This window comes from Hordeum vulgare, chromosome 3H, assembly GCF_904849725.1.
Source record: "Hordeum vulgare subsp. vulgare chromosome 3H, MorexV3_pseudomolecules_assembly, whole genome shotgun sequence".
Classification (NCBI taxonomy): domain Eukaryota; kingdom Viridiplantae; phylum Streptophyta; class Magnoliopsida; order Poales; family Poaceae; genus Hordeum; species Hordeum vulgare.
The window spans coordinates 463,564,906-463,636,994 of NC_058520.1; the positions used below are offsets into that span (position 1 = coordinate 463,564,906).

Here is a 72,089-nt window from a genome sequence, read left to right on the forward strand (position 1 = left end):
GCTATCACAAAGTATATTCTTTTCATGATCCACATGCATGCAAAGTTGATGCTCTTCAAAAATAGTGGGATTATCATCAACTAAAGTCATGACTTCTCCAAACCCACTTTCAATATTATTGCAAATATCATTGCAACAAGTAGTGGACATAGAAAAGCTAGCACCCCCAAGCTTAGGGTTTTGCATATTTTTAGCATGATTGTCATTAATAGAATTTATAATGAAATCATTGCAATCATGCTTTTCATTCAAGTAGCCCTCGTGAATCACTTCATGAATTTCTTCATCACGATTTTCAGATTCACGCATCTCAAGCAAAACTCCATAGAGAAAGTCAAGTGCACTCAACTCACTAGCAATTGGTTCCACATAAGTGGATCTCTTAAAGAGATTAGCAAGTGGGTGAGGATCCATGTCAATAGATTTTCAGCAAGCGAAGATGCAAGCATATTGAAGGCACATAGCACTCAAGCAAAGGAAAGGCAAGCGAGAAAAAGGGCGAAAGAAAAAGGCAAACAAAAAAGGCAAAGTTGTGAAGTGGGGGAGAGGAAAACCAGAGGCAACTGGCAAACAAAGTTCTTGGAGCCTTGCGTTGGTGTTCCCTTGGATGAGTTCTTGACTTGATCCTCCCCGGCAACAGCGCCAGAAATCCTTCTGCTGCTGGCTACGCCCATAGGGATTTCCTTGGCAAGTATGCAAAGGATTCCCCCGCGGCCTTGGAGCCTTGCGTTGGTGTTCCCTTGAAGAGGAAAGGGTGATGTAGCACAGCGGCGGTAAGTATTTCCCTCAGTTTGAGAACCAAGGTATCAATCCAGTAGGAGGATCGTGTCAAGTCACAAATACCTGCACAAACACAAAGAGCTTGCACCCAACGCTGTGAAGGGGTTGTCAATCCCTTATAGATTGTTTGCAAAGTGAGAACTGAAAGAAAAAAGTAAACAAAGCAAAGTAAAAGTTAAAGCTGAGATGATAATTGTGAGTAGACCCGGGGGTCGTAGTGTTCACTAGTGGCTTCTCTCATGAAAGCAAGTAGACAGTGGGTGAATGAATTACTGTCGAGCAATTGATAGAACCACGCAAAGTCATGACGTTATCTATGGCAATGATCATACATATAGGCATCACGTCCAAAACAAGTAGACCGATACTTTCTGCATCTACTACTATTACTTCACACGTCGACCGCTATCCAGCATGCATCTAGTGTATTGAGTTCATAAGAACAGAGTAACGCCTTAAGCAAGATGACCTGATGTAGATGGACAATCTCAAATTTATGATGAAAGCCCATCTTGTTACCCTTGATGGCAACAACATGATGCGTGCCTTGCTGCCCCTTCTGTCACTCGGAAAGGTCACCGCACGGTATGAACCCAAAACCAACCACTTCTCCCATTGCAAAAATCATAGATCTAGTTGGCAAAACAAAACCCAAGACTTGGAGAGACTTACAAGGATATCAAATCATGCATATAAGAAATCAGCAAAGACTGAAATATAATTCATAGATAATCTGATCACAGATTCACAATTCATCGGATCTCGACAAACACACCGCCAAAGAGGATTACATCGGATAGATGTCCATGAAGATCATGGAGAACTTTGTATTGAAGATCCAAGAGAGAGAAGAAGCCATCTAGCTACTAACTACGGACCCGTAGGTCTGAAGTAGACTACTCATGAGTCATTGAAGAGGCAATGATGTTGATGTAGAAGCCCTCCAGCTCCAAAGTCCCCTTCGGCAAGGCACCGGGAAGGGTCTCCAGATGATATCTTGCCGAAACGGAAGCTTGTGGCGGCGGAAAAGTGGTTTCGTGGACGCCCTTATTTTTTCTGGGATTTTAGGAAATATATAGGCCAAAGAGTTAGGGCAGGGGGGCTCCAGGGGGCCACAAGCCTGGTAGCCACGGGCCCCCCTGGCCGCGGCTACAGGGCTTGTGGGCTCCCTGTGGGCCTCCTGCCTTGGCCCTCGAGTCCCCCGATCTTCTTCTGTTCCGAAAATATTCATTTCAGGGATTTTATTCCGTTTGGGCTCCGTTCCAAAATCAGATCTGAAAAGAGTCAAGAACACATAAAAACAGGAACAGGCACTTGGCATTGAATTAATAAGTTAGTCCCCAAAAAGATATAAAAGGTATATAAAACATCCAAAGTTGACAAGATAACAGCATGAAACCATAAAAAATTATAGATACGTTTGAGATGTATCATTATGTCAAAAAGCTTCAGCCTGAAAAGCTGGAACCCAAAGCGGAAAGGTGCATCTTCATAGGTTACCCAAAGGAGACAGTTGGGTACACCTTCTATCTCAAATCCGAGGGCAAAGTGTTTGTTGCTAAAAATGGAGCTTTTTCTTGAGAAGGAGTTTCTCTCGAAAGAACTGAGTGGGAGGAAGATAGAACTTGATGAGGTTGTCAAACCTCTAACCCCTCTAGATGGTGGCGCAGGGCAAGGGGAAACTCCTGTCGTTGCGACGCCGGTTGAGGAGGAAGTTAATGATGATGATCATGAAACTACGGATCAAGTTCCTACCGGACCTCGCATGTCGACAAGATCACATACTACTCCTGAGTGGTACGGTAATCCTGTCTTATCAGGCATGCTGTTAGACAACAATGAACCTGCGAATTATGAAGAAGCAATGGTGGGCCCGGATTCCAACAAATGGCTGGAGGCCATGAAGTCCGAGATAGGATCTATGTATGGAAACAAAGTGTGGATTTTGGAAGTATTACCTGAAGGCCGAAAGGCTATTCAGAACAAATGGATCTTTAAGAAGAAGACAGATGGAGACGGTAATGTGACCGTTTATAAAGCTCGACTTGTGGCAAAGGGTTTTTTCACAAGTTCAAGGAGTTGACTACGATGAGACGTTCTCACCGGTAGCGATGCTTAAGTCCGTCCGAATCATGTTAGCAATAGCTGCATTTTTCGATTATGAAATCTGGCAGATGGATGTCAAAACAGCGTTCCTTAACGATTTTCTTAAGGAAGAGTTGTATATGATGCAACCCGAAGGTTTTGTCGATCCAAAGAATGCTAACAAAGTGTGCAAGCTCCAGCGATCCATTTATGGACTGGTGCAAGCATCTCGGAGTAGGAATAAGCGCTTTGATGAGGTGATCAAAGCATTTGGGTTTATACAAGTGGTTGGAGAATCTTGTATTTACAAGAAAGTGAGTGGGAGATCTATGGCGTTTCTAATATTATATGTGGATGACATATTGCTGATTGGAAACAACATGGAGTTTTTGGAGAGCATAAAGGAATACTTGAATAAAAGTTTCTCTATGAAGGACCTAGGAGAAGCTGCTTACATTCTAGGCATTAAGATCTACATGGATAGATCGAGACGCCTGATAGGACTTTCACAAAGCACATACCTTGATAAAGTTTTGAAAAGGTTCAAAATGGAACAGTCCAAGAAAGGGTTCTTGCCAGTGTTACAAGGTATAAAATTGAGTAAGACTCAGTGCGCAGCAACTGCGGAAGATAGAGAACAAATGAGTTATGTCCCTTATTCTTCAGCCATAGGTTCTATCATGTATGCAATGCTGTGCACTGGACCAGCCGTCAGCTTGGCCATAAGTATGGCAGGCGGGTTTCAGAGTAATCCAGGAGTGGATCACTGGACGGCGGTCAAGAATATTCTGTAGTACCTGAAAAGGACTAAGGAAATGTTTCTCGTTTATGGAGGTGACGAAGAGCTCGTCGTAAAGGGTTACGTCGACGCAAGCTTTGTCACCGATCCGGATGACTCTAAGTCGCAAACCAGATACGTATTTATTCTTAATGGGGGCGCGGTAAGCTGGTGCAGTTCCAATCAAAGCGTTGTAGGAGATTCTACATGTGAAGCGGAGTACATGGCTGCCTTGGAGGCAGCAAAGGAGGGTGTCTCGATGAAACAATTAATGACGGATCTTGGAGTTGTGCCGAGCGCACTAAATCCAATAACTCTGTTCTGTGACAACACTGGTGCCATTGCCTTAACAAAGGAACCAAGGTTTCACAAGAAGACCAGATACATCAAACGCCGCTTCAACCTCATCTGCGACTACATCGAAGGAGAGGACGTGAATATTTGCAAAGTGCACATGTATCTGAATGTAGCAGACCCGCTGACTAAACCTCTTCCACGGGCAAAACATGATCAACACCAGAACTGCATGGGTGTTAGATTTATTACAATGTAAATCGCATGGCGATGTTAGGACTAGATTATTGACTCTAGTGCAAGTGGGAGACTGTTGGAAAATGCCCTAGAGGCAATGATAAATAGTTATTATTATATTTCCTGTTACAAAGATAATCGTTTATTATCCATGCTATAATTGTATTGAATGAAAACATAGATACATGTGTGGATACATAGACAAAAGAATGTCCCTAGCAAGCCTCTAGTTGGCTAGCCAGTTTGTCAAGGATAGTCAAGTTTTTCTGACTATGTGCAAGTGTTGTTGCTTGATAACTGGATCACATCATTAGGAGAATCATGTGATGAACTAGACCCAAACTATGAACATAGCATACTGATCGTGTCGTTTTATTGCTATTGTTTTCTGCGTGTCAAGTATTTATTCCTATGACCATGAGATCATATAACTCACTGGCACCGGAGGAATACCTTGTGTGCATCAAACGTCGCAACATAACTGGGTGACTATAAAGGTGATCTATGGATCAAGACTGGGATTTGTCACTCCGTGTGACGGAGAGGTATCTCGGGGCCCACTCGGTAATACAACATCACACACAAGCCTTGCAAGCAATGTGACTTAGTGTAAGTCACGTGATCTTGTATTACAGAACGAGTAAAGAGATGATACGTCTGCAACGTATCTATATTTTTTGATTGTTCCATGCTATTATATTATCAACTTGGGATGTCTTACATGCATTTATATACCATTTTATATCATTTTTGGGACTAACCTATTAACTCAGTGCCTAGTGCCAGTTTCTGTTTTTATGTGTTTTTGACCTTTTTCAGAAAAGAATATTAAACGAAGTCCAAAAGGAATAAAACCCATGGGATGATTTTTTTCCATAACAGAAGATATGCAGAGGACTTGAGAACCAATGCAGGAGGTCTCGTGGGAGGTCACGAGCCCCCTAGGCGCGCCCTAGGGGTGGCTCCTAGCCGGCTCGTGGGCTCCCCGTGGCTCCTCTTGTTGGAAATATGACCTAGAGACAATAATAAATTAGTTATTATTATATTTCCTTGTTCATGATAATTTTTTATTATCCATGCTAGAATTGTATTGATTGGAAACTCAAATACATGTGTGGATACATAGACAACACACTATCCCTAGTGAGCCTCTAGTTGACTAGTTCGTTGATCAAAGATGGTCAAGGTTTCCTGACCATAGGCAAGTGTTGTCACTTCATAACGGGATCACATCATTAGGAGAATCATGTGATGGACAAGACCCAAACAATGAACGTAGCATATTGATCGTGTCGTTTTATTGCTATTGTTTTCTGCGTGTCAAGTATTTGTTCCTATGACCATGAGATCATATAACTCACTGGCACCGGAGGAATACCTTGTGTGCATCAAACGTCACAACATAACTGGGTGACTATAAAGGTGTTCTACATGTATCTCCGAAGGTGCCCGTTGAGTTAGTATGGATCAAGACTGGGATTTGTCACTCCGTGTAACGGAGAGGTATCTCGGGGCCCACTCGGTAATACAACATCACACACAAGCCTTGCAAGCAATGTGACTAAGTGTAAGTCACGGGATTTTGTATTACAGAACGAGTAAAGAGACTTGCCGGTAACGAGATTGAAATAGGTATGCGGATGCCGACGATCGAATCTCGGGCAAGTAACATACCGAAGGACAAAGGGAATGACATACGAGATTATATGAATCCTTGACACTAAGGTTCAACCGATAAGATCTTCGGAGAACATGTAGGATCCAATATGGGCATCCAGGTCCCGCTATTGGATATTGACCGAGGAGTACCTCAGGCCATGTCTACATAGTTCTTGAATCCGCATGGTCTGCACACTTACGGTTCGATGACGTTTCGGCATAGTTGAGTTATAGGTGTTGGTAACCGAAAGTTGTTCGGAGTCCCAGATGAGATCCAGGACATCACGAGGAGCTCCGTAATGGTCCGGAGGTATAGATTGATATATAGGAAGTCCTGTTCTGGTCACCGAAAAAGTTTCGGGCTCGTTGGAAGTGTACCAGGAGTGCCGGGAGGGGTGCGGGGGACCATCGGGAGGGGTGTCACGCCCCAAGGGGTCTCATGGGCTATGGGAAGAGATAAACCAGCCCCTAGTGGGCTGTAATAAGTTCCCACCAAGGCCCATAAGGTTTGAGAAGGAAAAAACACAAGGTGGAAAGAGTTTCCAAGTGGGATGGTGGAATCCTAATCCAAGTAGGATTGGAGTAGGACTCCTCCACCTCCAATTTTGGCCAAACCTTGAGGGTTTGAGGCTGCCTCCTCCCCTCCCTCCCTCCTATATATACTATAGGTATTGAGGGTTTTTGAGACATAACTTTGCCATGTGCTGCTCGACCCTATACCATGCAGTTTTTCCTCTAGGTCGTATTTCTGCGGAGCTTAGGCGAAGCCCTGCCGGAGTAGATCATCACCATCACCGGCGCACCGTCACGCTGCCGGAGAACTATTCTACCTCTCCAACCCCTCTTGCTGGATCAAGAAGGTGGAGATCGTCATCGAGTTGTACGTGTGCTGAACGCGGAGGTGCCGTCCGTTCGGCACTAGATCGGAACGGATCATGAGACGGATCGCAAGACGGTTCGTGCAACGGATCGCGAGACGGTTCATGGGACGGATCACAGGACAGATCGTGGGATGGACCGCGGGACGGTTCGTGGGGCGGTTCGAGGGACGTGAAGACGTTCCACTACATCAACCGCATTTCTTAACGCTTCTTGTTGTGCGATCTACAAGGGTACGTGGATCCAAATCTCCTCTCGTAGATGGACATCACCATGATAGGTCTTCGTGTGCGTAGGAAATTTTTTGTTTCCCATGCGACGTTCCCCAATAGTGGTATCATGAGCCAGGTTCATGCGTAGATGTAATCTCGAGTAGAACACAAAGGGTTTTGTGGACGGTGATGTTCGATTTGCTGCCCTCCTTAGTCTTTTGTCGATTCGGCGGTATTGTTGGATTGAAGCGGCCCGGACCGACATTATTCGTACGCTTACGAAAGACTGGTTTCATCGCTTGACATGCAACCTCGTTGCATAAAGATGACTGGCGGGTGTCGGTTTCTTCAACTTTAGTTGAATTGGTTTTGACCGAGGCGGTCCTTGGAGAGGTTAAATAGCAATTTGCACATCTCCGTTGTTGTTTTTGCGTAAGTAAGATGCGATCTACTAGATACCCATAGCAGCCACGTAAAACATGCAACAACAAATTAGAGGACGTCTAACTTGTTTTTGCAAGGTATGCTTGTGATGTGATATGGCCGACGATCTGATGTGATATATTGGATGTATGAGATGATCATGTTGTAATAATTAATATCGACTTGCACATCAATGGTACGGCAACCGACAGGAGCCATAGGATTGTCTTTAAACTAACGTTTGTGTTTGCAGATGTGTTTACTATATTGCTAGGGCGTAGCTTTAGTAGTAATAGCATAAGTAGCACGACAACCCCGATGGCGACACGTTGATGGAGATCAGGATGATGGAGATCATGGTGTGGCCCGATGAAAAGAAGATCGTGCCGGTGCTTTGGTGATGGAGATCATGAAGCACATGATGATGGCCATATCATGTCACTTATGAATTGCATGTGATGTTAATCCTTTTATGCACCTTATTTTTCTTAGAACGACGGTATCATTATGAGGTGATCTCTCACTAAAATTTCAAGACAAAATTGTGTTCTCCCCGACTATGTACCGTTGCTACAATTCGTCGTTTCGAGACACCACGTGATGATCGGGTGTGATAGACTCAACGTTCACATACAACAGGTGCAAAACAGTTGCACATGCGGAACACTCGGGTTAAACTTGACGAGCCTAGCATGTGAAGACATGGCCTCGGAACACAAGAGACCAAAAGGTCGAGCATGAATCGTATAGTTGATATGATTAGCATAGGGATGCTTACCACTGAAACTATTCTCGACTCACGTGATGATCGGACTTGAGATAGTGGATAGGATCATGTACCACTCAAATGACTAGAGAGATGTATTTTTTGAGTGGGAGTTCTTAAGTAATATGATTAATTGAACTAATTATCATGAACATAGTCTAATGGTCTTTGCAAATTACGATGTAGCTTGCGCTATAGCTCTACTATTTTTTATATGTTCCTAGAGAAAATTTAGTTGAAAGTTGATAGTAGCAACTTTGCGGACTGAGTCCGTAAAACTGAGGATTGTCCTCATTGCTGCGCAGAAGGCTTATGTCCTTAATGCACCACTCGGTGTGCTGCACCTAGGGCGTCGTCTATGGATGTTGCGAACATCTGACATACACGTCTTTGATGACTACATGATAGTCCAGTGCGCAATACTTAATGGCTTAGAAGCAAGGCGTCGAAGACGTTTTAAAAACGTCGCAAAACATAAGAGATGTTCAAAGAGATGAAATTGAGATTTCATGCTCGTGCCCTTGTTGAGAGGTATAAGAGCTCCGACAAGATTCTTTGCCTACAAAGTAAAGGAGAAAAGCTCGAATCGTTGAGCATGTTCTCAGATTGTCTGAGTACAACAATCGCTTGAATCAAGTGGGAGTTAATCTTCTAGATGAGATAGTGATGGTTCTCCAAAGTCACTGCCACTAAGTTGCTAGAGCTTCGTGATGAACTATAAACAAATCAAGGATAGATATGATGATCCTTGAGTGATTCACAATGATTGACACTGCGAAAGTAGAAATCAAGAAGGACCATTGATGGTTAGTAAAACCACTAGTTTCAAGAAGGGCAAGGGATAGAAGGGATACTTCATGGAACGGCAAAATAGTTGCTGCTCTAATGAAGAAACCCAAGATTGAACCCAAACTCGAGACTAAGTGCTTCTGTTATGAGGGGAACGGTCACTGAGGCGGAGATACCCTAGGTACTTGGTAGATAAGAAGGCTGGCAAAGTCGACAGAAGTATATTTGATATACATGATATTGATGTGTACTTTACTAGTACTCCTACTAGCACGAGGGTATTGGATACCGGTTTGGTTGCTAAGTGATTAGTAACTCGAAATGAAAGCTACGGTATAAACGGAGACTAGCTAAAGGCGAGGTGACGATACGTGTTGGAAGTGTTTCCAAGGTTGATGTGATGAAACATCACACTCTCCCTCTATCATCGGGATTGGTGGTAAAACCTAAATAATTTTCATTTGGTGTCTGCGTTGAGGATGAACATGAACATGATTGGATCGTGTTTATTGCAATACGATTATTCATTTAAAGAGAATAATAGTTATTCTATTTGCTTGAATAATTACCCCCAATGGTTTATTGAAATCTCGATCGTAGTGTTACACGTGTTCATAATATTTGTGCCAAAAGATACAACATAGTAATGATAGTACCGCTTAGTTGTGGCACTCCCACTTGAGTCATGTTGGTATAAAATGTATGAAGAAGCTCCATGCTGATGGATCTTTTTACTCACTCATTTTTGAAACGTTTGAGACATGTAGTTGGATTGTTTGGACTCACTTGATTTTGAATCACTTAAGACATGCAAATCACGCCACATGAAACCAAACAGTAACTTGTAGGGAGTAATGCATTTTTTATGTGTTCAAGTCCAATGAGTACTAAGGTACGCATTGGATATTGTTATGTTCTTACTTCACTGACGATTTGAGTAGATAGAGGAGTATTTACTTGATGAATCACAAGTTTGAAATGTTGAAAAGTTCAAAGTTGTTTCAGAGTGAAGATCGTCGTGACAAGAGGATAAACTATCTGCGATATGATCATAGAGATGAATATGTGAGTTGCAAGTTTTTGGTACACAGTTAAGACAATGTGGAAATTGTTTCACAATTTATGCCACCTAGAACACCATAGTGTGATGGTGTGTCTGAACGTCATAGTCACGCCCTATTTGAGATGGTGCATACGATGATGTCTCTTATCGAATTACCACTATCGTTTATGGGTTATGCATTAGAGACAACCACATTCACTTTAAATAGGGCACCGCGTATTTCCTTTGAGATGACACAGTATAGACTATGGTTTGGAGAAACCTAAGTTGTCGTTTCTTGAAAGTTTGGGGCTGCGACGCTTATGTGAAAAGGTTTCAGTCTGATAAGCTCGAACCCAAAGCGGAGAAATGCTTCTTCATAGGATATCCAAAACAGTTGGATACATCTCCTATCTCAGATCTGGAAGAAAAATGTTTGTTTCTAGAAACGGATCCTTTCTCTAGGAAAGGTTTCTCTCGAAAGAATTGAGTGGGAGGGTGGTGGAACTTGATGAGGTTATTGAACCATCACTTCAACTAGTGTGTAGCAGGGCGCAGTAAGTTGTTCCTGTGTTGCCTACACCAATTGAAGTAGAAAACTGATGATGGTGATCATTGAGCTTCGGATCAAGTTACTACAAACCTCGTAGGTCGACAAGGTCGCATACTGCTACAGAGTGGTGCGGTGACCCTGTCTTGGAGGTCATGCTGTTGAACAACATTGAGCCTGCGAGCTATGGAGAAGCGATGGTGGGCCCGGATTCCGACATATGGCTGGAGGCCATGAAATACGAGAGAGGATCTATGTATGAAAACAAAGTGTAGACTTTGGAAGAACTACTTGATGGTCGTGGGAGTATTAAGTAAAGATGGATCTTTAAAAGGAAGACAAACGATGATGGTGATAAGTCACCATTAAGAAAAGCTCGACTTGTCGCAAAGATGTTTCCGACAAGATCAAAGAGTTGACTATGATGAGACTATCTCACTCGTAGAGATGCTAAAAGTCTGTTGGAATTATGTTAGTAGTTGCTGCATTATTTATGAAATATTCCACACAGGATGTCAAAACATTGTTTCCTCGACGGTTTCCTTGAGGAAAGGTTGTATGTGATACAACCAGAAGGTTTTTTCGATCCTAAGGATACTAACAAGTATGCAAGCTCCAACGATCCTTCAATGGACTGGTGCAAGCACCTCGGAGTTGGAATATACGCTTTGATGAGGTGATCAAAGCTTTTGGGTTTGTACAAGGTTTATGAGAAACTTGTATTTCCAAAGTAGTGAGTGGGAGCACTATAGTATTTCCAATAAAGTATATGTGGTTGACATATTGTTGATCAGAAGTAATGTAGAATTTCTGTAAAGCATAAAGGTTGTTTGAAAGGGTTTTTTCAAAGGAAGACCTCGATAGAGCTACTTGAAAATTGAGCATCAAGATCTATGGAGATAGATCAGAATGCTAAACTGAACTTTCAAATGAAAAGGCATGCCTTGACAAGTTTTTGAAGGAGTTCAAAATAGATCAACAAAAAAAGAGTTCTTGGCTGTGTTGTAAGTGTTGGGGAACGTCGCATGGGAAACAAAAAATTTCCTACGCGCACGAAGACCTATCATGGTGATGTCCATCTAAGAGAGGGGATGAGTGATCTACGTACCCTTGTAGACCGTACAGAAGAAGCGTTAGTGAACGCGGTTGATGTAGTGGAACGTCCTCACGTCCCTCGATCCGCCCCGCGAACAATCCCGCGATCAGTCCCACGATCTAGAACCGAACGGACGGCACCTCCGCGTTCAGCACAAGTACAACTCGACGATGATCTCGGCCTTCTTGATCCAGCAAGAGAGACGGAGAGGTAGCAGAGTTCTCCGGCAGCGTGACGGCGCTCCGGAGGTTGGTGATGATCTCGTCTCAGCAGGGCTCCGCCCGAGCTCCACAGAAACGCGATCTAGAGGAAAAACCGTGGAGGTATGTGGTCGGGCTGCCGTGGAAAAGTCATCCCAAATCAGCCCTAAAACCTCCGTATATATAGGTAGGAGAGAGGGGACCTTGCCTTGGGGCTCAAGGAGCCCCAAGGGGGTCGGCCGAGCCAAGGGGGGAAGGTCTCCCCCCCCCCAAACCGAGTTGGACTTGGTTTGGTGGGTGGGAGTCCTTCCTTCCCTTCCCACCTCCTCTTTTTTTTTCTCTTTGATTTTTCTTCCAATGCGCATAGGGCCCCTTTTGGGCTGTCCCACCAGACCACTAAGGGCTGGTGTGCCACCCTCAAAGCCTATGGGCTTCCCCGGGGTGCGTTGCCCCCCCCCCCCCCCGGTGAACTCCCGGAACCCATTCGTCATTCCCGGTACATTCCCGGTAACTCCGAAAACCTTCCGGTAATCAAATGAGGTCATACTATATATCAATCTTCGTTTCCGGACCATTCCGGAAACCCACGTGACGTCCGTGATCTCATCCCGGACTCCGAACAGCATTCGGTAACCAACCATATAACTCAAATACGCATAAAACAACGTCGAACCTTAAGTGTGCAGACCCTGCGGGTTCGAGAACTATGTAGACATGACCTGAGACACTCCTCGGTCAATATCCAATAGCGGGACCTGGATGCCCATATTGGATCCTACATATTCTACGAAGAACTTATCGTTTGAACCTCAGTGCAAAGGATTCATATAATCCTGTATGTCATTCCCTTTGTTCTTCGGTATGTTACTTGCCCGAGATTCGATCGTCAGTATCCCCATACCTATTTCAATCTCATTTACCGGCAAGTCTCTTTACTCGTTCCGTAATACAAGATCCCTGAACTTACACTAAGTCACATTGCTTGCAAGGCTTGTGTGTGATGTTGTATTACCGAGTGGGCCCCGAGATACCTCTCCGTCACACGGAGTGACAAATCCCAGTCTTGATCCATACTAACTCAACTAACACCTTCGGAGATACCTGTAGAGCATCTTTATAGTCACCCAGTTACGTTGCGACGTTTGATACACACAAAGTATTCCTCCGGTGTCAGTGAGTTATATGATCTCATGGTCATAGGAACAAATACTTGACATGCAGAAAACAGTAGCAACAAAATGACACGATCAACATGCTACGTCTATTAGTTTGGGTCTAGTCCATTACGTGATTCTCCTAATGACGTGATCCAGTTATCAAGCAACAACACCTTGTTCATAATCAGAAGACACTGACTATCTTTGATCATCTGGCTAGCCAACTAGAGGCTTGCTAGGGATAGTGTTTTGTCTATGTATCCACACATGTAAATGAGTCTTCATTCAATACAATTATAGCATGGATAATAAACGATTATCTTGATACAGGAATTATAATAATAACTATATTTATTATTGCCACTAGGGCATAATTCCAACAGTAAGTTGTGAATATGAGTAAGACTCAAAAGCCCAACCACGGCAGAAGAAAGAGAAAGGACGAAGGTCATCCCCTATGCCTTAGCCATAGACTCTACAGTATGTCGTGTTGTGTACCGCGCTTGATGTGTGCCTTGCCACAAGTCTGTTAAGAGGTATAGAGAGTGATCCAGGATTGAATCACTGAGCAGCGGTCAAAGTTATCCTTAGTAACTAATAGACTAAGAAATTTTTCTCGATTATGGAGGTGTTTAAAGAGTTCGTCGTAAAGGGTTGCGTCGAGGCAAGCTTTGACACTAATCCAAATAACTATGAGTAGTGAAACGGATTCGTATAGTAGAGTAGATATTTGGAGTATTTTCGAATAGCACATAGTAGCAACATCTATAAGATGACATAAAGATTTGAAAAGCACACACGGATCTGAAAGTTTCAGAACCATTGACTAAAACCTCTCTCACGAGCAAGACATGATCAGACACCAGAACTATATGGGTGTTGGATTCGTTAAAATCACATGGTGATGTGAACTAGATTATTGACTCTAGTGCAAGTGGGAGACTGTTGGAAATATGCCCTAGAGGCAATAATAAATTAGTTATTATTTTATTTCCTTGTTCATGATAATCGTTTATTATCCATGCTAGAATTGTATTGATTGGAAACTCAAATACATGTGTGGATACATAGACAACACACTGTCCCTAGTGAGCCTCTAGTTGACTAGTTCGTTGATCAAAGATGGTCAAGGTTTCCTGACCATAGGCAAGTGTTGTCACTTGATAATGGGATCACATGATTAGGAGAATCATGTGATGGACAAGACCCAAACTATGAACGTAGCATATTGATCGTGTTGTTTTATTGCTAATGTTTTCTACGTGTCAAGTATTTGTTCCTATGACCATGAGATCATATAACTCACTGGCACCGGAGGAATACCTTATGTGCATCAAACATCACAACATAACTGGTTGACTATAAAGGTGTTCTACAGGTATCTCCGAAGGTGCCCGTTGAGTTAGTATGGATCAAGACTGGGATTTGTCACTCCGTGTGACGGAGAGGTATTTCGGGGCCCACTCGGTAATACAACATCACACACAAGCCTTGCAAGCAATGTGACTAAGTGTAAGTCACAGGATCTTGTATTACGAAACGAGTAAAGAGACTTGCCGGTAACAAGATTGAAATAGGTATGCGGATGCCGACGATCGAATCTCGGGCAAGTAACATACCGAAGGACAAAGGGAATGACATACGGGATTATAGGAATCCTTGACACTGAGGTTCAACCGATAAGATCTTCGGAGAATATGTAGGATCCAATATGGGCATCCAGGTCCCGCTATTGGATATTGACCGAGGAGTACCTCGAGGCATGTCTACATAGTTCTCGAACCCGCATGGTCTACACATTTAAGGTTCGATGATGTTTCCGCATAGTTGAGTTATAGGGGTTGGTAACCGAAAGTTGTTCGGGGTCCCAGATGAGATCCAGGACATCACGAGGAGCTTCGGAATGGTCCGGAGGTAAAGATTGATATATAGGAAGTCCTGTTGGTCACCGGAAAAGTTTCGGGCTCATCGGCAGTGTACCGGGAGTGCCGGGAGGGGTACCGGGGACCATCGGGAGGGTGTCACACCCCAAGGGGTCTCATGGGCTATGGGAAGAGATAAACCAGCCCCTAGAGGGCTGGAATAAGTTCCCACCAAGGCCCATAAGGTTTGGGAAGGAGAAACACAAGGTGGAAAGAGTTTCCAAGTGGGAAGGTGGAATCCTACTCCAAGTAGGATTGGAGTAGGACTCCTCCACCTCCAATTTCGGCCAAACCTTGAGGGTTTGAGGCTGCCTCCTCCCCTCCCTCCCTCCTATATATACTAGAGGTATTGAGGGTTTTTGAGACACAACTTTAACACGTGCTGCTCGACCCAATACCACGCAGTTTTTCCTCTAGATCGTATTTTTGCGGAGTTTAGGTGAAGCCCTGCCGGAGTAGATCATCACCACCACCGGCGCGCCATCACGCTGCCAGAGAACTCTTGTACCTCTCCGCCCCCTCTTGCTGGATCAAGAAGGTGGAGATCGTCATCGAGCTGTACATGTGCTGAACGCGCAGGTGCCGTCTTTTCGGCACTAGATCGGAACGGATCATGAGACGGATCGCAAGACAGTTCGTGCAACGGATCGCGAGACGGATCGCGGGATGGATCACAGGATGGATCGTGGGATGGACCGCGGGACGGTTCATGGGACGGTTCGTGGGGGCGGTTCGAGGGACGTGAAGACGTTCCACTACATCAACCGCGTTTCTTAACTCTTCCTGATGTGCGATCTACAAAGGTACGTAGATCCAAATCTCCTATCGTAGATGTACATCACCATGATATGTGTTCGTGCGCGTAGGAATTTTTTTGTTTCCCATGCGACGTTGCTGCGGCAACAAAAGTCCTTCCCTGGCGCTTATGAATTCTTCTTGTTACTTCTGTGGTTTGCGTCGGTTTTTCCCTTGAAGAGGAAAGGGTGATGCAACACAGGAGCAGTAAGTATTTCCCTCAGTTTGAGAACCAAGGTATCGATCCGGAAGGAGGGCCTCATCAAGTCCAAACTACCCACGCAAACACAAACAAGCTTGCACCCAACGCTTCAAAGGGGTTGTCAATCCCTTCAAGATTGTTTGCAAAGTGAGATCTGAAGGAGGAAAGTGCAACGAAGTAAAAAGTGTAAGGCTGAAAATATGGTGTGGAGTAGACGCTGGGGGCCATAGTGTTCACTAGAGGCTTCTCTCAAAATAGAAAATATCACGATGGGTGAAAAATTACTTTCGAGCAATTGATAGAACCGCGCAAAGTCATGACGATATCTAAGGCAATGATCATACATATAGGCATCATGTCCGAGACAAGTAGACCGATACTTTCTACATCTACAACTATTACTCCAGACATCGACCGCTATCCAGCATGCATCTAGTGTATTGAGTTCATGACGAATAGAATAACGCTTTAAGAAAGATGACATGATGTAGAGGGATAATCTCAAACCAATGATGTAAACCCCATCTTTTTACCCTTGATGGCAACAATATGATGCGTGCCTCGCTACCCCTTCTGTCACTGGGTGAGGTCACCGCACGGTATGAACCCAAAACCAAGCACTTCTCCCATTGCAAGAATCATACATCTAGTTGGCCGGACAAAACCCACAACTCGAAGAGAATTACAAGGATATGAAATCATGCATAAGAGAGATCAGAAGAAACACAAATAAGATTCATAGATAATCTGATCATAAATCCACAATTCATCGGATCTCGACGAACACACCGCAAAAGAAGATTACATCGGATAGATCTCCATGAAGATCATGGAGAACTTTGTATTGAAGATCAAAGAGAGAGAAGAAGCCATCTAGTTACTAGCTATGGACCCGTAGGTCTATGGTGAACTACTCACGCATCATCAGAGAGGTCATGATGTTGATCAAGAAGACCTCCGTGTCCGAATCCCCCCTCCGGCAGGGCACCAGAATGTGCCCTAGATGGGATCTTGTGGAGAGAGAAGCTTGCGGCGGCGGAAAAGTGATTCGGTGATCTCTTGATTTTTTTGGGATTTTTAGGGAATTTATGGGCGCAACTCCTAGGTCAGGGGACGCTCAGGGGGCCCACAAGCATGGATGGCGCGGCCTCCCCCCCGGCCGCGGGGTGGGGGCTTGTGGGGCCCCTGGGGCTCCTTGCCTTGGCTCCCAAGCTCCCCGATCTTCTTCCTTTCCAGAAAAAATATTTTCGGGGATTTTCTTCTGTTTGGACTCCGTTTCAAAATCTCCTCTGAAAGGGGTCAAAAACATGGAAAAAACAGGAAGTGACACTTGGCACTGAGTTAATAAGTTAGTTCCAAAAAATATATAAAAGGCATGCAAAACATCCAAAGTTTTACAAGATATAGCATGAAACCATAAAAAATTATAGATACGTTGGAGACGTATCAAGCATCCCCAAGCTTAACTCCTGCTCGTCCTCGAGTAGGGAAATGATAAAGAATGAATTTTTTATGTGGAATGCTACCAAGCATAGTTGTCCTTTGCAACTTATTTCACGTGACATGAATATTCAGATCCGTAAGATTCAAAACAATAGTTTGCTATTGACATGAAAACAGTAATGCTTCAAGAAAACTAGCAAAGTAATCATGAACTTTCAAAATAACAAGGCCAAAGAAAGTTATCCCTACAAAATCATATAGTCTGGCTATGCTCCATCATCCTCACACAACTAATGTAAATCATGCACAACCCCGGTATTGGCCAAGTAATTGTTTTGGCACTCTTACTTTCTCAAACTTTTTATAACTATCACGCAATACATGAGCGCGAGCCATGGATATAGCACTATAGGTGGAATAGAGTGTGGTGGTGGTTGTGAGACAAAAAGGAGGAGATGGTCACATTGACTCGGCATATCAATAGGCTTTGGAGATGCCCATTAATAGATATCAATGTGAATGAGTAGGGATTGCCATACAAAGGATGCACGAGAGCTATAAGTATGTGAAAGCTCAAAAGGAAAACTAGTGGGTGTGCATCCAACTTGCTTGCTCACGAAGACCTAGGGCCATTTTGAGGAAGCCCATCATTGGAATATACAAGCCAAGTTATATAATGAAGATTGCCACTAGCATATGGTAGTGACAAAGCAAGAAACTCTCAATCATGAAGAACACGGTGCTATCATGAAGCACAAGTGTGGAAAAAGATAGTAGCATTGTCCCTTCTCTCTTTTTCTCTCTTCTTTTTTTTCATTTGGGCTCTTAGGCCTTTTTTGGGGCTCTTTGGCCTCTTTTTTTTATTTCCTCACATGGGACAATGCTCTAATAATGATGATCATCACACTTTTATTTACTCACAGCTCAAAGATCACAATGATGATGACTCCATAAGAAATGCCTCCGGCAGTGTACCGGGATGTGCAACGATCTAGCATGGCGTATGATGTTGAAACATCTCACTAGCTATCTTACGATCATGAAATGGCAATATGAGAGTGACGACACAAGTCATGAGACGGAAGGGTGGGAGTTGCATGGCAATATATCTCGGAATGGCTATGAAAATGCCATGGTAGGTAGATATGGTGGCTGTTTTGAGGAAGGAATTTGGTGGGTTTGTGCACCGGCGAGAATTGCGCGGCACTAGGGAGGCTAGCAATGGTGAAAGGTGAAAGTGCATCTATACCATGGGCTCACATTAGTCATGAAGAACTCACATACTTATTGCGAAAGTTTTTATTAGTAATCGAAACAAAGTGCTAAACGCATACTCCGAGGGGAAGGGTTGGTAGGTGTAAACCATCGCGCGATCCCGACCTCAACACAAAGGATGACAATCAATAGATCAATTATGCTCCGACTTCCTAACATAGCGGTTCACCATACGTGCATGCTACGGGAATCACTAACTTCAACACAAGTATTTCTAGATTCACAACACCCTACTAACATAACTCTTAATATTACCAAATCCATGTCTCAAAACTATTTGAGAGGAACCAAAACTTCTCTTTCTACTCAATGCACATGAAGATGGAGGTTTTTGCATCCTCTTTGGGTATCTATCACTTTTGGGACTACATTCATAGCATAATAAAACTACCAAATCACGCACCGCCGTGCTCTAAAAGATATAAGTGAAGCACATAGAGCAAAAGTATCTAGCTCAAAAGGTATAAGTGAAGCACTATGAGCATTCTAGCAAAAATCACGATGAGTGCATGTCTCTCTCTCTCAAAAAGGTGTGCATCAAGGATGATTGTGACACAACAAAAAGAAAAGACTCCTACGATACAAGACGCTCCAAGAAAAACACATATCATGTGGTGAATAAAAATATAGCTCCAAGTAATGTTACCGATGGATTAAAGACGAAAGAGGGGATGCCTTCCCGGGGCATCCCCAAGCTTAGGATTTTTGGTGTCCTTGAATTTGGCTTGGGATGCCTTGGGCATCCCCAAGCTTGAGATATTTCCACTCCTTATCTCTTTGTCCATGAGAACATCACCCAAAACTTGAAAACTTTACAACACAAAACTTAAACAGAAACTTGTGATAACATTAGCACAAGAAAACAAACTACCACTTCTTTTGGTACTGTAGAAAACTTGAATTCCATCTATATTGGTGTTGGGCTACTGTATTCTCACTTTTCCATGGCTAGCACCCCCCGATACTAACCATAGTTTCATCAAAACAAGCAACCAACTCAACAAAAACAGAATCTGTCAAAAACAGACCAGTCTGTAGCAATGTGTATACTTCGTATACTTCTGGTACCTCAAAAAATCTGAAAAATTACGACAACCTGGGAAAAATGCATATCAACCAGAAGCAAAAAGAAGCAACTCGAAAGCTCTTTCTGAATAAAAATGAAAAATCATCTCCTGAGCGCAAAGTTTCTCTCTTTTTCCAGCAGGATCAAACAACCCTTACCAAGACTAGTCATAAAGGTTTTGCTTGGCTCAAACACAAAAAGAAACACAAAAAACACAATCACAACAGAATTGTGATGGTGTAGACGCAACAAAACAGAAAGAAAAAAGATAAATTCATTGGGTTGCCTCCCAACAAGCGCTATTGTTTAACGCCCTTAGCTAGGCACAAAAGCGATAGAATCACGTATCGTCGTCTTTGGTGCTCAAACCATAAGTGGCGTGATCACTTATCATCTTAAGGTTTTCATCTTTCTTGCTGGATGATTCACCACTACTTTTAGGAACAAAGACAGACTTGGTGATTTTATTGTGGCCAAAATTTAGAGTATTCTGCACAGCGGCAAAAGCGGAACCCAAGTTGGTTATAACATCCTCTAGTTTGTCAATCCTAGCGGAATCATGACCTAGCTTTTCGTTAACTGTGGGTTCCTTCTCCTTTAAATTTTTCAAAACCATTCCCACCTTGGATCCATACTGAGTGATTTGATTGCAGATCTTTCTATCCAAATTCTCAATGAGTTCAATCGTAGCAACTTTATTTTCAATAACGTCCAACCTACGCATCACATGTTCCAGGGTTAAGGTAGTTCCATTAACCAAGAGTGGGGGTGAGCCTACCAAATTTATCACAGCTCCGTAAGAATCAACGATATGGCTACCCAAGAAATTTCCATCTACGATGGTGTCAAGAATATACCTATTCCAAGGAGAAACACCCACATAAAAACTGCGAAGCAAGACGGTAGTGGATTGCTTATGAGTAGATCTACTCTGAGCGTTGCAAATCCTACACCAAGCATCATTTAAGTTTTCTTCCTCAATTTGTTTGAAATTGAGGACTTCGCTCTCGGGAGTATTGTTTGAAGTGGTGGATCTAGCCATCAGGATAGACTATCCCACACAGACGAGCAGAAAGCAAGCGAGAGAAAAGGGCGAACGAAAAGGCAAACGAAAAAGGCCAATGGTGAATTGGGGGAGAGGAAAAGGAGAGGCAACTGGCAAAAAAAGTAAATGCAAGAGATGAGTTTGCGACACCTACTTGGATGAGTTCTTGACTTGATCTTCCTCGCCGGCAACGGCGCCAGAAATTCTTCTGTTGCGGCAACAAAAGTCCTTCCTTGGCGCTTAGGAATTCTTCTTGTTACTTCTCTGGTTTGCGTCGGTTTTTCCCTTGAAGAGGAAAGGGTGATGCAGCACAGGAGCAGTAAGTATTTCCCTCAGTTTGAGAACCAAGGTATCAATCCAGAAGGAGGGCCTCGTCAAGTCCAAAGTACCTGCGCAAACACAAACAATCTTGCACCCAACGCTTCAAAGGGGTTGTCAATCCCTTCAAGATTGTTTGCAAAGTGAGATCTGAAGGCGGAAAGTGCAACGAAGTAAAAAGTGTAAGGCTGAAAATATGGTGTGGAGTAGACCCTTGGGGCCATAGTGTTCACTAGAGGCTTCTCTCAAAATAGCAAAAATCACGGTGGGTGAACAAATTACTGTCGAGCAATTGATAGAACCGCGCAAAGTCATCACAATATCTAAGGCAATGATCATACATATAGGCATCACGTCCGAAACAAGTAGACCGATACTTTCTGCATCTACTACTGTTACTCCACACATCGACCGCTATCCAGCATGCATCTAGTGTATTGAGTTCATGAAGAAGAGAGTAAAGCTTTAAGCAAGATGACATGATGTAGAGGGATAATCTCAAACCAATGATGAAAATCCCATCTTTTTACCCTTGATGGCAACAACATGATGCATGCCTCGCTACCCCTTCTGTCACTGGGTGAGGTCACCGCACGGTATGAACCCAAAACCAAGCACTTCTCCCATTGCAAGAATCATAGATCTAGTTGGCCGGACAAAACCCACAACTCGAAGAGAATTACAAGGATATGAAATCATGCATAAGAGAGATCAGAAGAAACTCAAATAAGATTCATAGATAATCTGATCATAAATCCACAATTCATCGGATCTCGACAAACACACCGCAAAACAAGATTACATCGGATAGATCTCCATGAAGATCATGGAGAACTTTGTATTGAACATCCAAGAGAGAGAAGAAGCCATCTAGTTACTAGCTATGGACCCGTAGGTCTATGGTGAACTAGTCACGCATCATCGGAGAGGTCATGGTGTTGATGAAGAAGCCCTCCGTGTCCGAATCCCCCCCCCCCGACAGGGCACCAGAACGTGCCCCAGATGGGATCTTGCGGATAGAGAAGCTTGCGACGGTGGAAAAGTGATTGCGATGATCTCCTGATTTTTTTGGGATTTTTAGGGAATTTATAGGCGCAACCCCTAGGTCAGGGAACGCTTAGGGGGCCCACAAGCCTGGATGGCGCGGCCTCCCCCCTGGCCGTGGGGTGGGGGCTTGTGGGGCCCCTGGGGCTCCCCTGCCTTGTCTCCCAAGCTCCCCGATCTTCTTCCGTTCCAGAAAAAATCTTCTCAGGGATTTTCTTCCGTTTGGACTCCGTTTCAAAATCTCCTCTGAAAGGGGTCAAAAACATGGAAAAAACAGGAACTGGCACTTGGCACTGAGTTAATAAGTTAGTTCCAAAAAATATATAAAAGGCATGCAAAACATCCAAAGTTTGACAAGATAATAGCATGAAACCATCAAAAAATATAAATACGTTGGAGACGTATCAGACGTTCCCCAACACCTCTGCCCTACCTCTTTCGCCTATAAATTCCCAAAAATCCCGAAACCAAAGAAGAGAGCCACGAAAATACTTTTCCGCCGCCGCAAGCTTCTGTCTCCGCGAGATCCCATCCGGGGACCGTTCTGGTGCCCTGCCGGAGGGGGACTCGGACACGGAGGGCTTCTTCATCAACACCATTGCTTCTCCGATGATGCGTGAGTAGTTCACCATAGACCTTCGTGCCCAGAGCTAGTAGCTAGATGGCTTCTTCTCTCTCTTGGATCTTCAATACAAAGTTCTCCATGATCTTCATGGAGATCTATCCGATGTAACTTTCTTTTGCGCTGTGTTTGTCGAGATCCAATGAATTGTGGATTTACGATCAGATTATCTATGAATATTATTTGAGTCTCCTCTGATTTCTTATATGGATGATTTCGTATCCTTTTAATTCTCTTCGAGTTATGGGTTTCGTTTGGCCAACTTGATCTATAATTCTTGCAATGGGAGAAGTGCTTGGTTTTGGGTTCATTCCTCACCTAGTGACAGAAGGGGTAGCGAGGCACACATCGTGTTGTTGCCATCAAGGGTAAAAAGATGGGTTTATATCATATTGCATAAATTTACCCCTCTACATCATGTCATCTTGCTTAAGGCATTACTCCATTTATTATGAACTTAATACACTAGATGCATGCTGGATAGCGGTCGATGTGTGGAGTAATAGTAGTAGATGCACAAAGTATCGGTCTACTTGTCTCGAACGTGATGCCTATATGTATGATCATTGCCTTAGATATCGTGATGACTTTGCGCGATTCTATAAATTGCTCGACAGTAATTCGTTCACCCACCGTAATACTTGCTATCATGAGAGAAGGCTCTAGTGAACACTATGGCCCCCGGGTCTATTTTACACAATATATATTCAGATCTACATAGAAAAATACCAAAAAAACCTTGCTGCACTTTTATTTATATTTACCTTTCATCACTATCAGATCTCACCTTGCAAGTAACAGTGAAGGGATTGACAACCCCTTTATCACGTTGGGTGCAAGTTTGTTTGTTTTTGCGCAGGTTCATTGGTGCCTCATCTTGAGACTCCTACTGGATTGATACCTTGGTTCTCAAACTGAGGGAAATACTTATCTCTACTTTGCTGCATCACCCTTTCCTCTTCAAGGGAAAAACCAACGCAAGCTCAAGAAGAAGCAGGAAGAATTTTTGGCGCCGTTGCCGGGGAGTATTCAAGTGAAGCATATATACCAAGTAACTATCGCAAACTCATCTCTTGCATTTACATTATTTGCCTTTTGCTTCTCGTTTTTCTCTCCCCCACTTCTAAAAAACAAAATTGACAAAAATATTTGCCTTTTTTTCGTTCGCCCTTTTCTTCCACTTGCTTCCTGTTTGCTTGTTTGCTTGTCTGCTTGCTAAGTCCTCATGGCCCAACCAAATGATTATGATGCTTACTATAAAAGGTTGGAAGAGATTGAAACTAGTGCTAAAAGCTTCATGTCTACATAGTTTGATCATAATAGTTACTTTCGTAGAGAACTAAGGGAGCAAAATTCTTTTATGGCTTACATGAATAAAGAGGTTGATGATATGGCCAAAGAATTCCTTGCGTTAAATTCTCAATTTGCTCGTCTTGAAAAATTGGTAGGCCATATTTCTGATAAACAAGCTACCTTAGTCAATAAAATGGCTCCTAACCTGAAATATGTCATGAGAATCACGAAGATCTTAAAGTGCTTGGTGTGACTCCTATTGAATCCTTATTTTCTAATGTCAATCCTAATGATGATGGGGCTGGATGTGAATCCACTTTGGTTGAGAAACGCCCCAATGATTCGGAGTCTACTTATCTTGATGCTAAAAATACTGAAAGTGGAGTAGAGGATATCAAAACTTTGAGTAGTGATGAAATTACTACTTTGGATTTCAAGGAATTTAATTATGACAGTTGCTCTTTGATTGAATGTATTTCCTTGATGCAATCCATGCTAAACTCTCCACATGCTTATAGCCAAAATAAGGCTTTTACCGATCATATCGTTGATGCTATGATGAAATCTCTTGAAGAGAAACTTGAGTTGGAGATATCTATTCCTAGGAAACTTCATGATGAGTGGGAACCTACTATAAAAATCAAGATTAAAAATTATGAATGCCATACTTTGTGTGATTTGGGTGCTAGTGTTTCCACAATTCCAAAATCTTTATGTGATGTTCTAGGTTTCAATGAGATTGATGAGTGCTCTCTTAGTTTGCATCTTGCGAATTCTACTATTAAGAAATCTATGGGAAGGATTAATGATGTTCTTATTATTGCAAATAGGAACTATGTGCCCGTAGATTTCATTGTGCTTGATATTGATTGCAATCCGACATGTCCCATTATTCTTGGTAGACCTTTCCTTAGGACTATTGGTGTTGTTATTGATATGAAGGAAGGGAATATTAGATTTAAATTTCCATTAAAGAAGGGCATGGAACACTTTCCTAGAAAGAAAATAAGATTGCCTTATGAATCCATGATGAGAGCTACTTATGGTTTGATCACTAAAGATGACGATACTTGATTCTATTGCCTTATGCCTAGCTAAGGGCGTTAAACGATAGCGCTTGTTGGGAGGCAAACCAATGACTAAATTTATTTTTGCTTTTAACTTTCTAGTTTGTTGAGTACACACCATGATGATTCTGTTGTGATTGTGTTTTTTATGTTTTAATTAGGGTTTGTGCCAAGTAGAACCTTTATGATTAGTTTTGTGCTCACAAAATTATTTTTAATTCCTATCCAAAAAGAGCTTTTGAGTTGATTCTTTTTGCTGCTGATTGATATGCAAACTGCCCTAATTTTCATAAATTTTCAGAAGTTTTGGGATACCAGAGGCATACGAAATATACAGATTACTACAGACTGTTCTGTTTTTCACAGATTCTATTTTTGTTGTGTTGATTGCTTATTTTGATGAAACTATGGTTAGTATCGGGGGGGGGGGGGGGGGGGGTACTAGCCATGGAAAAGTGAGAATACAGTAATTTAACATCAATCTAAATAGAAATAAAGTTTACTACAGTACCAAAAAAGTTGGTAGTTTGTTTTCTTATGCTAATGATATCACGAGTTTCTGTTTAAGTTTTGTGTTGTGGAGTTTTCAAGTTTTGGGTGATGTTCTTATGGACAATGGAATAAAGAGTGTAAAGAGCTTAAGCTCGGGGATTCCCAAGTCATCCCAAGACAAATTCAAAGATACCAAAAATCCTAAGCTTGGGGATGCCCCGGGAAGGCATCCCCTCTTTCGTCTTCAATCCATCGGTAACGTTACTTGGAGCTATATTTTTATTCACCACATGATATGTGTTTTTCTTGGAGCGTCGTGTATTATAGGAGTCTTTTATTTTTGTTTCGTCACAATCGTCCTTGCTGCACACCTTTTTGAGAGGGACATGCACTCATCGTGAATTTGTTAGAATACTCAATGAGCTTCACTTATATCTTTTGAGCTAGGCAATTTAGCTCCCATGAGTTTCACTTATATCTTTTGAGCTAGATAATTTTGCTCTAGTGCTTCACTTAAATCTTTTTAGAGCACGACGGTGTCATATTTTGTAGAAATAAAAACTCTCGATCTTCACTTATATCATTTTGAGAGTGCTCTCTCTAAGTAACTTGGTAATTGACGTGTGCTATGAAATTAGTCCTAAATATGATAGGCATCCAAAGAGGATATAATAAAAACTTTCATATTCAAGTGCATTTATTAGTAAGAGAAGTTTGGTTCCTCACAATTAGTTATGATATATGGATATGGTAATATTAGAGTTATGTTAGTAGGGTGTTGTGAATCTAGAAATACTTGTGTTGAGGTTAGTGATTCCCGTAGCATGCAATATGGTGAACCGCTATGTTAGGAAGTCGGAGCATAATTGATTTATTGATTGTCATCCTTCGTGTGGCGGTCGGGATCACGCGATGGTTAAAACATACCAACCCTTCCCCTAGGAGTATGCGTTTAGCACTTTGTTTCGATTACTAATAAAACTTTCGCAATAAGTATATGAGTTCTTCATGACTAATGTGAGTCCATGGTATAGATGCACTCTCACCATCCACCATTGCTAGCCTTTCTAGTGCCGCGCAACTTTCGACGGTGCACAAACCCACCATATACCTTCCTCAAAACAGCCACCATACCTACCTATTATGGCATTTTCATAGCCATTCCGAGATATATTGCCATGCAACTTCCACCGTTCCGTCTCATGACATGTGCCGTCATTTTCATTTTGCCATTGCATGGTCGTAAGATAGCTAGTTAGATGTTTCAACGTCATTCGCTAAGCTAGATCGTTGCACATCCCGGTACACTGTCGGAGGCATTTCATATAGAGTCATTATTGTTCTAAGTATTGAGTTGTAAGTAAATAAAAGTGTGATGATCATCATTATTAGAGCATTGTCCCATGTAAGGAAATAATGAAAGAGGCCAAAGATGCCCACCAAAAAAAGAGAAAAAAAATAAATGAAAAAAAGAAGAGGCCAAAGAGCCCAAACAAAAAAAATGATGAGAGAAAAAGAGAGAAGGGAGAATGCTAATATTGTTCTCCACACTTGTGCTTCAAAGTAGCACCGTGTTCTTCATGATAGAGAGTCTCTTGTTTTGTCACTTTCATATACTAGTGGGAATTTCCATTATATAACTTGGCTTGTATATTCCAATGATGGGTTTCCTCAAAATTTCCCTAGGTCTACGTGAGCAAGCAAGTTGGGTGCACACCCACTAGTTTTCTTTTTGAGCTCTCATACACTTATAGCTCTGGTGCGTCCGTTGCATGGAAATCCCTACTCATTCAAATTGATATCTATTGATGGGCATCTCCATAGCCCGTTGATACGCCGAGTCGATGTGACCATCTCCTCCTTTTTGCCTCACAACCTTCACCACACTCTATTCCACCTATAGTGCTATATCCATGGCTCACACTCATGTATTGCGTGAGAGTTGAAAAAGTTTGAGAAAGTAAGAGTGCGAAAACAATTACTTGGACAATACCGGGGTTGTGCATGATTTAAATTCGTTGTGTGGGGATGATGGAGCATAGCCAGAGTATATGATTTTGTAGGGATAACTTTCTTTGACCTTGTTATTTCAAAAGTTCATGATTACTTTGCTAGTATGCTTGAAGTATTATTGTTTTCATGTCAATATTAAACTATTGTTTTGAATCTTATGGATGTGAACATTCATGACACAATAAAGAAGTTACAAAGAACAAATATGTTAGGTAGCATTCGACATCAAAATTTCGGTCTTTATCACTTCCCTACTCGAGGACGAGCAGGAGTTAAGCTTGGGGATGCTTGATACGTCTCCAACGTATCTATAATTTTTGATTGTTCCATGCTATTATATTATCAACTTGGGATGTCTTATATGCATTTATATGCCATTTTATATCATTTTTTGGGACTAACCTATTAACTCAGTGCCTAGTGCCAATTTCTGTTTTTTTTCGTGTTTTTTACCTTTTTCAGAAAAGAATATTAAACGGAGTCCAAACGGAATAAAACCCGCGGGATGATTTTTTCCATAATAGAAGATACACAGAGGAATTGAGAACCAAGGCAGGAGGTCTCGTGGGAGGTCACGAGCCCCTAGGCGCGCCCTAGGGGGGCGCCTAGCAGGCTCGTGGGCCCCCCGTGGCTCCTCTTCCCTACCTCTTTCGCCTATAAATTCCCAAAAATCCCGAAACCAAAGAAGAGAGCCACGAAAATACTTTTCCGCCGCCGCAAGCTTGTGTCTCCGTGAGATCCCATTTGGGGACCGTTCTGGTGCCCTACCGGAGGGGGATTCGGACACGGAGGGCTTCTTCATCAACACCATTGCCTCTCTCTTGGATCTTCAATACAAAGTTCTCCATGATCTTCATGGAGATCTATCAGAATAACTTTCTTTCGCGGTGTGTTTGTCGAGATCCGATGAATTGTGGATTTATGATCAGATTATCTATGAATATTATTTGAGTCTCCTCTGATTTCTTATATGCATGATTTCGTATCCTTGTAATTCTCTTCGAGTTATGGGTTTCGTTTGGCCAACTTGATTTATAATTCTTACAATGGGATAAGTGCTTGGTTTTGGGTTCATACCGTGCGGTGTCCTCACCTAGTGACAGAAGGGGTAGCGAGGCACGCATCGTGTTGTTGCCATCAAGGGTAAAAAGATGGGGTTTATATCATATTGCATGAATTTACCCCTCTACATCATGTCATCTTGCTTAAGGCGTTACTCCGTTTATTTTGAACTTAATACACTAGATGCATGCTGGATAGCGGTCGATGTGTGGAGTAATAGTAGTAGATGCAGAAAGTATCGGTCTACTTGTCTCGGACGTGATGCCTATATGTATGATCATTGCCTTAGATATCGTCATGACTTTGCGCGATTCTATCAATTGCTCGATAGTAATTCGTTCACCCACCGTAATACTTGCTATCATGAGAGAAGCCTCTAGTGAACACTATGGCCCCGGGTCTATTTTACACATTATATATTCAGATCTATATACAAAAATACCAAAAATACCTTGCTGCACTTTTATTTATATTTACCTTTCATCACTATCAGATCTCACCTTGCAAGTAATTGTGAAGGGATTGACAACCCCTTTATCGCGTTGGGTGCAAGTTTGTTTGTTTTTGCGCAGGTTCATTGGTGCCTCATCTTGATACTCCTACTGGATTGATACCTTGGTTCTCAAACAAAGGGAAATACATATCTCTACTTTGCTGCATCACCCTTTCCTCTTCAAGGGAAAAACCAACGCAAGCTCAATAAGTAGCAAGAGACTAGCCGGTAACGAGATTGAAATAGGTATGGGGATACCGACGATCGAATCTAGGGGAAGTAACATACGAAGGACAAAGGGAATGACATACGGGATTATATGAATCCTTGACACTGAGGTTCAACCGATAAGATATTCGGAGAATATGTAGGATTCAATATGGGCATCCAGGTCCCGCTATTGTATATTGACCGAGGAGTCTCTCGGGTCATGGCTGCATAGTTCTCGAACCCGCAGGGTCTGCACACTTAAGGTTCGATGATGTTTTAGTATAATTGAGTTATATGTGTGGTTACGGAATGTTGTTCGGAGTCCCGGATGAGTTCATGGACGTCACGAGGGTTTCCGGAATGGTCCGGAAACGAAGATTGATATATAGGATGGTTTAATTTGGTTACTGGAAAGTTTCGGGCAATTCCAGCAGTGTACCCGGAGTGACGAATGGGTTCCGGGTGTTCAACGGGAGGGGCCCACCCACCCGGGAGTGAGCCCATGGCCCCAGGATGGCGCCACAAGTCCTTAGTGGGCTGGTGGAGTCAGCCCAAGACGGCTATGGCACCGCATAAAGAAAATACCAAAAGAAAAGAAAAAGAAAAAAAGAAAGAGGGAGGTGGGAAGGAAGAGGAGGACTCCTCCTTCCCAAACCGAATTGGAGGAGGAGTCCTCCTCCTCCTGGCGGCCGGTGCACCTTGAGGGCCTTGTCCCTCAAGGCTAGCCCCTCCCCCTCCCTCATATATATAGTGGTGGTTTAGGGCTTTTTGAGACACAACTTTGCCACGTGCAACTCTAGCCTATACCACATAGTATTACCTCTAGATCGGATTTCTGCGGACCTCGGGCGGAGCCCTGCAGGAGTAGATCATCGCCACCACCGGAACGTCGTCACGCTGCCGGAGAAACTCATCTACTTCTCCGTCTTGCATGCTGGATCAAGAAGGCCGAGATCATCGTCGAGCTGTACGTGTGCTGAACGCGGAGGTGTCGTCCGTTCGGCACTAGATCGGAACGAATCGTGGGACGGATCGCGGGATGGTTCGACGGACGTGAAGACGTTTCACTACATCAACCGGTTTTCTTAACGCTTCCCGATGTGCGATCTACAAGGGTACGTAGATCTAATCTCCACTCGTAGATGGACATCACCATGATAGGTCTTCGTGTGCGTACGAAAATTTTTATTTCCCATGCAACGTTCCCCAACACTTGTACCTATTAAAGAGCTTGAGGTAGACAACAATTTAAAAATTTATATATAGGCGTCACCATTGATGTTCCACTTTAAAAGCCATATAACTTATCTGGAAATAAAATAAATACAAATGTTGATTCTCCCAATGGTAGTGTCATCAATCATCAAAATCCCAATAGGGCTATCTAAGAGGTGCACTTTTAGGAGGGTATTTGAAAATATTTGAGTTCCTCTCCACCATTCAATAGCAGGCGGTTATCCAGCCCAACGGCTCGAGTTCAATTCCTAGAATTGACACGTGATGCACATGGAGTTTTCTCCCATTTATTGAGGATCAAGTTTGGCGTGTGGTGAAACCACTCATCAAAAAAATCTTGATACTCATTTAAAAAATTCGGAGGACCATGTTTATCTTGATACTCATACTAAAATGAATGTATGCATCTCTAGTTGGTGCAGAGGTCGGGAAGTGAAATTCTCTCCCATTTTTAAAGCAAAGAGAGTCTTGGCTCAGTGGTTGGGCATGCAGTTGTGCAGCCCAACGACCCGAGTTCAATTCCTAGAATTGATAGGTGATGCAGAGGGAGTTTTCTCCCATTTATTGAGGATCAAGTTTGGCGCGTGGTGAAATCACTCATAAAAAATCTGATACTCATTTAAAAAATTATGAGGACCATGCTTATGTTGGTACTCATATTAAAATGACTGTATGCATGCCTAGTTAGTGCAGAGGCCGAGAAGTGAAATTCTCTTCCATTTTAAGGAGGTCAGATCGCTAAAAAAAACCCGGATCGCATCCCGCTCGAGCCACACCGGGGCGCTAAATCCGGCCGTTCGATGCCTCCTCCTCGGACTGAGATCCAGTGCCTTGACACAGCCAAGGCACCGATGAAAAGTGTGGTGCCTTGCCCCTCATTTCTATCCGTTGAATCGAGAATCGATGGTCGGATGAACATCAAGTGTTCTTCTACACCCGAGTAGTAAATTCAAAAAAATGTAAAAATATTCAAAAAAATCTGAATTTTTTTCTAGGCAAACTTTGACAAATTTTCTAACTACTCACAAATTTTCCTTACAAAATCACATTTGTGGATGTCATGGTAAAAAAACAAAATCAAAACCCTAAAAATGCTACTTTCGAAAGCATTTTCGAACACCAGTTTTGTTTTTTTGTCAGGACTTCCACAAATGTAATTTCATACTGAAATTTTGCGAGCTCTTAGACATTTTATCAAAGTTTACCGTAAAAAAATTCGGATTTCTTTAAATATTTTTACAATTTTTCTAGAATTTACTATTAGGGTGTAGAAGAGCAATTGATGTTCATCTGACCATCGATTCTCGATCCAACGAATAAAAATGAGGGACAAGGCATCATACTGTTCACCGATGCATTGGCTCTGTCAAGGCAGTGGATCTCAGTCCCATACTGCAGCCCGCCACCAAGTCACGAGACCACCCGATCGATCACCTCGGCGCCATCATAGGGCCTCGCCGCTGCCGACGCCGCTCGAGCTTTGCCCGGCGACCCCTTCCGGCGACGGCGAGGGGAGGGGAGGAGGACAGGGATGCATCCTAGTGGCGCGGCTGCCACGCAACGGGAACCGAGGCCGGGACCTGGACCTGGAGTAGCGAGGTGGAGGCAGGTGGCACGCCGCTCCTGCAACGGTACCTCCGGACGCGCAGGTTGCGGATCTGATCTGGGCCTCACGGCTAGATCTGGTCTGACTAGACCTGCTCTGGGTGGAGTACTGCAGCCGTTTCCTCATTGCTGTTCCAACCGGCGGCGTGAGGGCTTGCTGGTTTTGCTCGTGTTAGGAGGCGGTCCTGGTGCTCTTCTTGCATCACGGCAACTGCCGGCATGATCGGTCCGGGACTGCTGACGGAGATCTTGCTCGGGATATTATCAGTTAGATTCCGGTCGTGCACGTTCATATCAGCCTACGCGGTTCTAAGGACGTGATGTGAAGCTCTATTGGTTGATGACACCTTGGGACATGTCGGTTTCTGGATTTTCATGATAAAGACAGTGACGGAGAAGGTTATGGTGAACGAGATCGGAGGACCAGTTAGACGGGCGGAGCCTTGGAGACGATGGAGTCAGCCAGGTGTGAGATAAATCTCAGCAGTAGCAGTGATAAATGGGGGCGACAACATTGACGGAATTCCATTTTGGTGGTGTTTCTTGGGTACCGAGTCGTGACTTTCAGGATGAAAACCTAAAGTCTGACCTTTATTGGTTGTGTATGTCCTTGCTAGAGGAATTGTTTTGAAAGCACAGACTTTCTTCGGGGTGAAAACCTAAGAAAGTTTGTTTGCTTCTTGAAAACCTAATAAAGTCTGACCTTCATTGGTTGTGTATGTCGATTGCCTTGGATCGGGGAACGACGGCGCTTGTGCACTGTTCCCTTCTTGGAGGCGTTGCTTTTGAAGACTTTTTATGTTTTCCGTGTGTTGAATTGGGTGGTGGTTTGTTTGCTGTTGTTGAGAAAAATCGATCACTGTGGCAGGACCTTTTCTTTTTTCCTTTCTTTTGTTTTTCCTTTGGTTGTGCGCATTCTGGACGTCTTTGTGACATCTTGTAGGTGCAGAAGCTAGATGTAATTGGTATCTTCGTGATATTAATATATTCTCTTTTTAAATAAATAAATAAATCAATAACAGGCCCTTTGAAATAAGTGACTGCAATTTATGTCATTTGTGTTCTGCAGATGTTCTAGCAACATCAAAGTAAATGTCCAGATGTTGTATCCAAGCATGAGGGCCAGTTCCCTCTAATTGAGCAGTATTCATTTTTCCTGGTTTGATCAGACCAGTAGCTCTGCTAGCATCATTTATCTTTGCTGGTATAAGGAACGCCCCGTTGCCTGAACCTATTGTTGTTTCTTCTTGCAGCTTGGCCATTTATGTCTTCTTCTTCAGTTTCAATGCGAGGATCCTGAAGATGTTGGACCGTTGCTTTTTGAGCTTCTCGTAGTTGCAGAGCTCTATTGTTAGGTACTTGTGTACTACATATAATACATATTTAAGCAGTTAAATTAACGATCTAGAACTACACGCATGGCCTATACACCCGGACGGATGGAGTACGTCGTTCCGGTTCTTGTTGCCCAACTGTAGGGGAGTTTGTAAGTACCATCCAGATGCAGTTTTCTGCCAGTATGCGCTCCATGCAAAACTGCAGAGCCCACAAAGAAGCACCAGCAGGAGCAGTGACCAAGGGTAGTATTGGGAGTGGTGTTGGGATGTTCATGCTTGTTGGGGAGGGCAGATGATCTTTGGCAGCAGGTTGCACAGTAGCAATAGACTGTGTGAGAGATGTTTGCATCCCAGAGAGTGTTTCCTGCATGCTAGCAAAAAAAAAAAAAATGGTAACTGTAATGCTGAAGTCAATTCCTTGTGATCACCATCCCTTATTTTGCCGCAAGGTCTCAACATCTAATTAGGCGAAGCGGTAAGGTAACAGTTAACTGAACTTAACAACAGTGTTGATTTCTTCAGTTCAGGGCCTGACAATTTCAGTGATAACACCGTCTTATTATCGACAACCAGAAAGACGGTGCAGGTTATTTCAGCAGTTCAGACATGCGTATAGCACAACAATGCAAGTGCCGTCTCTAAGCTAGTACACTCCAAGCACGGTTCAATCAAGATCTCAAACATACTCATACTTCTTTTACGACATGTCTTATACATACTTTCCTCCGTCAAGTATACATAAACTAGCAGCACAATCACACAAACACCACCAGCGGTGTTTAGGAAAACAACATACAAAGTGCAACTCCGAGGCTTTATCAGAGGCTATACCTATAAACAGTCAACCAAATCCCCCATAGACAGCTTCCTTCCTGAAGCTGGACCTTGTCAAGGTTCGAAATGGGAGCTTCTGACCCTGGAACGGGTTTATACTTCCTCGTAATACTATTTTTCTTTCATATCCTTCCTGTTATATCCCAGCCAGGGGATATGTGTTTGAGTAATACTGCATTTTGTGCAGCACAGCCCCTCAGGGAGTTCCTGAAGCCATAGGTTTAGCTATTCATGAGGTTAGGACCGCAGGCTTCTTCTGCCAGTACTGCTCGAATCTCTGCCTTGCATACTCCTGATAATCGAAGTCGATGTCGTTGACACGATCCTGTAAAGAAAACAATGAAAGTTAGAAGACAGCAGCACATACGATTACGGTGACTTAGATTGGCGAACCGGAATATGAACTCACCGATATGATTCCCCAAAGGCCCCAAACCAGATGACTGGCAAGCGTGTACTTCTCCACGCTCTGGAGCAGATTCTCCACCTCTTCCGCTTCAGGTTCCTCGCCTGCCGAACAAAGCTGTGTTAGCACGAAAGGAATCATCGGGCAATCGAATAAAAATGATAGAGTTTTGTACTCACAAGAAGTGGTCAGGTAAGTCTTCACGAAACGCCTCCGCTCATCGATATCTGCCGTAGAATGGAAAGTTAACAGATAAGGTAGACTGAAGGCTGAACCAAAACACAAGCAACGTTAAATGGGAAATGCAATACCTGGATATTTACTGTAGTTCAGTATATGAGGCTTTTCTGAATGATAGTCTGCCGCCATCTCGCAGAAATGGTTAGCGATGTCATATGCAACTGGGTTGAAGCTTGCGTACTCATAGTCCTGTAACCACTCAGGAGGTGAGAAAAATAAGATCAAACCAACTTGCCCTGTATTTAAGGATGCCAGGTGGGATAAAACTTCGGACTTCCTTAAGAAACTGTCATGACTCATGGCGTGTTGGTACTTGGTAGATAGCATATACAACAAGAAAAGAAAGCATCGGTTCTTCATGGTGCACCTAATCTCCAAGACTAAAACTCTGTTTTTAGTGGAGGCGTGACACCTTAGGATGCCGAGTGGCAAGGGAACAGAACTGAAGACAAGGTTGTATGAGATGAGAAACTTGGAACTTCAGCCTAGCAACGTGCAAGAGAATCCCCATTGCATATTTTACATGATTTCCATACACCAAGTAATTAAGGCCATAAGGAATTGCTTTTGAATGTATAGAACTCACAATGATGGTCAGCATGTTGGTCTCTTCATCCATCATGATGTTGCCATATTGTAGATCATTGTGGCAGAAACCAATCCAGTGGTGGTAATCCCCTGAGAATTCTTTCTCCAGCGAGGCAATTTCGTTCTCCAGGCAATCCAAGCGTAATTCGTTGGCTTGATCAGTTGGGCACAGGTTCTTGGCAGTTTTGAGCCAGTTCCTTCATGAAAAAAAAAATCACCAGATTCAGTCTCATACTTGTAAGTTGTAAGCCTGACAAAAAAATCACTTGTGCAAGAACTAAAAATTGTCCTTACTTCAGTCTGTCCCAGAGGAGCACATGCTTGGGACCAGGCATGTCAAGGTTGTGGAATTCCCTCAGTTTTGTAGCCACCAGAGCTGAAATTTCAGGATCGCGTAGGTCGGGAGCCGACAATGTCTGAAAAAACAATTGCATTAGTTTGTGTTTACAAACAGATAGATGGTTTGGCCACCTTGATAGCAAATCTCAGTTTCCGAGGGCAGCTTTCGCGAAAAAGTTAGGATAGCAACGAACCGTATTCCATTCTCAGTTTCTCAGCCCTTTTTCTTCACCCCAGAAAACAGCACATGATACTCCCTTTTATGAGAGCGACAGAAATATAAAGCGCTATGTGCTCTGAAGAATCTAGAACGTGCTACGGTGCCCTCTCATTCTTTGGCAATAGCATGACTCACATTTCAAAGGGACTTAGAAAGTGAATTGGACCATGCATACTGCCTACGCTTCTTCATTCTAAACGTACTTTGCCACCAACTGCGTTGGTTTTGCCAACTTAGTAATCGGCCTACTTCCTGAAGTCAAATCAATTGCTTTCAGGCCATGGATTTTCTAAGGGAGACGTTCCCTGTGGTCGTATGTGCAGTTATAGACGATCGACTACTTGACAAAGACAGCATCATCAGCTAGTGACACCACAAATTTATTGACGTGACAAGAAATAGCCTAAGGAAGAGAGATTTCATTTGATGACATAGCCTTGCAAAGAAAAATATACACACATCACAAATTTCTAGGAGATGTCGCAAGCGAAGAAACACAAGGCAGCTTTTGACTAAGTCACGTGGGACATAAATAATTCCGGCTAAATGGGAGTTGATTGACTAATGGCTTGAAGAAACGTTTTCTTTCTGAACTGATGGATAAGACTAGATGTGAAGAATTATCAAAAATTTCAGAATGCTCGATTCCCACGGCAGAGCATTCAACGAACGAGAACCACACTGCAATAAACTAGTCGGCCCCATAGCAGTAGAATCTCGTAAAGTATCAAGAAAGCAGTAGCTTAACCCTAACTTGCATATTTAATTTGACAAGAACAAATTCCACACTGCATGGTCCGGGTTAACTAAATTTACGAAAATTCCACCAAACACAAGTGCACTAAAAATAACTGAATCATTCGTGCAAAGAAACAGAGCAATTTGGCAGTTGAAGAAATTCGCCAAGAAACAGAGGATACCAGTTCTGAAATGGCCTCTGAACCAAGAAAGACTGAAAGGTAGAAGAAATTTGATAGCTATTTTGCTTATTAGACGCGATATGCACCTACCCGTGCGTGGATGAACTCCTCGACGCGGCCGTTGGGGAAGCGGCCGAGGAGGCGGGGGCCCTGGCCGTGGCGGGACATGCACTCGAAGGTGCGCAGCTCGTCCTCGCGGTCGAAGAAGAGGTCGACGCCGTCGCCGTAAATCCGCACCAGCACCTTCCTCACCTCCCTCTCCTTGAGCGGCCCCGCGCCGGCGCCCGCCTCGGCCGGGGCGGTGAGCCAGCGCACCTGGTACACCTCGTTGGTCATGGCGCCCTTGAGCGGCACCACCTCCAGCGCGCGGCAGTCCGCCACGTTCGGCCACGCGGCCGCCAGGTCGTGCAGGAGACGCCGCGCCTCCTTGGGGATCCTCGCCGGCTCCGCCGGCCTCTGGACCTGGCTCTCGATCGCCACCATTCTCGCGAACCACGTTTTCTGCTCTCTCCTTTGATCGAACCTGGGGCGGGAATGGGGGTGCCAGAGGATTTGGCGCTCTCGCCTCTTCCTTTGATCTTTCTGTTTCTTGTTTCTCTGATTCGGGTGTTCTTGTTCGTGAAGCGAGATTGGGGGAGAAGTAGGGAAGCTTCGCAACTGCGGGTAACGGGGAGGAGGTTTTGCTCTGCCTGGCGTGTTTTGGGATGGTTTATCAGTTTATGTGGTTCGGGGCTCCGAGGGCGGGGCCGCGCATAAATAGGGTCTGCCTGTTGCTTGGGATTTTTCCAGATGCCCCCTCCATGGTTTCTCTCCATTCTTTGCGAGGACATACCCCGGTCAATCAACCGGGGTCTTCTTGGGCACCGCACCGTGTTGACTCGTTGCTTTTTCTTTTTGCGAATACGCAATTTTTTCGTATTATTTCATTGATAGGAAAAGTTTGGGTGAGCAAAAAATGATACAGCGCATAACATAAAGAACGTGAACAGCAGATTACTAACGTCCAATCAGTTGGAAAGCGCTAGGCATCGGTCTGCACGCAGCATCCATCAGACTACGTATGCGCCGTTGGATGAGGGTCTGGGATCCATCAGATTAGATGTGATGTCCTGTTTTAGAGGGTTTTAATACCTGTAATTAAGCGGCTGGGCGTACGCAATAAGTGGCCCTGAACGCACGCACTGGACATATGCTTCCTTCCGCGGGAGAACAGCTCCTCTCCTGTGTCTTCTCCATTCAGATTTCTGGCGCGAATGCTTCCATCGAGAGACAAGTATCTGCAAAAGTGGCGCACCTAAGACGAGATATTGAGTATAGAGGGATTTCAGATGCAATCTGGCGGCATGGATCGGGTAATACCACAGGTTCGTGAGGCGTTTGGGGTGCTGCTGCTTCGAGTAATCAGACAAACATGAATCCTCCTGTGGTGAATATTGGAGATGAGGAGGTAACACGAACACCTTGATACATATTCGCAGTTTTTAGCTTTCTTTTTTCGGATGTTTGTTGTAGTTTTGATGTATGCTGGTCGTCTGATGCATGATTTGGCTGGTTTTTAACACACCATCGGGGATTGTTGATGAATCTGTAGGATAAATGTGACAGCGTAGTTAGAAGCACGATTTGTTGCCCTTCGATACATTTTACTTTGCTGCTGGAAGCTTAGATTGTATTGTCATGGGCTGTGTTCAGAATATGTTGTGATCTGTTTAGCACCGTATATGTTCAGATACATTCAGATATGGTATGTGTTCAGATATTTTCAACTTGTGCCCATTGTTTTGGCTCTAGGATATCATGTGTGCAATGTTGATGCTAAAAAATATGTTTCATTGTAGGATGAAATCATGGAGGACATTGAAGGGGGCACATATATTCCATTTGCTGATGATGCAACAACTACTCGACCAGATGCGCCATATGTTGGATTAGTCTTTGACACCATCGAGGAAGCACAAAAGGTGTATAATAGCTATGCTAAGAAGCTGGGTTTTGGCACTAGGATATGTTACACTAAGAGGACTCAGAAGAAGGGGTGTAACCACATAATCAGGAGAGAGTTCGAGTGTGTTCATGCAGGAGGGGAAAAAACCCAAGATGGAGGAAAACAAGCTGTGTGTGGTATGATGTTGGAAATATGCCCTAGAGGCAATAATAAATTAGTTATTATTATATTTCCATGTTCATAATAATCGTTTATTATCCATGCTAGAGTTGTATTGATTGGAAACTCAAATACATGTGTGGATACGTAGACAACACACTATCCCTAGTGAGCCTCTAGTTGACTAGTTCGTTGATCAAAGATGGTCAAGGTTTCCTGGCCATAGGCAAGTGTTGTCACTTGATAACGGGATCACATCATTAGGAGAATCATGTGATGGACAAGACCCAAACTATGAATGTAGCATATTGATCGTGTCGTTTTATTGCTATTGTTTTCTACGTGTCAAGTATTTGTTCCTATGACCACGAGATCATATAACTCATTGGCACCGGAGGAATACCTTGTGTGCATCAAACGTCGCAACGTAACTGGGTGACTATAAAGGTGTTCTACAGGTATCTCCGAAGGTTTCCGTTGAGTTAGTATGGATCAAGACTGGGATTTGTCACTCCGTCTGACGGAGAGGTATCTCGGGGCCCACTCGGTAATACAACATCACACACAAGCCTTGCAAGAATTGTGACTAAGTGTAAGTCACATGATCTTGTATTATGGAACGAGTAAAGAGACTTGTCGGTAACGAGATTGAAATAGGTATGCGGATACCCACGATCGAATCTCGGGCAAGTAACATACCGAAGGACAAAGGGAATGTCGTACGGGATTATATGAATTCTTGGCACTGAAGTTCAACCGATAATATCTTCGGAGAATTTGTAGGATCCAATATGGGCATCCAGGTCCCGCTGTTGGATGTTGACCGAGGAGTGTCTCGGGTCATGTCTGCATAGTTCTCGAACCCGCGGGGTCTGCACACTTAAGGTTCGGTGATGTTTTGGTATAGTTGAGTTATAGGTGTTGGTAACCAAAAGTTGTTCGGAGTCCCGGATGAGATCCAGGACGTCACGAGGAGCTCCAGAATAGTTCGGAGGTAAAGATTGATATATAGGAAGTCCTGTTTTGGTCACCGGAAAAGTTTCGGGCTCATCGGTAGTGTACCGGGAGTTCCGGGAGGGGTGTCACGCCCCAAGCGGTCTCCTGGGCTATGGGAAGAGATAAACCAGCCCCTGGTGGGTTGGAATAAGTTCCCACTAAGGCCCATAAGGTTTGAGAAGGAAAAAACACAAGGTGGAAAGAGTTTCCAAGTGGGAAGGTGGAATCCTACTCCAAATAGGATTGGAGTAGGACTCCTCCACCTCCAATTTCGGCCAAACCTTGAGGGTTTGAGGCTGCCTCCTCCGCTCCCTCCCTCCTATATATACTAGAGGTATTGAGGGTTTTTGAGACACAACTTTGCCACGGCAGCCCGACCACATACCTCCACGGTTTTTCCTCTAGATCGTATTTCTGCGGAGCTCGGGCGGAGCCCTGCTGGGATATATCACCACCAACCTCCGGAGCACCGTCACGTTGCCGAAGAACTCATCTACCTCTCCGTCTCTATTGCTGGATCAAGAAGGACGAGATCACCGTCTCGCTATACGTGTGCTGAACGCGGTGCCGTCCGTTCGGCACTAGATCGGGAAGGATCATGATGAGATCGCGGGACGGATCGTGATGAGATCGTGGGATGGAGTGTACGAATACGGTGATTTGAATCACGCAAGATGTTCCACTACATCGTCCGCGTTTCTTAACGCTTACCGCTGTGCGATCCACAAGGGTATGTAGATCTAAATCTCCTCTCGTAGATGAACATCACCATGATAGGAATTGCGTGTGCGTAGGAAATTTTTTGTTTCCCATGCGACGTTCGCCAACATATTTTGGCAATAAAAAGCTTGTACCACAACGGAAGAGAAACAGGGTGAATAGGCATGGATGCAGAGCACGACTGGCAGTGGTGTTGAGGGATGGAAATGTTGGGTAACGTCGCATGGGAAACAAAAATTTTCCTACGCGCACAAAGACCTATCATGGTGATGTCCATCTACGAGAGGGGATTTTCGATCTACGTACCCTTGTAGATCGCACAACAGAAGCGTTAGTGAATGCGGTTGATGTAGTGGAACGTCCTCACGTCCCTCGATCCGCCCCGCGAACCGTCCCGCGATCCGTCCCACGATCTAGTGCCGAACGGATGGCACCTCCGCGTTCAGCACACGTACAACTCGACGATGATCTCGGCCTTCTTGATCCAGCAAGAGAGACGGAGAGGTAGATGAGTTCTCCGGCAGCGTGATGGCGCTCCGGAGGTTGGTGGTGATCTGATCTTGGCAGGGCTCCGCCCGAGCTCCGCAGAAACGCGATCTAGAGGAAAAACCGTGGAGGTATGTGGTCGGGCTGCCGTGGAAAAGTCGTCTCAAATCAGCCCTAAAACCTCCGTATATATAGGTGGGAGAGGGGGGGCCTTGCCTTGAGGCTCAAGGAGCCCCAAGGGGGTCGGCCGAGCCAAGGGGGGAAGTCCTCCCCTTCCAAACCGAATCCAACTAGGTTTGGAAGGTGGAGTCCTTCTCTCCTTTCCCACCTCCTCTTTTTTTTCTTTCTCTTTGATTTCCTATCCTTTGGCGCATAGGGACTTCTTGGGCTGTCCCACCAGCCCACTAAGGGCTGGTGCGCCACCCCAAAGCCTATGGGCTTCCCCGGGGTGGGTTGCCCCCCCCCCCCGGTGAACACCCGGAACCCATTCGTCATTCCCGGTACATTCCCGGTAACTCCGAAAACCTTCCGGTAATCAAATGAGGTCATCCTATATATCAATCTTCGTTTCTGGACCATTCCGGAAACCCTCGTGACGTCCGTGATCTCATCCGGGACTTCGAACAACATTCGGTAACCAACCATATAACTCAAATACGCATAAAACAACGTCGAACCTTAAGTGTGCAGACCCTGCGGGTTCGAGAACTATGCAGACATGACCTGAGTGACTCCTCGGTCAATATCCAATAGCGGGACCTGGATGCCCATATTGGATCCCACATATTCTACGAAGATCTTATCATTTGAACCTCAGTGCCAAGGATTCATATAATCCCGTATGTCATTCCCTTTGTCCTTCGGTATGTTACTTTCCCGAGATTCGATCGTCAGTATCCGCATACCTATTTCAATCTCATTTACCGGCAAGTCTCTTTACTCGTTCCGTAATACAAGATCCCGCAACTTACACTAAGTCACTTTGCTTGCAAGGCTTGTGTGTGATGTTGTATTACCGAGTGGGCCTCGAGATACCTCTCCGTCACACGGAGTGACAAATCCCAGTCTCGATCCATACTAACTCAACGAACACCTTCGGATATACCAGTAGAGCATCTTTATAGTCACCTAGTTACGTTGCGACGTTTGATACACACAAAGCATTCCTCCGGTGTCAGTGAGTTATATGATCTCATGGTCATAGGAACAAATACTTGACACGCAGAAAACAGTAGCAACAAAATGACACGATCAACATGCTACGTCTATTAGTTTGGGTCTAGTCCATCACGTGATTCTCCTAATGACGTGATCCAGTTATCAAGCAACAACACCTTGTACATAATCAGAAGACCCTGACTATCTTTGATCAACTGGCTAGCCAACTAGAGGCTTGCTAGGGACAGTGTTTTGTCTATGTATCCACACATGTATATAAGTCTTCATTCAATACAATTATAGCATGGATAATAAACGATTATCTTGATACAGGAATTATAATAATAACTATATTTATTATTGCCTCTAGGGCATAATTCCAACAGGAAAATGGGAAGTAACTGTTTTTGAGGAGCAACATACACACCCAATGATGAGTAGGGGGAATCGACAAGGTTTTATAGATCTCATAGGAAGGTACCGTATGAGGACTACATGTTTATGAATACATTGCATAATCGGAACACACCAACATCGTTGATCATGTCTACGCTTGGAGACTTGCATGGGGAACTTGGCAACCTTCCGTACACTGACAGAGATGTTGCAAACATTCGAACTAAGTTGAGAAATGAGGTGTTTTTGAATGATATGGCGAAAACGATGGAGTATTTTGAGAAGCTTCACGCAGAGAGTCCACGTTTCTTTTATGCGAAGCTGGAAGATGAGAATAAAGCAATGAGGGCACTATTCTGGGTTGATGGAAGGACCCGGGAGGCATACAAAAAATTCAGAGATTGTGTGTTCTTTGACACTACGTTTTGTACGAACAGGTATGATATGTCGTTTGCATCAATCGTTGGAATAAACAACCACATGCAAACCATAATGTTGGGATGTGCGTTGCTTCCAGATGAAAAAATTGAGACATTCAAGTGGGTTTTTGAGAAGTGGATGGATGCAATGGGGCATGACCCCGGAGGGTGTATAATGACAGATCAAGACCAAGCCATGTCAAAAGCTATTAGTATGGGTTTTCCTGGTATAGTACACATATGCTGTAAGTGGCACGTGCTGAAGATAGCGAAGGAAAAACTGGGTATGTTGTTCAGGACAAGAGCAGATTTTGAGGAAGAATTCTATTACTGTGTGAATGGGACTGACAGTGCAGAAGAATTTGAGGAAGCATGGCAGCGGATGGTGTTGAAGCATGAGCTTGTTGAGCACCCACATCTGATTAACATGTGGGAGTGCAGGCACACTTGGGCACCGGCGTACTTCAAAAGAAACTTCTTTCCCTTCACAGACACGAATGGCAGGTCGGAAGGCTTGAACTCGTTCTTCAAGAAGCTTGTGCACCCTCATGACTCGGTGTGGCAGTTTCTGAAGCAGTACGAGTACATCCAGGAAACTTGGCTTGACCGGGAGGACAATGCTGGTTTGCTTGGCGAGGCTACAATTACTCCGCTGTGGTCAAGGTATGAAATGTACTAGTATACTAAATGTGGAAAAATTGTTGATATAATCTGCACCATGTGAAGAAAAAGTTTGCTTCTTATATGTTTTTATTATGCTTATATATTCCAGTTGAAAACTTAGGTATTTTTTCTGCTAGGTACAAGATAGAGGAGCAAGCATCAAAGTTTTATACCAGGACTGCCTTTGGAAAGTTTAAGGAAATGATGGAGGAGACAACAACATTGATGATTAATCCGGTTGAAGGTAATCGGTTTAAGTTTGAGCTACGAAGTTGCGATCCTGATTCCAGTAAAATACGTGTGGTTGTTATCGACCCAGTTGACAGGTCGTATAAGTGCTCATGCAACAGATTCCACATGAATGGGATCTTGTGTCATCACATTCTAAAGGTAGTGGTGCATACTAATGTGCAAGAAATATCTGAGCAATACATGATGTATAGATGGTCTGAGGAAGCAACAATTAGACCTGCAAGAAGTAGAAATGTTGGTTCAGATGTTCCAGGAACAAATACTTTGAGGTACAATGACCTGTGCATCCAGATGTGCACCGTTGCTTCGGATGCATGTTTTGGTCCGGAGACGTACACGATTGTTGCTGGTGGAGTGGATGAGCTAAGCAAGCTGGTATGAGAGTGGAGGTTGTCAGGTGGTTTGCCAGACCCAGACCCACGAGCACGTGCTGATGTGGAAGTAGTAGGAAGCAGCAATGTGAAGAATCCGCCAAAATCTGCCAAAAAAGGTAGACCAAAAGATAAATAGAAAAGGAGGAAACCACTGGTGGAGCTGAGGTAGGAGAAGGCGCAACAAAAAGGAAAGAAGAAAGGTGTGTGTGTTATTATTGTAAGGAGGATTGGCACGACAAGAGGAATTGCCCGTATCTAGCGCTTGAGAGACAGAGACAGAAGGTTGAAGCTGAAAAACTTAGGCAACAGACGGAGTTGACACTGTAAATAATTTTTTTCCGAAGGTTACCGCGTACTGTGATGTGGTGTAATAAGTTGCTGAGATTGCATAAAATAATTTAGACATTTATGGGTTGTAAGCGATATGGATTTGATTGTGGTTAAGTCTAAGTTTTGTTTGGTGGAATCTATGATGAATGTGAATTTACTTTGGCAATGCAAAATAATATGTAGCATTCTGCTTCATAAATTTTGTGAATATAGTTCTGGTATTTGAAGTTGTGAAAGTTTGATAGCGACATGCTGGAAGCATAATGATGTTATGAAGCAGACTTCAGGTAGGATGGCTGCGGAATTCATGTAAATATATATGTTTCAGGTGAGTGAAGTTTGCAAGAAGCAAGCACAATCATGTTTATATACTTGGATTTTGATTGAGGTTAAGTCAGGGTTTTGTTTGGTGGAAACTATGATGAATGTGAATTTTTGTTTGACAATGCAAAATAATATGTAGCATTCCGCTTCACAAAATTTGTGAAGATAGTTCTGGTAATTCATGTAAGTATATATTTTTCAGGTGAGTGAAGTTTGCAAGAAGCAAGCACAGTTTGTAGTGGAAACAAAAGTAGTACGATATAGGAGCATAGCGATATTACATGCACAGTGTATTATTCGTGCGTAGTAAAAACTAACGAACACTTTGTTTTCAATGTTGGTAGTACATAGACGACAACAGCATCATGAAGCGCAAAAAATGTGCTCTGAAACATGCAACTTGAAAACTCATGGTTGAGTACAAAATAGTACCAGATAAAGGACACAAACTATCAGCACCAGTTGGTAACAAAGCTGTATTGTGTAATAAAACAACTAGGTGGAAGTAAAAAAGAAACTTCAAAGCACATAGTTTGCACAAGTGCGATCCTTTATTCTGTTGAATGCTCGTAGGCGTGATTCTCTATGAGGTATATTATTTGTTTGATTGCGACTACGAAGGTTCCTCGGTCTTCAGTACCGAGGTTGGATCTTGGTTGTTCAGCTACGAAGTTATGATTAGTTCGGTGATAATCGCCCGATGGTCATAGGTATCCTGCGGTAGAAGTCGTGTGAGTGGTTAGAACAATGAAGCATGCACTTGTTTAGACGGGTGCACTTGAAAAATGCAGAATTGGTTGCACGCCAAACGCAAATATGATTGATGGAAACTTATAACAGTGATGATAGAAGCATTGAATTAACACGTGAGTAGTTGCTTGGTTTAGGATGGTAATACCTTGGAAAAGTTGGCCATGTTCTTACCATCCCATTGCTTCATGAAGAGCATTGTGAATATTCCACAATCGAAGTTGGCAAAAAATATAGAAGAAAGCATCATACGTAGTGTGAATTTTCTTCATCACCGACTTGAGGTAAAAAGATTGTATAAACTTACTGCGTTTTCTGTTGGGGGCAATCAGGGGGGTTGAAGCATGTGAACTTCATGAAATCCAACTTTGTGAATGCTTTGGCATGCGCGGCTAGTGTCACAAAATTGGTTACCTAAAAATACAGGGATGCAAAATGTAATTGACACATCACCAAAAAAACATCACACATTAATTAGTTACTGTTAGTTTAGGAGAGTGCTAACCAGATTGTTTGACAACTCGTACACTTCATCATTTTTCAGCTTCTTGTCTGAATCGAATATGTTGATCTGTTTGTAAAGAAGGTTGATGCAGCATAGGATCCAATGTTGTTTGTGGGGAATGGCGAAGTAAAGCTGCAAAATATTATGGGTATGAAGGGTATGAATTTGTTTTTCAGGTGCTCATAGATTGTAAAATTAAAGGATGTCTTGTGCGTCTGTACATGATACGTTGCAAATTGGAAGTTTGAAAAAATTGATATAAAGTGACGAGCACTGTGTTTTATGGCGTGAGAAGTGTACCAAATCCTTTGACTTGAGAGAGCCATCTTGGTAGGCATTGTTGAATTCACGAAGGCAGTTGGTTGCAACGAATTTTTGCTCGGGCACGCTTAGTTTTGCCTGATGAAAGTTATGAAATACAATGTAAAGAATATTAAAATAACTGAAGATGGAAACAGAAGAGATGTGTTGCGAAGGTTGTTACCGTCAAGGACTGTGAGAATGCGTATTTGGTAGGAAGGGCAGAGCTGCATGCTTCCATTCTTTGTTGAAGGTTGAATTGGCGAATGTAGAGCTCCATTGTATGGGTGTCAACCCATTCGCGTGGCTTGAGTGTGTCACGGAAGTGTTCATATGATATATGATACCCACCGTAATCGATGAAAGGTGGCCTAGTACAAGGGTGATTGCGAACAAACGTAATTAGATGAAGCATTTTTTGTAAGTTTAAAAACATTACTAGGCAACCAAGGAAGCATGAGTTGCTTGGAGGTGAATCATAAACTTAATAAAAGGTGTGAGGGAAGCGGATGTGATAGAATGAAAAAGCTGTGAGATGTAACCTTTTATCAGTTTTTTGGGAGGCCTTAAACATGTGGCAGTAATGTACTTGTTGTACAGTTCTATCAAAGAGCTTGTAACCTTGATTTTCTTTAGCCTTGTGTCCTCAGTTTTTCGAAGACAAGCTCTCTTCTTCCTATTCTTCTTTTCCCGAGTTTGTGTGCCAATGGTGTGAAGGACATCTCCGGTGGTGGGTTGACCCCCCTGGATGGATGATAGGTTGTACAATTATTTTATTGTTAATGGTGTAGATTGAATTTTGTAGTAGGAGTGTGAGTGAGTTGGAAAAGGGTGGAACCGTACCTCATTGACATTATGGCTCATGTTTGGTCCTTCGGATGTATTATCCTAAGTAGACGCATGTAAAACAGAATTGTTGGACACGTGTCTTCGCGTTTAATGGAAGCTGCGAAAGGGGTTAGAGGGTGCATTTTTGAAAAGTGTAAAAAGGCGCACCTGTGTGAGTTGTGTAAGGGATGTTGGTGTTGGTGCATGTACTGGGGATGATTCGTGACTTATGTGTGCCAGGTTTGCATCCACTGTTGCCATGGTTGTAGGTCGTGCATGAGCAGAGATACGTGCAAGTGATGTTATTGAAAAAAATAAGTGAAACCGAAATGAGATTGTAATATGGTATGTGATCGACTTACGTGCAACTGTGGTTTGTACTACAGCTGTAGAAGCGTCTGCAATTTTGCCTTCATGTGTTGATGGAGGTGGTTCGGCGAAAGCTTGGGTCCAAGTCTGACCGGGGGGTAGAAGACTGAAACTCGGATCTTCATAGGAATCAAGGACCCTCCACAATGTTTCTTCATCGCTGGTGGAATGCTTTGTGACAGGAGGCGATGTAAAAGCGTCTGTAGCTTGGTCTTGATGTGATGAGGGAGGTGGTTGGGTGCAAACTTGGGTGCAAGTCTTACCGGGGGGCAGAATACTGAGACCCGGATCTTTGTAAGAATCAGGTATCCTCCGTCTAGTTTCTTCCTCACTAGTAGATTGGTTCGCACCAGGAGCGGATGTTGAAGCTACATCCTGGTTATTGTGAGCTGTTTTTGTAACACTTTTCTCCACCTCATCGGCATATGCAGTTGCTTCCTTCCAAAACCTGGTGTCAGGAGTTTCTTTTGGACCAGGTGGTGGAGGTTGTTCGGTATGTGTATCCTGGAGTACCCTATGATGTGAAGAATAATTTGTTGGATCTGGAGCATAATCTTTTGTGGCCGCTAAGACATCTTGTGCAAACTCGTCCATGCGCTTGGCGTGCAGTTTAGTAAGTCTCAATGTAGCTTTTGATATATCATGTGCCCATTTTGCTTTGTGTCTTTCAAGAATTGGAAGTAAGAAGGCCGGGAGTTCCTGAATGAAAGCATGGAGCATGTGAAATGGTGAATGATTTGAGAACATGATTGTGCAGTTAAATAATTCTGGAAGCATGTATATTACAGCATGAAGACATTTTTTATTATGGTAGAAGCATGGGTTTGATGTATAGAATTTTTTGTCCTCTTCATGTTCTTCAAGTTAGAGGGAAGCACGTAAAGTACACAATGGCAACCTTAAGAAAGATGGTAGAAACATGCATTGGAATATAGAACTAGTAGGTTATCAGAAACTAATTTGATAACGTTGTACCTTCGGATGCTTGATAGGAAATTTAGGGGCCTCGTGATGCATGTCTTGATTTTCTTCAGTCTACATAAAAATTTAGAATACCCAATGAGTAAAAGCTATACAAAAAAGCTCGATTACAAATAAGTACAATACCGGTGGGTACCTATGGTGGATGGTTGGTAGAATTGTTTTCTATTTGTTGTATATATGGTTGTGTAGCAGGTTGTTCATCGTAGTTTGACAGTTGGATGGCATATGGTGTGCTTTCGGGTGCACGGAACTACAAAAAAATGCAGAATTTTAGCACACGTGAAGATTACAAATTCTTATATGGAGATGTACATGCAGAAACGGGGAGCGTCATATTGGAAAAGATTAACATCTATCTTAATGAATTAGTATCGCATTGGAATAGAAGGCAACATAATTTGTATGGCCTTACCGGTCGCGCACCATAAATATGTGCATTGAGGGTCAATCTACTTTTATCATGTAGCATGACAAATTTAAAGTCCTCATCTGTTATGTGGGATGCTCTAGGAAGTGAGTAATTTATGTGATGCATCAAAATAGATGATTCAAGAAAGTCCAAATGGTCCATGTATATAATCTGAAAATAAAAAGGTAGGATCAAAAAATGTGAATAAAATAAATAATAACTATATAAAAGTTGAGATATAAAAAGTGTGTAGGCTAGTGTGTATACCGCAACCAAGGGTAGGCAGCTGCCAACCCATATTTTTTTGAAAGCTCCATCTAATAGTGCTTTCTTCTTCTTCTTTTGGAATGTATCGATCCCAGTCATGACATCTTTCAGAATTTGATCTCCCCATGCGTACTCGCAAACCTCGGATGCAACTTCAAGGCTGCCTAAATACTCCAAAGGCACCATGTTTCCAGTTCCTGGTGTCAAATGAGTAGCCAATGCTACTAGGAAGAAGGTCCTAAAAAGGTCTCGTCATCTAGATCATCTTCTTTTTCTAGAATAGTTGCAGCATAGTGAATGGGCGCCCGTCTACCTTGATCATAATCTGTCTTGTAGAATTCTCGATGAGGGGATTCTTCGTGCTTGCTTATGACAACAACATGCCTAGTACCATGAGGAAGTCCGAGGACCTTTTCAACCATTTCTGGAGTGAATAGAATGCTGATATTGTTTCGTGGGTTCCGAAATTCACCAAGCTTCGGGTCAATCCTGTCAATGATCCATTCTAGGAGTCCCTCGGGGGCTGAGAATTTGCTAACATCCACGAGATTGCCCCATTTTTTGGTACGAATGAGGTTTTTCCTTGCTGGGGCGAGACCTAAGACAATATCATGTAACCGGCCAGCTGCATATCGACTCTAGAGCATGAGCGACTCTTTATCTTTTTTAGTCATTGTTGATTGTCACCTGAGAAAAAGAGTGATGTGATGGGTTAGAAATTTTTGTATGTTGTATTAGGCACGGCAGAAAAATGCAGTACAAAAAACTAAATGCATTGTTTCATGTCAGGAGCACCAAAAATGGCCAAACGCTGAATACGGCGCATGACACAGGCATTAGTAAGTTGCTTCCATTGGGTGGATGCTTATCCTGGTGGCGTTGTTATGGAAGCATTTGTATAAAGGACCGAATCAGAAAGTGGCCACTGCAGAAGCATCTATGTGTGATGCAATTTAAGATGCAACATGGTTCAATTTTGCTCTTTAATGGAAGCAAGGAATTTAAAAAAAATAATAGATAACAAATTTTCCGCCAAGTGTGTGTGTACATGTGACACAGGAAGCATATCGGGATGTATTTGAGATATAAATTGCATAGATAGGAAGCACGGGTACCACATATGAAAATATGCAAAACAAATGCTAGTCCACGAATGAACATAGGAAACAATTAGTCTACTGGATGAATTAGACAGCAAATTTCGTTGCAAAAGATGAGAAAAATCCCAAATCTGGGACAATACACAAAAATACAAAGTACCTACGAACTGGGATGGGGAGCTCCAGCAAGTGGCGGCCGATGTAATGCGACAGATTCAATCGACGGGAAGTACGCCTTGGCGATGTTGCGGATGGGATGCCTGATCCGCTCGCCGCCGGCGGGGTGGTAGATCCGATGGGGGGGGGGGCGAGCTAGTGGTGCGTGGCGGGTCGAGCACGGCGTTGAGCTGGATGTGAGATTACGCTTCGGTGGACGGTGAGGGTGGCATCGGTGGCCGGTGGGGGCAGCGGGGTCAGTGGGCTGTAGGGGCAGCGACGATGGCTGGTGGCGGTGGAGGAGATGCCCCTGCATGCGACGAAGGCGAGGTGGCAAACAGAGGAGGGGGAAGAGCACGGCGCGGGGTTGTGGATGCGAGGACGCTCCGGCGGATGGTCCGGTGGATGGTGAGGGTGGCGTTCGTGGCCGGTGGGGGCAGCGGGGTCGGTGCCTGTAGTGGCAGCGGCGTTGGTAGGTGGCGGTGGAGGGGATGCCGCTGCAGGCAACAATGGCGAGGTGGGGAAACAGGGGAGGGGACAGAACACGGGCGGGGTTGTGGGCGTTAATTGAAGTTGATTACGCGCGTGATTTACGGGATACGGTCTTTGGTTTCTAATCGCAAATGAATCTGGAGCGTCGGGATTCTTTTGAATCGACGCGAGTAGATGGGTTTGACGATGGCATCGTTCCAGACTATGGATACTAAGTGTTTTCCTAACATAAAGAACGTGAATAGATAAAATGAACAGTACTAACGTCCAATCAGTTGGACGTTCAGCAACAAATCCAATCAATTGGACGTTAAGCAACAAATCCGAACGACCATAACCCATTTCTTCCCTCGCCCTATATTTTAGTTTTTCTTCCGAGCGCCCACATGCACTCTTCTTGTTTGTGAAAAAATGTATCAGCTAATTACCCTCTATTAATCTGAGATGTGCATGCATGCATATAAAAACAAAAGCGGTGATATCATTAAAAATTTCAATAAAAATCAAACTTTAAAATGTTTTGTAGCTCAAACAGTTGCTCCGATTTAAAATCCGTTTTCACATAAAAAATACGTCTCGATGAGACCTTCAAAACTAGGTCCCGTGTTGATATATTTCGACAATTTTTTTTGTCAAAAGTTTCTATATCTCGGATACCTAAGTTATCACATCTGTGCTACATAAATTATCATCGTGTTTGCATTGAAGTTACCTAGATATTAAAAATTGTTCCTTCAACTTTTTCTCATATGCACATTCATGCATGCATAAGAGGACAAGCCGATGCCATCCTATATTTTTCTCAAATCCTCGCTTCAATTAAAAATATGTTTTCATAAAACAATCTCGTGATGAGACCTTGGAAACAAGATCTCATGTTCGTATGTTACGATGATTTTTCTTCAGGCCAAAAGTTAGCACACCTCAATTAAAATAATGTATCACTCCTACGGTTCGTATAATACCTTTTTATTTACACATAAATTTTTTGGGGTATGTTTTCAACAAATATTTTTCTCCAGGTCAAAGTTGCCAAAGTGTTTCATACCTTAATTATTAGGTATACGATGTGCATATTAACATACTATTTACACAAAAAGCTATGAGGGTATGTTTTCAACAACTATGTTTTACCGGGTCATAGTTACCATGGTGTTTGTAACAAAGTTATGAGGTCCATATGCATAGATTACCATGGTTAAAGTTCTCGGGATGTTTGTACATAAGTTATGAGGTATATGGTGCTTAGATTACCAAGATAACTTATACAAAAATTGTCGCCGGGGGGAGGGGGTATTCAACAATTTTTCCCAAGGTAAAAATTATCATGGTGTTTGCACCTAAGTTATCAGGTCTGCAGTGCTTGTATTATGATGCTATTTATACATAAGTTATCAAGGTGTGTATTCAATAAGTCTTTTCCCGGGTAAAAGTTATCGCGGTTTTTGTGCCTAAGTTATCAGCTTTGTGATGAATTGTCGGGGCGGGAGGGAGGGGCATTCAATAAATATTTTCCAAGCTAAAACTTACCACAATATTTATACCTAAGTTATCAGGTGTGCAGCGCTTGTATTATCATGTGATATATAGAGAAGTTACCGGGGGGGGGGGGGGGGTTATTCAACAACTCTTTTCCCCGGTAAAAGTTATCGCAGGGTTTGTACTTAACTTATCAGGTATGCGGTGTTTATATTACGAAGACAATTATACCAAAATTATTGAGGGCGGGGGGGGGGGGGGGCAGCATTCAATAACTGTTTTCCCAAGGTAAAAGTTATCGCGGTTTTTGTGCCTAAGTTATCAGCTTTGTGATGAATTGTCGGGGCGGGAGGAGGGGGCATTCAATAACTATTTTCCAAGATAAAACTTACCACAATATTTATACCTAAGTTATCACGTATGCGACACTTGTATTATCATGTGATATAGAGAGAAGTTATCGGGGGTGGGGGGGTGGGGTATTCAACAACTCTTTTCCCCTGTAAAAGTTATCGCAGGGTTTGTACTTAACTTATCAGGTATGAGGTGATTACATTACCAAGACAATTATACCGAAATTATCGAGGGTGGGGGGGGCAGCATTCAATAACTGTTTTCCCAAGGTAAAAGTTACGATGGTGCTTGTACCTAAGTTATCAAATATGCAGTGCTTGTATTATCATGCTATTTATATAGAAGTTATCGGGGGGTGTTGGTATCAAAACCGGAGATCTCGGGTAGGGGGTCCCGAACTGTGGATCTTGGATCGATGGATTGCAGGAGAAAGGAGGAGACATTATTTACCCAGGTTCGGGCCCTCTTAAGGAGGTAAAATCCTATGTCCCGCTTGATTATATTGATGTGGAGCGATCATTACAGAGTCGATCTACGTTGAGATCATATGATATAAAACCCTATATGAGTCAACCTGGTATACGCATGAGAACCTATGTTTTTTTAGACACCATGGTTCCTAGGGTTACATATTACCGACCTTAGCCGGGGAAAGCTGGGCCGACCTCGCCTTCTTGACTTGGAATGCACGCGAGTCTTCAGAGCATTCCATCTTGATCATAAAGTTGTGACAATTCGGTCTTCCATGATGCGGCCCACATGGTCGGCCCATAAGGGATAAGCCGACCACCCGAGGACCCCTTAATCCACGACTCCCTCAGTAGCCCCCGAACTGGCCTCCAACGCTGATGTGTACGGTTTTCGGTAGCCGCACACTTAGGATAATCAGCTTGGGCGCGCGAGTTCCCTTCAAGCTTGGCTGGCTTCGGTTTGGTCGCTCTGGTGACGTCACGTTCTAAAAAACAAGCATCGTTAAATCTAAAGACTTAAAAGCAGAGAGGTGAATATTCCCTCTTCTAGCAACCCTTCTGACGAAAAGTCATGGTAACCAATTACGAAAAACTCGAACCGCAGCTCGAGGCCACTTTCCCTTGGGCACGTCCTATCAACGAGGAGATTGTGTCCCGCATTTAAGGGGATTCGAATACTGACTCGGGCTAGCCCACGCGCATTCAACGATGCGGTCGTTTCGGGAAGTGGCGGAGCCAACAACGCAGTAAGAGGGAACCCTTGGTTTTACGGCCTCCCATAAAAAGGGAAAAAGATCCAAAGCCCACCATATGCATTCCAAACTCGACTCCCTTTCTTCCAAGCTCGAGCGCCTCGATCCACTTCATCTCCCACCCTTTCCAGCCATCCCCTTTCCAAGATCAACAATGGTTGGCTCGGGCTCTCAGGGCAAGTGGGAGATTTCCAGCATATCCGACGGGGACATCCAGGAGTTGAAGCGCTCCGGCCACCTCCCGGCCGACATCGCCCACCGAGCACCGGAGAAGGACCAGGTGGTGCCTACACCAAGGCCTGGTGAGCGGGTGGTGTTTGTCCCCCACTTCATCCGGGGACTGGGCTTCCCACTCCACCCCTTTATCAGGAGCCTGATGTTCTACTACGGGTTAGATTTCCATGATCTTCCCCCGAATTTAGTCATGCACATCTCCACCTTCATTACTGTTTGCGAGGCCTTCCTGTGGGTTCATCCACAATTCCGCCTTTGGCTTAAAACCTTCAACATCAAGCCGAAGTCGATCAGCAATCAACAAGCTGACTGTGGTGGGGCCGTGATAAGCAAGCTTTGCCGCGTGGCGTGGTCGGAGGGCACCTTGACTGACACCATCAAGGGCTGGCAGAAGGAGTGGTTCACCGAGTCACGAGAAGCAAACTGGGTAGTGCCCGCCACATTCAGATCTGGATCCTAGTGAGGCTAACCTCATGGGTTAAAAAGGCCTCGACTCGGGATCGACTCCGGATGTGAAGCAGCTGCAAAAGCGCATCAGGCAGATGGTGGCGACAAACGTCGAGCTAACCGATGTGGTCCAGGTCATGCTCCATCGCCGCATCCTTCCCTGCCAGCATCGGGATAACCTGATGTGGTCCTAATAGCCCAACAACTCCCGGGTGGTGCCGGAGTTCTACCGCACCACCCATGAGAATGCGTGGCTGCTCAAGCCTCAACAGGAGTGCTCGGTCGAGGAGGAAGACGCTGGCTTGGATGCCGAGACCCCCCTTACTTAAAGCTCCATTTTTTATCGAGGGTCTTACCATTTCTCCTACCGTCCCTGCAGGATTGGCTGCCCAAAGCCAAAAACTTAAACGACCTAGCTCCCTTGCCCGAAGAACCCTGGTCGGCATTGCTGACTACTACCTCTTGAGCTTGCATTGGTTTTCCCTTGAAGAAGAAAGGGTGATGCAGTGAAGTAGATAAGTATTTCCCTTAGTTTGTTGAGAACCAAGGTATCAATCCAGCAGGAGGAACAAGCAAGGCCCTAATAGTAGTACCTACACAAATAATCAAACACTTGCACCCAACGCTATAAAGGGGTTGTCAATCCCTTTAGAGTTATTTGCAAGGATGAGATTTGATAGAGATAGATATAAAAGATTGCGGAAACAAAAGTAAATAAATTGCGGCAAAGTATTTTTGGTATTTCTGGTTTATAGGTCTGAAAATATAACATGGAAAATAGACCCGGGGGCCATAGGTTTCACTAGAGTCTTCTCTCATAAAGGAAAATAATACGGTGGGTGAACAAATTACTGTTGAGCAAATGATAGAAAAGTGAATAATTATGAAGATACCTAAGGCAATGATTATGCATATAGGCATCACATCCGTGTCAAGTAGACCGAAACGATTCTACATCTACTACTATTACTCCACACATCGACCGACTCCTGCCTGCATATAGAGTATTAAGTTCATGAAGAACATAGTAACCCATCAAGTAAGATGACATGATGTAGAGGGATAAACTCAAGCAATATGATGAATACCCCATCTTTTTATCCTTGATGGCAACAATACAATACGTACCTCGCCACCCCTACTATGTCACTGGGTGAGGACACCGCAAGATTGAACCCAAAACTAAGCACTTCTCCCATTGCAAGAATTACCAATCTAGTTGGCCAAACCAAACCAATAATTCGAAGAGACTTGCAAAGATATGAAATCATGCATATAAGAATTCAGAAGAGACTCAAATAATATTCATAGATAATCTGAATATAAACTCACAATTCATCGGATCTCGACAAACACACCGCAAAACAGTATTACATCAGATAGATCTGCATGAAGATCATGAAGAACATGGTATTGAAGATCAAAGAGAGAGAAGAACCCATCTAGCTACTAGATATGGACTCGTAGGTCTATGGTGAACTACTCACACATCATCAGAGGGGCAATGGAGTTGATGTAGATGCCCTCCATGGTCAATTCCCTCTCCAACAGATTACCAAAAAACGCTCCCAGATTGGATCTCTCGGGAACAGATGCTCCCGGCGGCGTAAAAGTATTTTCGTGGCTCTTTTTGGCGATACGGGAATATTTGGGAATTTATAGGCCAAAGAATAGGGTTAGGAGGCCTGTAGGGGACCCACAAGCTAGGCGGCGCGGCCACCCCCCGAGGGCGTGCCCTCTAGGCTTGTGGCCTCCATGTAGGTGCCCTGCCCCCTACTCCAAGTCTCCTAGGTGTCTTCTGGTCCAAGAAATTTTTTTCCAGAGATTTTGTTCCATTTGGACTTCGTTTAACATTCCTTATCTGCAATACTCAAAAACGTGAAAAAACACAAACTGGCACTAGGCTATAGATTAATAGGTTAGTCCAAAAATAATATAAAACAACATATAAATGCATATAAAACATCCAAAACAGATAATATAATAGCATGGAATAATAAAAAATTATAGATATGTTGGAGACGTATCACTGACTGCGATGCTGGTAGAGGCGTCGTGCACGGCGCCAGAGAAGAAGACGGAGACCCACGAGGGTCTCCGTTCGAGGGGTCCTTCGGATACCAAGTCCGGGGACACCCCTTCCTCCATCACCCATGAGGGGGAGGATGCAAAAGATGAGGAGGAGAAAGATTCTTTCCAAACAAGGAAGAGGGCGACACCAGACGGGGCCGAGGAGGGGCTACCTCCTCGGGCCCCGAAGAGACCTTGCAAGAGCAAGGTCGCCCTGCTCGACGATGGCCCGGATTGTGATAAGGAGCTCGAAGCCTTTGAGACGGTTTCCCGACGAACCTCTAGGGTCAAGCCACCGACCCAAAGGTATGGAATCCAATCCTTTTTAGCGGTGTTACACCGGGTCTTTGTTAGTAATGAGAAATGATTTGTTCTTGTCGCATCCCTGTCCGAGACCTTCTGATGGACCAGGTGTCCAAGGGGGTTGCCGCTAGCCAAGCTGGCGGAGAGCGGGAATGCGTCCTGCACTAACCTTGTCGAGGTCTTAGATGAGGAGGCCAAGGTGATATCCCACTAGGCCCTGCCGGCTAGAGACGAGTAGGTGATGGTCGAGGTGGGTATATTGGATGCAGAGGACCGAGAGGTCCCGACCGAAGTTGATACACTAGTCATCGAAGACCGGGAGGTCCTGGCTGAGGTCCATACCTCTGTCACCGGGACCCATGAGGTTGGTTCCTCCCCCGCAAGCGAAGAGGGGGACCGAATTCCCTCCGAGCTTCCTTCGGAGACACCTCTAAGGAGCTCTAGTCTTCCGGAGTCTTCGGTGACGCCTCCGGTGCCGTCCGTGACAGAGCAGGCCGCTGCTGGGTGGCCGGCAATGATGGATGATACCTTGGTTGGCTCATCCATCGCCGATGAACATCGCACCCTTATGGGTGCGGTTCTGTAGAGCATTCAGCCCGTTAACAGCGGACTGAACGAAGCCTTCAATGGCTTGTTGGCAGGTTTCAAGGTAAGCCATGTAATGTTTTAAGTTTTATTTATAAGGTTTTATATGCCTTTATGGGAATAATATCCCCCGAGCTGTGGGTTAGTTTGACAAGCTTATCCGTGGGTCAAAATAACTCCTAGGTGTAAAGAGAAATAATCGAGAGACTTTTGAATTATAATGACTTGCTGGAGTAATTCGACCGAGTGTATCCCGTTCCAATAACTCAGAGTCCCTTTAATTGATAATTTTGTATCGCATGCCTCATCCTCCGCTGATGATGCCAACCCTCTTGAGATTGTCGAGCTGAACCGGAAACTCAAAGTTTTTAACGAAGAGCTCAGCCGTGTAAATGATCGGCTCGACAAAAGGGAGGGTAAGTTTTAATGTGTGCTGTAAAAAATTCTTATTATCCTTAGTAGAGAAGGATCATCCTAGCTTTAGTGTCTGACCCCGTGATTTTGATTTGGTCAGTAGAGCAAGACCAAGAAATCGAAAAACTCAAGGCCAAATTGGAGAAGGTGAAGCAGGAGGCCGCTGCTCACAAGGTGGCGGTCAAACTGGCAGCTACCAAGCTAGACGCCCGCAAAGTCGACAGCAGCAAGCATGGCGGAGATTCAAGACGAGCTGCAAGAGGCCAGCTCTGAGTGTGAAGCCCTGGAGCAGAAATCCAAGGAACACATGACCAAGCTCTCCAAGCTGTTCACCGAGCTCAAATCAGAGCGGGTGGACCGAAGGTTCTTTGAAGTAGAGGTGCGCCAAGCCAATTTGATGTCAAATGGTAAGCCATACTCATTGGAATGTTCCTTAGGTGGAAACATGTTTGCCTTTCTTACGCGGATATGGCGTTCCTCATGCGCCTTCACGGTCCGCCCACGGAGTGTGGCAGAAGCGACCAAGCACTACACGTCCCATGATGGGGATGTCGAGCGGAGGCTTTTCTAGGCTCAATTTCAGACTCCTGAGCCTAACCCCAGTCTAAGATAGCAGATGAAACAACTCATGGAGCTGCATAGGATGGCGGAGCCAACCATCAAGGATCTTTGTGTCCAGCTATGGCCTACTGAGCCTCTGTCGAGCAGCTACTTTGGCTTGGTGCAGAAGTTAGTCAATATCGTGCCCCGTAATGATGTCCTCAAGTGCTCCGTTTGTATAGAAGGAGCTCGGATGGCCTTTGCAAGGACCATGATGCACTGGCCGGGGGTAAAGCCCCTTACGATGGCAACTGCCCCTCCGCCTACCGGGAAGGAGCACAAACGTCCCGAGCTATATTTTCCCTCCGCAATGGAGGGTGCTCGGGTTATAGAAGCTCAATGCTCAAAAGATATACTCTTTGAGTGAATGTATTGTCACGTGCCTCTGAACAATTTATTTTTATAATGCTAGTCTTGAGTGAGATTCACTTTTGTATTATTTTGACTCCTGACTTTGGCCGTTCAATCTGAAAGTAACCAGTCGTTGGCTTCAACCCCCATGTACAAACTACTTGGGGTGTTTCAACGTCTGCACTATTAACCTTAGCCGATGTGTCCGTACTCGAAGGTGGTAGTGTGGGAAGGAAACGAGGCAAACTTACTATGCGGCTTTATCACTTTCACTTAGCCTTGGGGGTTTTAATTCGGGGACTCAGCATAATCCCCCGTCCTTTTGTGGTAATCAAATAAACCAAATTTAGAAATAGCTACCACAGGGTCCACAAAGGTGTGAACGTATAACACGGAATAACCTCAGGCGGTTTTTGTATTTGAGCTTGGGTTGCAGACTAGTTCTCGCCTATTATGACGGTTAGTTTTTGGCTTTCTCCACTGAGGTATTTTTAGATAGACTAGCTGGTAATACGATGGCAGTGGTTCTACCTTTACCCCTTTAGCTAAACTAGCGAAACATAAGGGGGTAAGCATAGGACCGGGGCAACCCAACTATAGACCCAAGACATAATTCGGAACCGATGCATCTAAAGCAAAATCTGAGAAACCGGTCACTTAAAAAGTAGTGACGGGGTAGTGTTTGGGGCGGTATTATCATCCAAGCCTATGGTCTATTGGCCGATCGCACTTAGTATGTGTAAATTTTTTTTGACCTATTAGCGCCGATGAGTATGAAACACGTGCATGCAAAGATACTGTAAAAGACTCTATAGGTAATGTGTGCGAGGAATTTTCATAACTCGTGGCACCAAGGCATCTGTTACTAAAAGCACATATGCTCCCTTGGTGGCTTTGATTATTCATGACAACATACATTCTCTGCTGGACTAACACTTTTACCTAGTATATTTCAGGTATAGTCCACAAAGATCTTTGGTTAAAGGATTGTGAGGAGAAGTCCCTTGATGAAGGAAGGAATAGGATTGGCTCAAGCTTGAAGCAAGAAGACACTACATTTTATAATTATGAGAAATCACTTTGAGTCCATAGGAAAGCCAATACTATTAAAAGGGGATGAGGTATTACGATGAATTGGTTGCTCAAGTTCTTAGAGGTAGCCACCAAAAATACTCAGTCATTCTACCACAAAATATCTTTGTCCAAACCCAAACCAAAAAAATTGGTGCCACCAATAATTTCCATTCAGCCCTACAGGTTTTACACTTAGATAGATCCTATGCCAAACCCACCATCTCGGTACAACCAACATTCCATCATTGCCACCGAAATCAGCGACCAACTTTCTGGTTAGCCATTTTAAAGAATCGGTACCACCGAGTTTGAGAATTGGTCTCACGATATTTGGACCAACTTTCGTGTTAGCCATTTTCAAGAATCGGTACCTTCGAGTTTGAAAATCGATCTCACCGAGTTTTGGACCAACTCCCTGGTTAGCGGTTTTCAAGAATTGGTACCACCGAGTTTTGAGAATTGGTCTCACCGAGATTTGGAAACTGCCTAGGACACCAATATTGGTACCACCGAGATTCATACATCGTTTCCACCGAGATACAAAAGTTGCTACCTTTTGAGCAAGTCGGAACCATCGAGTTTCTAACTTTGGTGTCACCGAGTTGGTCAATTATGGTGTAACGGTTGGATTTTGGTGTTTGCCTATATATACCCCTCCACCTACCTCTCATTCGCACGGGAAGCACTCAGAACACACTTACACTTGCCAGAACCATTTTTTCTGAGAGAGAGCCACCTAGTCATGTGTTGAGATCAAGAGATTCCATTCCTATCATTTGAACCTTGATTTCTAGCCTCCCAAGTTGCATTCCACAAGATCAATCTCTCCTACCCCTACCAAATCTGAGAGAGAGTGATTGAGTGTTGAGGAGGCTATATTTTGAACCTCAAGAGCAAGGAGTTCATCGTTCTACTGTTGGGGAACGTTGCATGGGAAGCAAAAAATTTCCTACGCACACGAAGACTTATCATGGTGATGTTCATCTACGAGAGGGAGATCGGATCTACATACCCTTGTAGATCGTTAAGCGGGAAGCGTTTAAGAAACGCAGTTGATGTATTGGTACATCTTCGTGATTCAAATAACCGTCATCCCACGATCTGTTCCGATCTAGCGCCGAACGGACAGCACCTCCGCGTTCAGCACACGTACAACTCGATGACAATCTCCGCCTTCTTGATCCAGCAAGAGAGACGGGAAAGTAGATGAGTTCTCCAGTAGCGTGACGGCGCGCTGGTGATGGTGGTGATCTATTCCTGCAGGGCTCCGTCCGAGCTCCACAGAAAACCGATCTAGAGGAAGAACTACGAAGTAGAGGTTTGAGTTGCACGTGGCAAAGTTGTGTCTCAAAAACCCTAAAGCCTCTAGTATATATAGGAGGAGAGGAGGGGCTAGCCTTGGGGCTCAGGAGAGCCCAACGGCGCCGACTGAGAGGAGGAGGAGGAGGACTCCAACTCTAATTCGGTTTGGGGAAGGAGGAGTCCTCCTCTTCCTTCCCACCTCCCTCTTTTGTTTTCCTTTTGGTTTTCTTTTCCTAGCGCCATAGCCCACTTGGGCTGGACTCACCAGCCCACCAAGGGCTGGTGTGCCACCCTTGGGCTCTTAGGCTCACTCCCGGGTGGGTGGGTCCCTCCCAGTGCAAACCCGGAACCCATTCGTTACTCCCGGTACACTGCCGGTAATGCCCGAAATCTTTCCGGAGACGAAATGAAACCATCCTATATATCAATCTTTGTTTCCGGACCATTACGGAAACCCTCCTGACGTCCGTGATATCATCCGGGATTCCGAACAACCTTCGTTCACCAACACCTATAACTCAACTATACCTAAACATCACCGAACCTTAAGTATGCAGATCCTGCGGGTTCGAGAACTATGTAGACATGACCTGAGACACTCCTCGGTCAATATCCAATAGCGGAACCTGGATGGAAGTCCATATTGGATCCTACATATTCTACGAAGATCTTATCAATTGAACCTCTGAGCCAAGGATTCATATAATCCCGTATAACATTCCCTTTGTGCTTCGGTATGTTACTTGCCCGAGATTTGATCGTCGGTATCCTATACCTATTTCAATCTTGTTACCGGCAAGTTTCTTTATTTGTTTCCGTAATACAAGATCCCGTGAGTAACACTTTGAGTCACATTGCTTGCAAGGCTTATATGTGATGTTGTATTACCGAGTGGGCCCCGAGATACCGCTCCGTCAGACGGAGTGACAAATCCCAGTCTTGATTCATGCTAACTCAACGGACACCTTCGGAGATACCTGTAGACTACCTTTATAGTCACCCAGTAATGTTGTGACGTTTGATACACACAAGGTATTCCTCTGGTGTCAGTGGGTTACTTGATCTCATGGTCATAGAAATCAACACTTGACACGCAGAAAACTATAGCAACAAAATGACACGATCACATGCTACGTTCATAGTTTGGGTCTTGTCCATCACATCATTCTCCTAATGATGTGATCCAGTCATCAAGTGACAACACTTGCATATGGTCAGAAAACCTTAACCATCCTTGATCAACTGGCTAGTCAACTAGAGGCTTACTAGGGACATTGTTTTGTCTATATATATCCACGCATGTATCTATGCTTTCATTCTATACAACTATAGCATGGATAATAAACGATTATTTTGAAACAGGAAATATAATAATAACTATTTTATCATTGCCTCTAGGGCATATTTCCAACAGTCTCCCACTTGCACTAGAGTCAATAATCTAGTCTCACATCACTATGCGATTTATATTGGAATGAATCTAACACCCATACAGTTCCGGTGTTGGTCATGCTTCGCTCATGCAAGAGGTTTAGTCAGCGGATCTGCAACATTCAGATCCGTGTGCACTTTGCAAATATTTACGTCCTCTCCTTCGATGTAGTCACGGATGAGGTTGAAGCATTGTTTGATGTGTCTAGTCTTCTTGTGAAACCTTGGTTCCTTTGCTAGAGCAATGGCACCAGTGTTGTCACAGAACTGAGTTATTGGATTTAGTGCACTCGGCACAACTCCAAGATCCGTGATGAACTGCTTCATCTAGACACCCTCCTTAGCTGCCTCCGAGGCAGCCATGTAATCCGCTTCACATGTAGAATCTGCTACGTCGCTTTTCCTGGAACTGCACCAGCTTATCGCACCCCCATTAAGAATAAATACCTATCCTGTTTGAGACTTAGAGTCATCCGGATCAGTGTCAAAGCTTGCATCAACGTAACCCTTTACGACGAGCTCTCCGTCACCTACATAAACGAGAAACATCTCCTTAGTCCTTTTGAGGTACTTCAGGATATTCTTGACCACCGCATCCACTCCTGGATTACTTTGGAACCTGCCTGCCATACTTATGGCCAGGCTGACGTCCGGTCTTGTGCACAACAGTGCATACATGATATACCCTATGGCTGAAGCATAGGGGACGGTACTCATCTTTTCTCTATCTTTCGCAGTTAATGGACACTGAGTCTTACTCATCTTTATACCTTGTAACACTGGCAAGAACCCCTTCTTGGACTGCTCCATTTTGAACTTCTTCAAAACTTTAACAAGGTATGTGCTTTGTGGAAGTCCTATTAGGCGCCTCGATCTATCCCTATAGATCTTAATGCCTAATATGTAAGCATCTTCTCCTAGGCCTTTCATTGAAAAACATTTGTTCAAGTAATCTTTTACGCTCTCTAAAAACTCCACATTGTTTCCAATCAACAATATGTCATCCACATATAATATTAGAAACGCTACAGAGCTCCCACTCACTTTCTTCTAAATACAAGATTCTCCAACAACTTGTATAAACCCAAATGCCTTGATCACCTCATCAAAGCGCTTATTCCAACTCCGAGATGCTTGCACCAGTCCATAAATGGATCGCTGGAGCTTGCATACTTTGTTAGCATTCTTCGGATCGACAAAACTTCGGGTTGCATCATATATAACTCTTCCTTAAGAAAACCATTAAGGAACGCCGTTTTGACACCCATCTGCCAGATTTCATAATCGAAAAATGCAACTATTGCTAACATGATTCGGACGGACTTAAGCATCGCTACGGGTGAGAACGTCTCATTGTAGTCAACTCCTTGAACATGTGAAAAACCCTTTGCCACAAGTCGAGCTTTATAAACGGTCACATTACCGTCCGCGTTCATCTTCTTCTTAAAGATCCATTTGTAAAGTCCACACTTTGTTTTCATACATAGATCCTATCTCAGACTTCATGGCCTCTAACCATTTGTTGGAATCCGGGCCACCATTGCTTTTTCATAATTCGTAGGTTCATTGTTGTCTAAAAACATGATAGATAAGACAAGATTACCGTACCACTCAGGAGCAGTACGTGATCTTGTCGACCTGCGAGGTCCGGTAGTAACTTGATCTGAAGCTTCATGATCATCATCATTAGCTTCCTCCTCAACCGGTGTTGCCTCGATAGAGATTTCTCTCTGCCTTGCGCCACCATCTAGAGGGAGCAGAGGTTCCACAAACTCATCAAGTTCTATCTTCCTCCCACTCAATTCTTTCGAGAGAAACTCCTTCTCAAGAAAAGCTCCGTTCTTAGCAACAAACACTTTGCCCTCGTACCTGAGATAGAAGGTGTACCCAACTGTCTCTTTTGGGTATCCTATGAAGACACACTTTTCCGCTTTGGGTTCCATCTTTTCAGGCTGAAGCTTTTTGATATAAGCATCGCATCCCCAAACTTTAAGAAACGACAACTTTGGCCTCTTGCCATACCATAGCTCATATGGTGTCATCTCAACAGATTTTGATGGTGCCCTATTTAAAGTGAATGCAGCTGTCTCTAATGCATAACCCCAATACGATAACGGCAAATCGATAAGGGACATCATAGATCGCAACATATCTAACAAAGTACTATTACGACGTTCGGACACATCATGACGCTGTGGTGTTCCACGCGGTGTCAACTGTGAAACGATTCCACATTGTCTTAAGTGAGCATCAAACTCGAAACTCAGATATTCGCCCCCTTGATGAGATCGTAGGAACTTGATCTTCTTGTTACGATGATTTTCAACTTCACTCTGAAATTGCTTGAACTTTTCAAACGTTTCAGACTTGTGCTTCATCAAGTAGATATATCCATACCTACTCAAATCATCACTGAAGGTGAGAAAGTAACGATATCCGCCGCGCGCCTCCACACTCATTGGACCGCACACATCAGTATGTATGATCTCCAACAAGTCACTTGCACGCTCCATTGTTCCAGAGAACGGAGTCTTAGTCATCTTGCCCATGAGGCATGGTTAGCACGTGTCAAGTGATTCGAAATCAAGTGACTCCAAAAGCCCATCAGCATGGAGTTTCTTCATGCGTTGTACACCAATATGACCTAAGCGGCAGTGCCACAAAAAGGTGGCGGTATCATTGTTAACTCTACATCTTTTGGTCTCAATTTTATGTATATTTGTGTCATCACAATCAAGATTCAGTATGAACAAACCCGTCACATTGGGTGCATGACCATAAAAGATATTACTCATAAAAATAGAACAACCATTATTCTCTAACTTAAATGAGTTACCGTCTCGCAATAAACAAGATCCAGATATAATGTTCATGCTTAACGCATGCACTAAATAACAACTATTTAAGTCCATAACTAATCCTGATGGTAATTGAAGTGAGACTGCATCGACGGCGATTGCATCAACCTTGAAATCCTTTCCCACGCGCATCGTCACTTCATCCTTCGCGAGCCTTCGTTTATTCCGTAGTCCCTGCTTTGAGTTGCAAATATGAGCAACAGAACCGGTATCAAATACCCAGGCACTACTACGAGAGTTGGTTAGGTACACATCAATAACATGTATATCACATATACCTGGTTTGGCGTTGGCCGCCTTCTTATCAGCCAAATACTTGGGGCAATTGCGCTTCCAGTGACCCATCCCTTTGCAATAATAGCCCCCAGTTTCGGCTTAGGTCCAGCCTTGGGTTTCTTCGTCGGAGTAGCAACAGTTTTGCTGCCCTTCTTGGAGCTACCCTTCTTTCCTTTGCCATTTCTCTTGAAACTAGTGGTCTTATTGACCATCAACACTTGATGCTCTTTCCGGAGTTCTGTCTCTGCGATTTTCAGCATCGCGAATAACTCGCTGGGTGACTTGTTCATCCCTTGCATGTTATAGTTCAACACAAAGATCTTGTAGCTAGGTGACAGTGATTAAAGAATTTTGTCAGTGATAGCCTCTTGCGGGAGTTCAATCCCCAGCTCAGCTAGATGGTTTGAGTACCCAGACATTTTGAGCAAATGTTCACTGACAGACGAATTCTCCACGTTCTTACAAGCATGGAATTTATCGGAGGTCTCATACCTCTCGATCCGGGCGTTCTTCTCAAAGATAAACTTCAACTCCTGGAACATCTCATATGCTCCATGACGTTCAACGCGTCGTTGAATTCCCGGTTACAAGACTGCACATTGAACTACTGAGTAGTCCTCCTTACGTGATTTCCAAGCGTTCAAAACACCTTGGTCAGACGTAGCGGGTGGTTCATCTCCTAGCGCAGCATCAAGGACATAATACTTTTTCCCAGCTTGTAGGATGAGCCTAAGATTACGAGCCCAGTCTACAAAGTTGCTATCATCATCTTTCAGCTTAGCTTTCTCTAGGAATATATTGAAATTCAGTGTTGCTACTGTGTGAGCCATTGATCTACAAAATAAAATATTGCAAAGTGGACTTAGACTATGTTCAAGATAATTAGAGTTTAACTAATCAAATTATTAATAAACTCCCACTCAAATAGACACCCCTCTAGTTACTTGAGTGTGGCATGATCCAAATTCACCAACTCAAATCCGATCATCACATGAGTTGAGTGTAGTTTCAGTGGTAAACATCTCTATGCTAATCATATGAATTATACGATTCATGCTCGACCTTTCGGTCTCTCGTGTTCCGAGGCCATGTCTGCACATGCTAGGCTCGTCAAGTTTAACCCGAGTGTTCCACGTGTGCAACTGTTTTGCACCCGTTGTATGTGAACGTTAAGTCTATCACACCCGATCATCATGCGGTGTCTCGAAATGACGAACTGTTGCAACGGTGCACAGTCGGGGAGAACGCAATTTTATCTTGAAATTTTAGTGAGGTATCACCTTATAATGCTACCGCCGTTCTAAGCATGATAAGGTGCATAAAAGGATTAACATCACATGCAATTCATAAGTGACATGATATTGCCATGATCTTGTGCTTCTTGATCTGAATCACCAAAGCACCGACATGATCTTCATCGTCACCAGTGCCACACCATGATCTCCATCATCGTGCCACCATCGAGGTTGTCGTGCTATCTATGCTATTACTACTAAAGGTACATCCTAGCAATATAGTAAACACATCTGCAAACACAAACGTTAGTTTAAAGGCAACCCTATGGCTCCTGCCGGTTGCCGTAGCATCGACGTGCAAGGAGATATTAACTATTACAACATGATCATCTCATACATCCAATATATCACATCATGTCTTTGGCCATATCACATCACAAGCATACCCAGCAAAAACAAGTTAGACGTCCTCTAATTTGTTGTTGCATGTTTTACATGGCTTCTATGGGTATCTAGTATGATGGCATCTTACTTATGCAAAAACACAACGGAAATGTGCAAATTGCTATTTAACCTCTCTCCAAGGACCACCTCAGTCAAATCCAAATCAACTAAAGTTGAAGAAACCGACACCCGCCAGTCATGTTTATGCAACGAGTTGCATGTTGGTCGATGAAACCGGTCTCTCGTAAGCATACGAGTAATGTTGGTCCGGGCCGCTTCAATCCAACAATACAGCCGAATCGAGAAAAGACTAAGGAGGGCAGCAAATCGAACATCAACGCCCACAAAAAATTTCGTGTTCTACTCGAGATTACATCTACGCATGAACCTAACTCATGATGCCACTGTTGGGGAACGTTGCATGGGAAACAAAAAATTTCCTACGCACAGGAAGACCTATCATGGTGATTGATACGTCTCAAACGTATCTATAATTTTTGATGGTGTCACGCTGTTATCTTGTCATCTTTGGATGTTTTATGTACCTTTTATATCTTTTTTGGGACTAACTTACTAATTCAGTGCCAAGTGCGAGTTCCTGTTTTTCTGTGTTTTTGGCTCTTTTCAGGTCTGATTTTGGAACGGAGTCCAAACGGAATAAAATCCCGAAATGATTTTTTCCGATCGAAAGAAGATCAGGGGGCCTGTGGGCCAAGCTAGGAGGGCTACAGGGAGCCCACAAGCCCCACTCCGCCATCAGGGGGGAGGCGGCGGTGGGCAGGCTTGTGGCCTCCCTAGCGCCCTGTGACCTAGATCTTGCGCCTATATATTCCCTAAAAATCAGAAAAAAATAAAGGGAGCCTCGAAAATACTTTTCTGCCACCGCAAGCTTCTGTTTCCGCGAGATCTCATCCGGAGACCCTTCCCGGCGCCCTGCCGGAGGGGACTTTGGAGTTGGAGGGCTTCTTCATCATCATCATCGCCCCTCCAATGACTCGTGAGTAGTTCAGTTCAGACCTACGGGTCCGTAGTTAGTAGCTAGATGGCTTCTTCTCTCTGTTGTATCTTCAATACAAAGTTCTCCATGATCTTCATGGAGATCTATCCGATGTAATCTTCTTTGGCGGTGTGTTTGTCGAGATCCGATGAATTGTGGATTTGTGATTAGATTATCTATGATATATATTTGAGTCTTTGCTGATTTCTTATATGCATGATTTGATATCCTTGTAAGTCTCTCCGAGTCTTGGGTTTTGTTTGGCCAACTAGATCTACGATTCTTGCAATGGGAGAAATGCTTGGTTTTGGGTTCTTACCGTGTGGTGACCTTTCCTAGTGACAGTAGGGGCAGCAAGGCACACATTGTGTAGTTGCCATCAAAGGTAACAAGGTGGGCTCTGTTGTAGATATGAGACTGTCCATCTAGATCATGTCATCTTGCTTAAGGAGTTACTCTCTTCTTTTGGACTTAATACACTAGATGCATGCTGGATAGCGGTCGACGTGTGGAGTAATAGGAGTAGACGCAGAAAGTATCGGTCTACTTGTTTTTGACGTGATGCCTATAGATATAATCATTGCCATAGATATCGTCACGACTTTGCGCGGTTCTATCAATTGCTCGACAGTAATTTGTTCACCCACCGTCTACTTGCTTTCATGAGAGAAGCCACTAGTAAACACTACGGCCACCGGGTCTATTCACATCTATCGTTTCCACTTTTGCTTTTACTTTGCTTTGTTACTTTGCTGCTTTCAGTTCTCACTTGGCAAACAATCTATAAGGGATTGACAACCCCTTCATAGCGTTGGGAGCAAACTTTTTGTGTTTGTGCAGGCTCTTGAGATACTCCTTCACTGGATCGATACCTTGGTTCTCAAACTGAGGGAAATACTTACCACCGCTGTGCTACATCACCCTTTCCGCTTCAAGGGAACACAAACGCAAGGCTCCAAGGCCACGGGGGAAATCCTTTGCATATTTGCCTAGGAAGTCCCTTAAGGCGTAGCCGTAGCAGAAGGATTCCTGGTGCCGTTGCTGAGGAGTATCAAGCAACACTCCTATTTCTGGCACCGTTAGAAGGTCTTTTGTTGCAGTAGAAGAAGTATTTCTGGCGCCGTTGCCGGGGAAGGAGAGATCTATCCAAGTAGGTCTCACAAACTCATCTCGTGCATTTACTTTTTTTGCCAGTTGCCTCTCTGTAACAACCAAGATGCGGTCCTTTCCGATCTGGGGATCGAGGCCCCGAATTGGTAAGGAGTGCATCTAAGCGTCTCGCAAACAAGTAACACAACACATACATAATAATAAAGATAGACAACCAGGGATTCAATTGCCTTCTCATATATATCTCAGAGTACATCACACATACAACCAAGGTAGTTCCGCTACAGACTGCAAAACATAGAAAGGCTATGCTACCCTGCCTGCAGGCCCACGATCACGACCACGCCTGAATCTTCTGGATAGTTCACGTACAGGCGGTCTGTCTCCTCATCGTACTGCCACGCCAGCTGCGTGCCGTCGGGATCATCTATCTCCGGGGTACCTGAACCTGTTGGTATTGTGGAGGAATCCGTGAGCCTCGGGGACTCAGCAATCTAAGACCTAGGTGCCAGAACTAGTCAAGTTATTAGGTAGGCTAAGGTGAAGTGTTTAAGGTTGCAGCATCTTAAGCTTGATTTGGTGGCTAACTTACGTGAAGCTTTTATGAAGGTGGACTATTCTAGCGGTCATGAATACTTGATCACTAAGTGATCCTGAACACCTACCTATGCCATTCATAACCCCACCGTGTTCCCGATCGAAGAGATATCTTCGAGGGGACAGTCACGGTTACGCACACAGTTGGCAATTTTATTAGCTTTTGTTTCAGTTATGTAATACCGGAAGTTAACAAAATATTCCAAGTTGCCACGTAACCGCGGGCACGGCTTTCCGAAAGATTAAACCCTGCAGGGGTGCTCCAACTAGTCCATCACAAATGTACATAGGCCACAAAGTAATCCTTTATCACGAATCTCGTGATCTCGTCGGATTCCTTAGAGGAAAACCTCAACTCTGGGGGAAACCAAAGCTTCACTGGGATTCCTATACGCAAGATATATCGCTAAGGTAAGGCAAGACTAGCAGGACCTCCCGTCGTGTCGACGACCCTGATAAGAGCCGCGTATCTCAGTCTCAGGACACGACGGATGAGCTAGGCGTCGGGATGGCTAAACCTCTGGGTGACCAGTGGGCCCCCAGACATCGCTCAGGTGGGACCAACGCTCATGAGGAGCACTGGCCCGGGTTGTTGATTAAATTCCTCGGGGTAGCTATTCCCTATGCAGATTGTTATGTGATTAGCAGATTAAAACCAATGTTGGGTCCTGCCGGACAAGTCTTAACACTACGCGATTTATCAAGGGGGTCCCCATAACAACCCCGGACGTGTTAGGAGCGATCAATATGGAATCAAACACCGGTAGCCGGTAACTATGGCGGCGATAACGGAATAAAGCACCCGGAAAAAGGCTAGGCCTTCCGTTATTTACCAAGTATATAGGTGCATTAATTAAATAACAGAATTTAAAATAATGATATCAAGCTCATGTTTTCGCATGAGTCAAAGCACCTGCATCTAGCAACGCTAACATAAGTAGCTGAGCAAAGCCTACTTAGCCATTCAAGTTTTGCTAGGAAGGGATAGTGTTTGGTTTCATGGCATATCAAGAGGCAGTTTAATTCAGTGGTAGGCAGCGAGCAATATGACATGGAAACGCAAACTAGCATAACAAGTCTAGAGATGGGATCAAGGTCATATCATCTTGCCTGTGATATCCTCAGCTTGGAATGGTTCTTGATTGTCCGGCACGTACTCTCCTGACTCCACGTATTCATTCTCCGATCCCGGTGCTACCCAACATAAGAATAACATCCAATGAACAACAGCACCTCAAGATGCAACAAGCACATGATGCATGAGATGAAAAATGAGCATGCATCACTATT

The 72,089-nt window shown here is 43.9% G+C and overlaps 1 protein-coding gene across 2 annotated transcripts; it reads right to left on the minus strand.

Moving 5' to 3' along the window:
• Positions 1 to 34,150: 34,150 nt before the first annotated feature.
• Positions 34,151 to 37,762, minus strand: LOC123444280 (probable choline kinase 2). 2 transcript variants are annotated; one of them, XM_045120959.1, is made up of 7 exons: positions 37,125 to 37,762; positions 35,850 to 35,971; positions 35,554 to 35,752; positions 35,039 to 35,156; positions 34,907 to 34,954; positions 34,731 to 34,831; positions 34,151 to 34,646 (listed from the first exon to the last, which is right to left on the minus strand). In XM_045120959.1, exons 1-7 carry the CDS (start codon positions 37,515 to 37,517, stop codon positions 34,551 to 34,553), a joined length of 1,077 nt encoding a protein of 358 aa, XP_044976894.1. In that variant the 5' UTR covers positions 37,518 to 37,762; the 3' UTR covers positions 34,151 to 34,550. The 2 variants fall into 2 exon arrangements, with proteins under 2 accessions (XP_044976894.1, XP_044976893.1); XM_045120958.1 differs by having other exon boundaries at positions 34,731 to 34,954.
• Positions 37,763 to 72,089: the final 34,327 nt, after the last annotated feature.

Excerpts from the sequence above, each read along its gene's own strand:
- LOC123444280 (XM_045120958.1), bottom strand. The coding sequence starts at position 37,517 with ATGGTGGCGATCGAGAGCCAGGTCCAGAGGCCGGCGGAGCCGGCGAGG. Across the intron at positions 35,753-35,849 it reads CTCCTCTGGGACAGACTGAA|GAACTGGCTCAAAACTGCCA; the intron begins GTAAGGACAATT and ends TTTTTCATGAAG. Across the intron at positions 34,955-35,038 it reads GAACTACAGTAAATATCCAG|ATATCGATGAGCGGAGGCGT; the intron begins GTATTGCATTTC and ends ATTCTACGGCAG.